General features: G+C 47.3%; 1 protein-coding gene across 5 annotated transcripts; it reads left to right on the top strand.

Annotated features, from left to right (window-relative positions):
* Positions 1-35,532: 35,532 nt before the first annotated feature.
* Positions 35,533-45,702, top strand: LOC123447959. Of its 5 annotated transcripts, none has more exons than XM_045124707.1 (8): positions 35,533-35,961; positions 37,139-37,177; positions 42,889-42,953; positions 43,032-43,155; positions 44,155-44,198; positions 44,532-44,623; positions 44,706-44,819; positions 45,098-45,702. In XM_045124707.1, the coding sequence occupies exons 3-8, from the start codon at positions 42,949-42,951 to the stop codon at positions 45,427-45,429; spliced, it is 711 nt and encodes a 236-aa protein (XP_044980642.1). In that variant the 5' UTR covers positions 35,533-35,961; positions 37,139-37,177; positions 42,889-42,948; the 3' UTR covers positions 45,430-45,702. The 5 variants fall into 5 exon arrangements, with proteins under 5 accessions (XP_044980642.1, XP_044980643.1, XP_044980639.1 ...); XM_045124704.1 differs by lacking the exon at positions 35,533-35,961 and adding an exon at positions 36,106-36,354; XM_045124705.1 differs by lacking the exon at positions 35,533-35,961 and adding an exon at positions 36,108-36,354 and having other exon boundaries at positions 44,709-44,819.
* The last annotated feature ends 26,387 nt before the right edge of the window (positions 45,703-72,089 follow it).

Genomic DNA, 72,089 nt, shown 5'->3' with positions numbered 1-72,089 from the left:
GATCTCGCATGGGAGGCCTAGACAAAGAGACCCACAACCGTCCATCGTAGCAGTCGCTCGTCTCCGAGATCACTTGTCGAGAAAGGAAGAGACGAGGGTGTGCCACCATTGTTGCTTGCCAGAGGAGCACCTAGTCCCTTGCCCTGCTATACAACCGCCACGCTTCGGCGGAGAGGACGGTTGTGCTTCGGAGGAGGAATAGAGGAGGTATCCGGTGTTGTAGATTGAAGGAAGACGACCAACAGCGCAGACCGGGGGATGATGGCCGGCGGCCAGCGTCGGGGATCCCTAAGGAGAGAGAGACGAGGGAGAGGAGTCATTCGGGAAGGAGAGGAGAAATACGGCATTCCGCATGATGCCTCGGATTTGGAGGTATTGCTCGGTTCCACATCTCGGACGAATATACCTTCGTGGGGAATGGGTGTGTTCCATTCCGTTCATATACCTAATGCTAGAATCACACCTCAGAACGGGTCCGACCCATGTCGTTCCACTTGATGACTGAAACCAAACACATCCTAAATACTTGCCCTCCGACCAAGGCTAACCATGGTTGCAAGCGATCATACGATCAAAATTCCCTAAGCATCAAGAGGCCCCACTTCCTACTTCGAGTCTTATTTTCTGGATAGTGAGACTAGCCACCCAAATACCAAAGCCAACCTCGCCCCTTAAGTTCTTCTTCAACCATGTCGCCGACGGGGTGAAGTGCACATTGGTTCTCTCGCATCAAGGCCATCCAGCCACTCAAACTCGACAGCCATGGTTGCGAACTCGGTAGGCCTTCCCTTCGCACCACACACACACACATAGACACATACACACACACACACTTCACACACACACACACACACGCATGCGCCTCCTCACGTACACACAAAACACACCTCACCCTAGACTCTTTTTGTGAGATCCCTGGCCGAAGGGGAGAGATGAGGCGCATAATCTTCGACGAGGATGCACTTCCGACGAGGGGCAAAAGTTAGCGGCATAGTGTGCGTGATGTAGGCTGCATCTTCCATGAGATAGACCTCGGTTGTGCGTCCGTCGTGACCGTAGAGAAGAGGATGCCATCGAGGATGGGGTGCAACCGATGACCCACAAGTGTAGGGGATCTATCGTAGTCCTTTCGATAAGTAAGAGTGTCAAAAACAACGTAGCCCAGAAGGAAATGACAAGTGGGTTTCAGTAAGGTATTCACTGCAAGCACTGAAATTGTTGGTAACAAATAGTTTTGTGATAGGGTAATTCGTAACGGGTAGCAACTAACAAATGTAACAAGGGTGCAACAAGGTGGCCCAATCCTTTTTGTAGCAAAGTACAAGCCTGGACAAACTCTTAGATAAATCAAAGCGCTCCCGAGGACACATGGGAATTTCTGCCAAGCTAGCTTTCATCATGCTCATATGATTCGCGTTCGTTACTTTGATAATTTGATATTTGGGTGGACCGGTGCTTGGGTGCTGCCCTTAATTGGACAAACCTTCCACTTATGGTTAACCTCTCCCGCAAGCATACGCAACTACGAAAGAAGAATTAAGACAAATCTAACCATACATGAAACATATGGATCCAAATCAGCCCCTTACGAAGCAACGCATAAACTAGGGTTTAAGCTTCTGTCACTCTAGCAACCCATCATATACTTATTACTTCCCAATGCCTTCTACTAGGTCCGAATAATGGTGAAGTGTCATGTAGTCGACGTTCACATGACACCACTAGAGGAGAGATAACATACATCTCATCAAAATATCGAACGAATACAAAATTCACACGATTACTTATAGCAAGACTTATCACATGTCCTTAGGAACAAACGTAATTACTCACAAAGCATATTCATGTTCATAATCAGAGGAGTATTAATAATCATTAAGGATCTGAACATATGATCTTCCACCAAGTAAACCAACTAGCATCAACTACAAGGAATAATCAACACTACTAGCAACCCCCAGGTACCAATCGGAGGTTTGAGTCAAAGATCGGATACAACAGATGAACTAGGGTTTGGAGAGGAGATGGTGCTGATGAAGATGTTGTTGGAAATATGCCCTAGAGGAAATAATAATTAGTTATTATTATATTTCTTTGTTCATGATAATTGTTTATTATCCATGCTATAATTGTAATTGATTGGAAACACAGTGCATGTGTGGATACATAGACAAAACACTGTCCCTAGTAAGCCTCTAGTTGACTAGCTCGTTGATCAAAGATGGTCAAGGTTTCTTGGCCATAGGCAAGTGTTGTTACTTGATAACGGGATCACATCATTGGGAGAATCATGTGATGGACTAGACCCAAACTAATAGACGTAGCATGTTGATCATGTCATTTTGTTGCTACTGTTTTCTGCGTGTAAAGTATTTGTTCCTATGACCATGAGATCATATAACTCACTGACACCGGAGGAATGCTTTGTGTGTATCAAACGTCGCAACGTAACTGGGTGAATATAAAGATGCTCTACAGGTATCTCCGAAGGTGTTCGTTGAGTTAGTATGGATCAAGACTGGGATTTGTCACTCCGTGTGACGGAGAGGTATCTCGGGGCCCACTCGGTAATACAACATCACACACAAGCCTTGCAAGCAATGTGACTTAGTGTAAGTTGCGGGATCTTGTATTACGGAATGAGTAAAGAGACTTGCCGGTAAACGAGATTGAAATAGGTATGCGGATACTGACGATCAAATCTCGGGCAAGTAACATACCGAAGGACAAAGGGAATGACATACGGGATTATATGAATCCTTGGCACTGAGGTTCAAACGATAAGATCTTCATAGAATATGTGGGATCCAATATGGGCATCCATGTCCCTCTATTGGATATTGACCGAGGAGTCACTCGGGTCATGTCTGCATAGTTCTCGAACCCGCACGGTCTGCACACTTAAGGTTCGACGTTGTTTTATACGTATTTGAGTTATATGGTTGGTTACCGAATGTTGTTCGGAGTCCCGGATGAGATCACGGACGTCACGAGGGTTTTCGGAATGGTCCGGAAACGAAGATTGATATATAGGATGACCTAATTTGATTGTCGGAAGGTTTTCGGAGTTACCGGGAATGTGTCGGGAATGACGAATGGGTTCCGGGTGTTCACCGGGGGGGCAACTCACCCCGGGGAAGCCCATAGGCCTTGGGGATGGTGCACCAGCCCTTGGTGGGCTGGTGGGACAGCCCAAGAAGGCCTTATGCGCCAAAGGATAAGAAATCAAAGAGAAAAAAAAGGGGAGGCGGGAAAGGAGAGAAGGACTCCACCTTCCAATCCAAGTTGGATTCGGTTTAGAAGGGGAGGACTTCCCCCTTGGCTCGGCCAACCCCCTTGGGGCTCCTTGAGCCTCAAGGCAAGGCCCCTCCCCTCCCACCTATATATACAGAGGTATTAGGGCTGATTTGAGACAACTTTTGCCACGGCAGCCCGACCACATACCTCCACGGTTTTACCTCTAGATCGCGTTTCTGCGGAGCTCGGGCGGAGCCCTGCTGAGATTAGATCACCACCAACCTCCGGAGCGCCGTCACGCTGCCGGAGAACTCATCTACCTCTCTGTCTCTATTGCTGGATCAAGAAGGCCGAGATCATCGTCGAGCTGTACGTGTGCTGAACGCAGAGGTGTCGTCCGTTCGGCACTAGATCGGAGCGGATCGTGGGACGGATCGCGGGACGGTTCGTGGGACGGTTCGCGGGGCGGATCGAGGGACGTGAGGACGTTCCACTACATCAACCGCGTTCACTAACGCTTCTGCTGTGCGATCTACAAGGATACGTAGATTGGAAATCCCCTCTCGTAGATGGACATCACCATGATAGGTCTTCGTGCGACTAGGAACATTTTTGTTTCCCATGCGACGTTCCCCAACAGTGACATCATGAGCTAGGTTCATGCGTAGATGTAATCTCGAGTAGAACACAAAAGTTTTTGTGGGCGGTGATGTGCGTTTTGCTGCCCTCCTTAGTCTTTTCTTGATTCCGCGGTATTGTTGGATTGAAGCGGCTTGGACCGACATTACTCGTACGCTTACGAGAGACTGGTTTCATCGCTACGAGTAACCCCGTTGCTCAAAGATGACTGGCAAGTGTCGGTTTCTCCAACTTTAGTTGAATCGGATTTGACCGAGGAGGTCCTTGTATAAGGTTAAATAGCAATTCATATATCTCCGTTGTGGTGTTTGCGTAAGTAAGATGCGATCCTACTAGATACCCATGGTCACCACGTAAAACATGCAACAACAAAATTAGAGGACGTCTAACTTGTTTTTGCAGGGTATTCTTGTGATGTGATATGGCCAACGATGTGATGTGATATATTGGATGTATGAGATGATCATGTTGTAATAGATAATATCAACTTGCACATCGATGGTACGGCAACCGGCAGGAGCCATAGGGTTGTCTTTAAACTAACGTTTGTGCTTGCAGATGCGTTTACTATTTTACTAGGATGTAGCTTTAGTAGTAATAGCATGAGTAGCACGACAACCCCGATGGCAACACGTTGATGGAGATCATGGTTTGGCGCCGGTGACAAGAAGATTGTGCCGGTGCTTTGGTGATGGAGATCAAGGAGCACGTGATGATGGCCATATCATGTCACTTATGAATTGCATGTGATGTTAATCCTTTTATGCACCTTATTTTGCTTAGAACGACGGTAGCATTATGAGGTGATCTCTCACTAAAATTTCAAGACAAAATTGTGTTCTCCCCGACTGTGCACCGTTGCTACAGTTCATCGTTTCGAGACACCACGTGATGATCGGGTGTGATAGACTAAACGTTCACATAGAACGGGTGCAAAACAGTTGCACACGCGGAACACTCGGGTTAAGCTTGACGAGCCTAGCATGTGCAGACATGGCCTCGGAACACATGAGACCGAAAGGTCGAGCATAAATCATATAGTTGATATGATTAGCATAGAGATGCTTACCACTGAAACTATTCTTGACTCACGTGATGATCGGACTTGAAATAGTGGATTTGGATCATGTACCACTCAAATGACTAGAGAGATGTACTTTTTGAGTGGGAGTTCTTAAGTAATATGATTAAATGAACTAATTGTCATGAACATAGTCTAATGGTCTTTGCGAATTACGATGTAGCTTGCGCTATAGCTCTACTGTTTTTTTTATGTTCCTAGAGAAAATTTAGTTGAAAGTTGATAGTAGCAAACTTTGCAGAGGATTGTCCTCGTTGCTGTGCAAAAGGCTAATGTTCTTAATGCACCACTCGGTGTGCTGCACCTCGAGCGTCGTGTGTGGATGCTATGAACATCCGACATACACGTTTCTGATGACTACACGATAGTTCAGTGCAAAATACTTAATGGCTTAGAAGCAAGGCACCGAAGACGTTTTGAAACGTCACGGAACATAAGTGATGTTCTAAAGAGATGAAATTGTGATTTCATGCTTGTGCCCTTGTTAAGAGGTACGAGACCTCCGACAAGATTCTTTGTCCACAAAGTAAAGGAGAAAAGCTCAATCGTTGAGCGTGTGCTCAGATTGTCTGAGTACGACAATCGCTTGAATCAAGTGGGAGTTAATCTTCCACATGAGATAGTGATGGTTCTCCAAAGTCACTGCCACCAAGCTGTGAGAGCTTCGTGATGAACTATAACATATAAAGGATAGATACAATGATCCTTGAGCGATTCGCGATGTTTGACACTGCGAAAGTAGAAATCAAGAAGGAGCATCAATAGTTGATGGTTTGTAAAACCACTAAGTTTCAAGAAAGGCAAGGGCTAGAAGGGATACTTCGTGAAACGGCAAAACAGTTGCTGCACTAATGAAGAGACCCAAGATTAAACCCAAACCTGAGACTAAGTGCTTCTGTAATGAGGGGAACAGTCACTGAGGCGGAGCAACTCTAGATACTTGGTAGATAAGAAGGCTGGCAAAAGTCGAAAGAAGTATATTTGATATACATGATGTGTACTTTACTAGTATTCCGAGTAGCATGAGGGTATTGAATACCGGTTCGGTTGCTAAGTGATTAGTAACACGAAATGATAGCTACGGCATAAATAGAGACTAGCTAAAGGCGAGGTGACGATACGTGTTGGAAGTGTTTCCAAGATTGATATGATCAAAACGTCGCACGCTCCCTCTACCATCGGGATTGGTGTTAAACCTAAATAATTGTTATTTGGTGCTTGCGTTAAGCATGAACATGATTGGATCGTGTTTATTGCAATACGATTATTCATTTAAAGAGAATAATGGTTACTCTATTTGCTTGAATAATCACCTTCAATGGTTTACTGAATCTCGATCGTAGTGTTACACATGTTCATGATATTGGTGCCAAAAGATACGAGGTAATGATGATAGTACCACTTACTTGTGGCACTGCCGCTTGAGTCATGTTGGTATAAATTGCATGAAGAGGCTCCATGCTAATGGATCTTTATACTCACTTGATTTTGAATCACTAGTGACATGCAAATCATACCACATGAGCAAGGCCTTGTTTTCATTGAGATGAAACAAGATAGTAACTTGTTGGAAGTGATACATTTTGATGTATGCAGTCCAATGGGTGCTGAGGCACGCAGTGGATATCATTATGTTCTTACTTCAATGACGATTTGAGCTGATACAAGAGTATTTACTTAATGAATCACAAGTCTGAAATATTGAAAAGTTCAATTCTGTTTCAAAGTGAAGTTCGTCGTAACAAGAGGATAAACTGTCTACGATATGATCATAGAAATGAATATCTGAGTTACGAGTTTTGGTACGCAGTTAAGACAATGTGGAAATTGTTTTGCAGTTCATTCCACCTGGAACATCATAGTGTGATGATCTGTCTGAACGTCATAGCCACGCACTATTTGGTATGGTGCATGCTATGATGTCTCTTATCGAATTACCACTATCGTTTATGGGTTATGCATTAGAGACAACCGCATTCACTTTAAATAGGGCACCACGTATTTCCATTGAGATGACACAGTATAGACTGAGGTTTAGAGAAATCTAAACTGTCGTTTCTTGAAAGTTTGGGGCTTCGACACTTATGTGAAAACGTTTCAGTCTGATAAGCTCGAACCCAAAGCGGATAAATGCATCTTCATAGGATATCCAAAACAGTTGGGTACATCTCCTGTCTCAGATCCGAAAACAAAGTATTTGTTTCTAGAAGCGGATCCTTTCTCGAGGAAAGGTTTCTCTCGAAAGAATTGAGTGGGAGGGTGGTAGAACTTGATGAGGTTATTGAACCATCACTTCAACCAGTGTGTAGCAGGGTGCAGGAAGTTGTTCCTGTGGCGCCTACACCAATTGAAGTGAAAGCTGATGATGGTGATCATCTAGCATCGAATCAAGTTACTACAAGCCTCGTAGGTTGACAAGGTCGCGTACTACTGCAGAGTGGTACGGTGACCCTGTCTTGGAGGTCATGTTGTTGAGCAACAATGAACCTACGAGTTATGGAGAAAGCAATGGTGGGCCCGATTCCGACAAATGGCTGGAAGCCATGAAATCCGAGAGAGGACCCATGTATGAAAACAAAGTGTAGACTTTGGAAGAACTACTTGATGGTCATAGGACTATTGAGTGAAGATGGATCTTTAAAAGGAAGACAGACGACGATGGTGATAAGTCACTATTAAGAAAAGCTTGACTTGTCGCAAAGATGTTTCCGACATGATCAAACAGTTGACTATGGTGAGACTTTCTCACTCGTAGCGATGTTAAAAGTCTGTTAGAATTATGTAAGTAGTTGTTGCATTATTTTTGAAATATTGCACATAGGATGTCAAAACATTGTTTCCTCGACGGTTTCCTTGAGCAAACATTGTATGTGATACAACCAGAAGGTTTTGTCGATCCTAAAGATATTAACAAGTATGCAAGCTCCAGCGATCCTTCAATGGACTGGTGCAAGCATCTCGGAGTTGGAATATACACTTTGATGAGATGATCAAAGATTTTGGGTTTGTACAAGGTTTATGAGAAACTTGTATTTCCAAAGAAGTGAGTGGGAGCACTATAGAATTTCTGATAAGTATATGTGGTTGACATATTGTTGATCAGAAGTAATGTAGAATTTCTGTGAAGCATAAAAGGTTGTTTGAAAGGAGTTTTTAAAAGGAATACCTCGATTGAGCTACTTGAACGTTGAGCATCAAGATCTATGTAGATAGATCAAAACGCTTAATAGACGTTTCAACAAGATGCATGCCTTGACAAGTTTTGAAGGAATTCGAAATAGATCAGCAAAGAAGGAGTTCTTGACTGTGTTGTAAGGTGTGAATTTGAGTAAGACTCAAAACCCGACCACGGCAGAATAAAGAGAATAGACGAAGGTCGTCTTCTATGCCTTAGCCGTAGACTCTAAAGTATGCCATGCTGAGTACCGCACCTGATGTGTGCCTTGCAGCAACTCTGTTAAGAGGTACACAGAGTGATCCAGGATTGAATCACTGATCAGCGGTCAAAGTTATCCTTAGTAACTAAATAGACTAAGGAATTTTTCTCGATTATGGAGGTGGTTAAAGAGTTCGTCGTAAAGGGTTACGTCGATGCAAGCTTTGACACTAATCCGAATAACTATGAGTAGTGAAACGGATTCGTATAGTAGAGTAGATATTTGGAGCATTTCCGAATAGCACGTAGTAGCAGCATCTATAAGATGACATAAAGATTTGTAAAGAACGCACGGATCTGAAAGTTTCAGAACCGTTGACTAAAACCTCTCTCACGAGCAAGACGTGATCAGACCCCAGAACTATATGGGTGTTGGATTCGTTGAAATCACATGGTGATGTGAACTAGATTATTGACTCTAGTGCAAGTGGGAGACAGTTGGAAATATACCCTAGACGCAATAATAATTAGTTATTATTATATTTATTTGTTCATGATAATCGTTTATTATCCATGCTATAATTGTAATTGATTGGAAACACAGTGCATGTGTGGATACATAGACAAAACATTGTCCCTAGTAAGCCTCTAGTTGACTAGCTCGTTGATAAAAGATGGTCAAGGTTTCCTGGCCATAGGCAGGTGTTGTTACTTGATAATGGGATCACATCATTGGGAGAATCATGTGATGGACTAGACCCAAACTAATAGACGTAGCATGTTGATCGTGTCATTTTGTTGCTACTGTTTTCTGCGTGTCAAGTATTTGTTCCTATGACCATGAGATCATATAACTCACTGACACCGGAGGAATGCTTTGTGTGTATCAAAGTCGCAACGTAACTGGGTGAATATAAAGATGATCTACAGGTACCTCCGAAGGTGTTCGTTGAGTCAGTATGGATCAAGACTGGGATTTGTCACTCCGTGTGACGGAGAGGTATCTCGGGGCCCACTCGGTAATACAACATCACACACAAGCCTTGCAAGCAATGTGACTTAGTGTAAGTTGCGGGATCTTGTATTACGGAACGAGTAAAGAGACTTGCCGGTAAACGAGATTGAAATAGGTATGCGGATACTAACGATCGAATCTCGGGCAAGTAACATACCGAAGGACAAAGGGAATGACATACGGGATTATATGAATTCTTGGCACTGAGGTTCAAACGATAAGATCTTCGTAGAATATGTGGGATCCAATATGGGCATCCAGGTCCCGCTATTGGATATTGACCGAGGAGTCACTCGGGTCATGTCTGCATAGTTCTCGAACCCGCAGGGTCTGCACACTTAAGGTTCGACGTTGTTTTATGCGTATTTGAATTATATGGTTGGTTACCGAATGTTGTTCGGAGTCCCGGATGAGATCACGGACGTCACGAGGATTTACGGAATGGTCCGGAAATGAAGATTGATATATAGGATGACCTCATTTGATTGCCGGAAGGTTTTCGGAGTTACCGGGAATGTGCCGGGAATGACGAATGGGTTCCGGGTGTTCACCGGGGGGCAACCCACCCCGGGGAAGCCCATAGGCCTTGGGGATGGCGCACCAGCCCTTGGTGGTCTAGTGGGACAGCCCAAGAAGGCCCTATGCACCAAAGGATAAGAAATCAAAGAGAGAAAAAGGGAGGTGGGAAAGGAGAGAAGGACTCCACCTTCCAATCCAAGTTGGATTCGGTTTGGAAGGGGAGGACTTCCCCCCTTGGCTCGGCCGACCCCCTTGGGGCTCCTTGAGCCTCAAGGCAAGGCCCCTCCCCTCCCACCTATATATACAGAGGTATTAGGGCTGATTTGAGACAACTTTTGCCACGGCAGCCAGACCACATACCTCCACGATTTTACCTCTAGATCGTGTTTCTGCGGAGCTCGGGCGGAGCCCTGCTGAGATTAGATCACCACCAACCTCCGGAGCGCCGTCACGCTGCCGGAGAACTCATCTACCTCCCCGTCTCTCTTGCTGGATCAAGAAGGCCGAGATCATCATCGAGTTGTACGTGTGCTGAACGCGGAGGTGTCGTCCGTTCGGCACTAGATCGGAGCGGATCGTGGGACGGATCGCGGGACGGTTCGTGGGACGGTTCGCGGGGCGGATCGAGGGACGTGAGGACGTTCCACTACATCAACCGCGTTCACTAACGCTTCTGCTGTGCGATCTACAAGGGTACGTAGATTGGAAATCCCCTCTCGTAGATGGACATCACCATGATAGGTCTTCGTGCGCGTAGGAAAATTTTTGTTTCCCATGCGACGTTCCCCAATAGATGTTGATGGAGATTGACCCCCTCTCGATGAGACAATCGTTGGTGGTGATGATGGCTTCGATTTCCCCCTCCGGAAGGGAAGTTTCCCTAGCGGAATAGCTCCACCGAAGCTCTAGATTGGTTCTGCCCAAGTTCCTCCTCGAGACGGCGACGCTTCATCCCGAAAGCTCTGATATGATTTTTTCCAGGTCAAAACCCTTAATATAGTAGAAGATGGGCACCGGAGGCCTGCCAGATGGCCCACAAGCCTGCACGGCATGGCCAGGGGGTAGGCCACGCCCCTGGCTTGTGGCTACCGGGTGGGTCCCCACAGGTATCTCTTTCACCCAATATTTTTTATATATTCCAAAATAATTCTCCGTAAGTTTCCAGGACTTTTGGAGTTGTGCATAATAGGTCTCTTAGATTTGCTCCTTTTTTGGTCCAGAATTCCAACAGCCGGCATTCTCCCTCTTCATGTAAACCTTGTAAAATAAGAGAGAAAAGGCATAAGTATTGTACCATAATGTGTAATAACAACACATAATTCAATAAATATCGATACAAAAGCATGATGCAAAATGGACGTATCAGCAGCGGATGTAGGGAAGGTGATAAGGCTGTCGACCACCACCATTTCCATCTAGGGAGAGAGGAGGTGTGACGCCCTCGATTTGATCGTACGCTAATCATACACGCAAATGCGTACGACCAATCTCAAGGACTCACGGGAAGATGTCACAAGACAACTCTAGACACAAATAAAACGTACAAACTTCATATTACAAGCCAGGGGCCTCAAGGGCTAGAATACATAAGCTCGATAAACACACGAGTGAGCGGAAGCAACAAATATCTGAGTACAGACATGAAACATGATAATGCCTTAGAGAAGGCTAGCACAAAAGATACATCGATCGAACGAGGCGAGGCCTCCTACCTGGGAACCTCCTAACTACTCCTGGTCGTGAGCGACCTCCACGTAGTAGTAGGCACCGTCGGGTAGGAGCCATCGTCGGCAAGATACGCCATCTCCTGGGCTCCATCATCTGGTCGCAGCAACGTATCAAGGGGAAAAGGGGGAGCAAAGCAACGGTGAGTACTAATCCAAAGTACTCGCAAGACTGACATCAGAACTATGCTAGGTTATGCATCGGTATCAAAGGAAGTGGTTTTATGTGGACTGACTGCAGCAAAGTGACAATAGAGAGAGAAGACTAGTCCTATCAAAGACTACCATCTTCAGGGGTCTTGCAGCAATAGACGAGTGTAGAGTAGGTAACACATTTAAATCGTCATATTGTTGCAGCAATATTAATTAAGGTCACACCCAGAGATTCTTCCCTGACTCCCTGCGAGGAAGCAATCCCGGAGCAAACATTCCAGTTAAGTAACAGTTGTGGTTGTATGAGGTCGGGGCACAACTCCAAATCGTCCTGTAACCGTGGACAAGGCTATCCGAATAGTTAATTTTCATCCCTATAGGGGTGCACCAAGTTTCCCGTCAAACTCGATAAACTGTGGCCGGACACACTTTCCTGGGTCATGCCCGACCTCGAAACATCAACACGTCGAGCCCCACCTAGGCTCAACAGAGAGGCCAGCCCGCCGGTCTAAATCCTAAGCACGCAGGGGCCATGCGACCATTACCCTTTGCGCTCATGCATGATGCAAGGGTGGCCGATGTCAGTCCTAGCACCTCTTATACAAGAACGATGCTTATCCGGGCCACTCGGGTGCGCGCCGCTCCATTGTTGATGTCTGAAGAGCTTCGGCTGATACTACGTCATCGAGAACCCATAACTCCTCCGACGTATACGGTTAGTGTGAAAAGGTCTCCAACCAACCCAGATCAAATACCCAAATCCTTAGCATTTTAAATGACTCCTCGACACATCCACGCGAGAATCCACCCGCAACACACCTTTCATGATCCCAGTAGAACGGTCAAGAAACTGTGTGGTTGTAACACCAGAGGGATCCGAGATATCACCCTCGATGGATTTCGAATGATGTAATCGTCAAGGTGGCCAAGGAGGAATCACCCTCGATGAACCATGCTTGATGGGTTGTACGACATGGTCGTTATCGGAGGTGGCGGAGGAGGAATCACCCTCCGAGAACCACCGCCGGTCAACTACACTACAAAGCTAACATCAGGAGTATGTATCAAGGTGTCACCCTCGGTACTCGATAGTAGCCCTGCAGTGTCGTACAACTTAGGGAGGTGTGAGTGAAGTGCCGGGCTAGCTCATCGATTAGATGATTGAGACTTGACGATAAAGCGGGGGCAAACTGGACTAAGGGGGCAAAGGGGATGACTGCTCCATCTTGGGTAACATAGTAATAATAATAATAAATCCTACGTGTCACCAAGATCAATCTACGAGATGCTAGAAACGAGAGAGAGGGAGTGCACCTTCATACCCTTGAAGATCTCTAAGCGGAAGCATTGCAAAGAACACGTTTGATGGATTCGTACCCGCGGCGATTCAAATCGTGCAAGATCCGATCAAGCACGGAACGAACATTGCCTCCGCGTTCAACACACATATAACCTGAGGACGTCTCCTCCTTATTGATCCAGCAAGGGGGGAGGAGAAGTTGAGGGAGAGCTCCGGAAGCACGACGGCGTGGTGGCGGTCGAGCTCGTGGTTCTCCGGCAGAGCTTCCCTAAGCACTACGGAGGAGAAGGAGGTGTATGAGGGGGGAAGGGTTGCGTCAAGGGCAAGGGTTTCACGGGTGTGGCAGTCCTCCCAGCCCCCTCTATTTATTGGTGGAGGGGAGAGGTGTTCGGCCCCCTTAGATCCCTCTAGAAGGGGGGCAAGGGGGAGGCTTGCCCTCCAAGTTGGGGGGAGGCGCCCCACACCCTAGGGTTTCCAACCTAGCCGACTTGGGCCCTAGGGCGCGCACCAACCCACTAAGGAGGCTAGTTCCCACCCTTATTCAGCCCACGTGGTCCTTCGGGGCAGGTGGCCCCTCCCGACGGACCCCTAGAACACTTTCGGTGGTCCCGGTACAATACTAATAAACCCTGAAACCTTTCCGGTGAATGAAACTGGACTTCCCATATATAAGTCTTCACCTCCACACTATTCTGGAACTCCTCGTGACATCTGGGATCTCATCCGGGAATCCGAACAAATTTCGATAACGACATACAATTCCAATTACAACTCTAGCGTCACTGAACCTTAAGTGTGTAAACCCTACTGGTTCAGGAACCATGCAGTCATGATCGAGGCACCTCTCTGGCCAATAACCAATAGCAAGATCTAGATACCCATATTGTCTCCCACATGTTCCACGATGATCTCATTGGATGAACCACGATGCCGGGGATTCAATTAATCCCGTATACAATTCCCTTTGTCCATCGGTATGTTACTTGCCCGAGATTTGATCGTCGGTATCCCTATACGTTGTTCAATCTTGTTACCGGCAAGTCTCTTTACTCGTTCCGTAGCACATGATCCCGTGACTAACTCCTTAGTCACATTGAGCTCATTATGATGATGTATTACCGAGTGGGCCCAGAGATACCTCTCCGTCACACGGAGTGTAAAATCCCAATCTCGATTCGTACCAACCCAATAGACACTTTCAGATATACCTGTAGTGCACCTTTATAGTCACCCAGTTACGTTGTGACTTTTGATACACCCAAAGCATTCCTACGGTATCCGGGAGTTGCACAATCTCCTGGTCTAAGGAAAAGATACTTGACATTAGAAAATCTCTAGCAAACGAACTACACGATCTTGTGCTATGATTAGGATTGGGTATTGTCCATCACATCATTTTCCTAATGACGTGATCCTGTTATAAATGATATCCAATGTCCATGGTCAGTAAACCATGACCATCTATTGATCAACGAGCTAGTCAACTAGAGGCTCACTAGGGACATGGTGTTGTCTATGTATTCACACATGTATTACGGTTTCCGGTTAATACAATTATATCATGAACAATAGAAAATTATCATGAACAAGGAAATATAATAATAACTATTTTATTATTGCCTCTAGGGCATATTTCCAACAGTCTCCCAGTTGCACTAGAGTCAATAATCTAGTTACATTGTGATGAATCGAACACCCTTAGAGTTGTGGTGCTCATCATGTTTCGCTCGTGGAAGAGGTTTAGCCAACGGATGTGCGACATTCATATCTGTATGTACTTTACAAATATCTATATCTCCTGCCTGAATGTAATCACGAATGGAGTTGAAGCGACGCTTGATGTGCTTGGTCTTCCTGTGAAACCTGGGCTCCTTGGCAATGGCAATAGCTCTAGTGTTGTCAGAGAAGAGAGTCATCGGCCCCGACGCATTGGGAATCACTCCTAGGTCGGTGATGAACTCCTTCATCCAGATCCCTTCCCGTGCTGCTTCCGAAGCAGCTATGTACTCCCCTTGACATATAGATGCTGCCACGACGCTTTGCTTGCAACTGCACCAGCCGAGTGCTCCGCCATTCAAGATATACAAGTATCCGGTTTGTGACTTTTACGACGAGCTCTTCGGCACCTCCATAAACGAGAAACATATCTTTAGTCCTTTTCAGGTACTTAAGGATATTCTTGACCGCCTTCCAGTGTTCCATTCCGGTATCACTTTGGTACCACCCTACCAAACTTATGGCAAGGTTCACATCAGGTCTGGTATACAGCATGGCATACATAATAGAGCCTATGGCTGAGGCATAGAGGAAGACACTCATATTTTCTCTATCTTCCGCCGAGGTCGAGCATTGAGCTCTGCTCAATCTCACGCCTTGCAATACAGGCAAGAACCCCTTCTTGGACTGATCCATATTGAACTTCTTCAATATCTTGTCATGGTATGTGCTTTGCGAAAGACCAATGAGGCATATCGATCTATATCTATAGATCTTGATGCCTAATATGTAAGCAGCTTCTCCAAGGTCCTTCATTGAAAAACACTTATTCAAGTAGGCCTTTATGCTTTCCAAAAATTCTATATCATTTCCCAACAACAATATGTGGTCCACATATAAAATGAGAAATGCTAGAGAGCTCCCACTCACTTTCTTGTAAATACAGGCTTCTCCATAAGTCTGTATAAACCCAAACGCTTTGATCACCTCATTAAAGCGAATGTTGCAACTCCGAGATACTTGGACCAGCCCATAGATGGAGTGTTGGAGTTTGCATACCTTGTCAGCATTCTTAGGATCGACAAAACCTTCTGGCTACGTCATATACAACTCTTCCTTAAGGAAACCGTTAAGGAATGCCGTTTTGACGTCCATTGGCCACATCTCATAATCATAAAATGTGGCAATTGATAACATGATTCTGACGGACTTCAACATCGCTACAGGTGAGAAAGTCTCATCGTAGTCAACTCCTTGAACTTGTCGATAACCCTTAGCGACAAGCCGATCCTTATAGACAGTCACATTACCATCCGCGTCAGTCTTCTTCTTAAAGATCCATTTATTTTCTACGGCTTGTTAATCATCGGGCAAGTCCACCAAAGTCCATACTTTGTTCTCATACATGGATCCTATCTCGGATTTCATGGCTTCAAGCCATTTGTTGGAATCCGAGCCCGTCATGGTTTCTTCATAGTTCGAAGGTTCACCGTTGTCTAACAACATGATTTCCAGGACAGGGTTGCCGTACCACTCTAGTACAGAACATGTCCTCGTGGACCTATGAAGTTCAATAGTAACTTGATCTGAAGTTTCATGATCATCATCATTAACTTCCTCTCTAGTCGGTGCGGGCTCCACATAAACATTTTCCTGCGCTGCGCTACTCTCCGATTCGAGCGGGGGTACAATTACCTCATCAAGTTATACTTTCCTCCCACTTACCTCTTTCGAGAGAAACTCTTTCTCTATAAAGGATCCATTCTTGGCAACAAAGATCTTGCCTTCGGATCTAAGATAGAAGGTATACCCAATAGTTTCCTTAGGGTATCATATGAAAACACACTTTTCCAATTTGGGTTCGAGATTTTCATGTTGAAGTTTCTTGACATAAGCATTGCATCCCCAAACTTTCAGAAACGACAGCTTAGGTTTCTTCCCAAACCATAATTCATACAGTGTCATCTCAACGGATTTAGACGGTGCCCTATTTAAAGCGAATGTGGCAGTCTCTAATGCATATCTCCAAAATGATAACGGTAAATCAGTAAGAGACATCATAGATCGTACCATATCCAATAGAGTGCAATTACGATGTTCGGACACACCATTACGCTCAGGTGTGCTAGGCATCCTGAGTTGTGAAACAATTCCACATTTCCTTAAGTGTCTGCCAAACTCGTGACTCAAATATTCTCCTCCACGATTAGATCATAAGAACTTTATTTTCTTGTCACGTTGATTCTCTACCTCACTCTGTAATTCCTTGAACTTTTCAAAGGTCTTATACTTATGTTTCATTAAGTATACATACTGATATCTGCATAAGTCTTGAGTGAGGGTGAGAACATAACGATAGCCACCACAAGCCTCAACGCTTATTGGACCGCATACATTGATATGTATATTTCCAACAAGTTGGTTGCTCGCTCCATTGTTCCAGAGAACGGAGTCTTAGTCATCTTGCCCACGAGGCATGGTTCGCACGTGTCAAATGATTCATAATCAAGAGACTCCAAAAGTCCATCAGCATGGAGCTTCTTCATGCGGTTCACACCAATATGACCAAGGCGGCAATGCCACAAGTATGCAATATGACCAAGGCGGTAGTGCCACAAGTATGTGGGACTATCATTATCAACCTTACATCTTTTGGTATTCACACTATGAATATGTGTAACATCACATTCGAGATTCAATAAAAATAAACCATTGACCAGCGGGGCATGACCATAAAACATATCTCTCATATAAATAGAACAACCATTATTCTCGGATTTAAATGAGTAGCCATCTCGCATCAAACGAAATCCAGATACAATGTTCATGCTTAAAGCTGGTACTAAATAACAATTATTGAGGTTTAAAACTAATCCCGAAGGTAGATGTAGAGGTAGCGTGCCGACGACGATCACATCGACCTTGGAACCATTCCCGACGCGCGTCGCCACCTCATCATTCGCCAGTCTCCACTTATTCCGCAGTTCCTGTTTTGAGTTGAAAATGTGAGCACCGCACCAGTATCAAATACCCAGGAGCTACTACGAGTGATGGTAAGGTACACATCAATAACATGTATATCATATATACCTTTTACGTTGCCGGCCTTCTTTCCGCTAAGTACTTGGGACAGTTCTGCTTCTAGTGACCGGTTCCCTTGCAATAATAGCACTCAGGCTCAGGCTTGGGTCCATTCCTTGGCTTCTTCCCGGCAAGTGACTAACCAGGCACGGCAACTGCTTTGGCTTCTCTCTTGAAGTTCTTCTTACCCTTGCCTTTCTTGAGACTCTTGGTCTTATTCACCATCAAGACTTGATGTTCCTTTTTGATCTCCACCTCCGCTGATTTTAGCATCGAATATAACTCAGGAATGGACTTCTCCATTCCTCGCATGTTGTGGTTCATCACAAAGCTCTTGTAGGTAGGTGCGAGCGACTTGAGAATCCTGTCAATAACCGAGTCATCCGGAAGATTAACTCCCAGCTCAGACAAGCGGTTGTGCAACCCAGACATTTTGAGTATGTGCTCGTTGACAGAACTATTCTCCTCCATCTTACAACTAAAGAGCTTGTCGGAGACTTCATATCTATCAAGCCGGACATGAGCTTGGAAAACCATTCTCAACTCTTGGAACATCTCATATGCTCTGTGTTGCTCACAACGCTTTTGGAGCCCCAGTTCTAAGTTGTAAAGTATGTCGCACTGAACCACGGAGTAATCATCACTACGCGACTGTCAGGCGTTCATAACGTCTTGAGTTGTTGGCAAAACGGGTGCGTCACCTAGCGGTGCATCAAGGACATATGTTTTCTTGGAAGAAATGAAGATGAGCCTCAAGTTACGGACTCAGTCTGTATAGTTGCTTCCATCGTCTTTCAGCTTGGTTTTCTCTAGGAACGCGTTGAAGTTGAGGGCAACATCAGCGTGGGCATTGGATATACAAGATAGATTGTGAAGATATCCTTTAAACTAAGTTCATGATAATTAAGTTCATCTAATCAAAATATTTAATGAACTCCCACTCAGATAGACATCCCTCTAGTCATCTAAGTGATTCATGATCCACATTGAGTAGGTCATGTCCGATCATCACGTGAGACAGACTAGTCATCAATGGTGAACATCTCCATGTTGATCGCATCTGCTATATGACTCATGTTCGACCTTTCGGTCTCTTGTGTTCTCAGGCCATGTCTATACATGTTAGGCTCGTCAAGTCAATCTAAGTGTTTCGCGTGTGTAAATTTGGCTTACACCCATTGTATGCGAACGTTAGAATCTACCACACCCGATCATCACGTGGTGCTTTGAAACAACGATCCTTCGCAACGATGCACACTTAGGGGGAACACATTTCTTGAAATTTTAGTGAGGGATCATCTTATTTATGCTACCGTCATTCTAAGAAAATAAGATGTAGAAACATGATAAACATCACATGCAAATCATAAAGTGACATGATATGGCCAATATCATTTTGCGCTTGAGATCTCCATCTTCAGGGTGCGGCATGATCACCATCGTCACCGGCACAACACCATGATCTCCATCATCATGATCTCCATCATCGTGTCTCCATGAAGTTGTCTCGCCAACTATTACTTCTACTACTATGGCTAATGGTTAGTAATAAAGTAAGGTAATTACATGTCGTTTTTGATTGACACGCAGGTCACATAATAAATTAAGACAACTCCTATGGCTCCTGTCGGTTGTCATACTCATCGACATGCAAGTCATGATTCCTATTACAAGAACATGATCAATCTCATACATCACATATATTTCATCACATCATTTTGGCCATATCACATCACATAGCATACCCTGCAAAAACAAGTTAGACGTCCTCTACTTGTTGTTGCAAGTTTTACGTGGTTGCTATGGGTTTATAACAAGAATGTTTCTTACGTACGCAACAGCCACAACGGTGATATGCAAATTGCTATTTACCCTTCATAAGGACCATATTCATCGAATCATATCCGAATAAAGTGGGAGAGACAGACACCCACTAACCACCTTATGCAACAAGTGCATGTAAAGCGGTGGAACCAGTCTCACGTAAGCGTACGTGTAAAGTTGGTCCGGGCCGCTTCATCCTACAATGCCGCCGAATCAAGATAGGACTAGTAACGACAAGCTAATTGACCAAATCATCACTCACAACTATTTGTGTTCTACTCGTGCATAGAATCTACCGCATAGACCTGGCTCGGATACCACTGTTGGGGAACGTAGTAATAATTCAAAAATTTCCCTACGTGTCACCAAGATAAATGTAGGAGATGCTAGCAATGAGAGAGGGGGAGTGCATCTTCATACTGTTGGGGAACGTCGCATGGGAAACAAAAATTTTCCTACGCGCACGAAGACCTATCATGGTGATGTCCATCTACGAGAGGGGATGAGTGATCTATGTACCCTTGTAGATCGTACAGCAGAAGCGTTAGTGAACGCGGTTGATGTAGTGGAACGTCCTCACGTCCCTCGATCCGCCCCGCGAACAATCCCGCGATCAGTCCCACGATCTAGTACCGAACGGACGGCACCTCCGCGTTCAGCACACGTACAGCTCGACGATGATCTCGGCCTTCTTGATCCAGCAAGAGAGACGGAGAGGTATAAGAGTTCTCCGGCAGCGTGACGGCGCTCCGGAGGTTGGTGATGACCTTGTCTCAGCAGGGCTCCGCCCGAGCTCCGCAGAAACGCGATCTAGAGGAAAAACCGTGGAGGTATGTGGTCGGGCTGCCGTGGAAAAGTCGTTTCAAATCAGCCCTAAAACCTCCGTATATATAGGTGGGAGGGAGGGGAGGAGGAAGCCTCAAAACCTAAAGGTTTGGCCGAAATTGGAGGTGGAGGAGTCCTACTCCAATCCTACTTGGAGTAGGATTCCACCTTCCCACTTGGAAACTCTTTCCACCTTGTGTTTTTTCCTTCTCAAACCTTATGGGCCTTAGTGGGAACTTATTCCAGCCCACTAGGGGCTGGTTTATCTCTTCCCATAGCCCATGAGACCCCTTGGGGCGTGACACCCCTCCCGATGGTCCCCGGCACCCCTCCCGGCACTCCCGGTACACTACCGATGAGCCCGAAACTTTTTCGGTAATGCACGAAAACCTTCCGGTAACCAAATGAGGTCATCCTATATATCAATCTTCGTTTCCGGACCATTCCGGAAACCCCCGTGACGTCCGTGATCTCATCCGGGACTCCGAACAACATTCGGTAACCAACCATATAACTCAAATACGCATAAAACAACGTCGAACCTTAAGTGTGCAGACCCTGCGGGTTCGAGAACTATGTAGACATGACCCGAGAGACTCCTCGGTCAATATCCAATAGCGGGACCTGGATGCCCATATTGGATCCTACATATTCTACGAAGATCTTATCGTTTGAACCTCAGTGCCAAGGATTCATATAATCCCGTATGTCATTCCCTTTGTCCTTCGGTATGTTACTTGCCCGAGATTCGATTGTTAGTATCCGCATACCTATTTCAATCTCGTTTACCGGCAAGTCTCTTTACTCGTTCCGTAATACAAGATCCCGCAACTTACATTAAGTTACATTGCTTGCAAGGCTTGTGTGTGATGTTGTATTACCGAGTGGGCCCCGAGATACCTCTCCGTCACACGGAGTGACAAATCCCAGTCTCGATCTATACTAACTCAACGAACACCTTCGGAGATACCTGTAGAGCATCTTTATAGTCACCCAGTTACGTTGCGACGTTTGATACACACAAAGCATTCCTCCGGTGTCCGTGAGTTATATGATCTCATGGTCATAGGAACAAATACTTGACACGCAGAAAACAGTAGCAACAAAATGACACGATCAACATGCTACGTCTATTAGTTTGGGTCTAGTCCATCACATGATTCTCCTAATGATGTGATCCCGTCATCAAGTGACAACACTTGCCTATGGCCAGTAAACCTTGACCATCTTTGATCAACGAGCTAGTCAACTAGAGGCTTACTAGGGACAGTGTTTTGTCTATGTATCCACACAAGTATTGTGTTTCCAATCAATACAATTATAGCATGGATAATAAACGATTATCATGAACTAAGAAATATAATAATAACTAATTTATTATTGCCTCTAGGGCATATTTCCAACACATACCCTTGAAGATCGCTAATCGGAAGTGTTGCAAAGAACGCGGTTGATGGATTCGTACTCGCGGCGATTCAAATCGCGGAAGATCCGATCAAGCACCGAACGAACAACGCCTCCGCGTTCAACACACGTACAACCCGGGGACGTCTCCTCCTTCTTGATCCAGCAAGGGGGAGGAGAAGTTGAGAGAGAGCTCCGGTAGCACGACGACATGGTGGCGGTGGAGCTCGTGGTTCTCGGGCAGAGCTTCACTAAGCACTACAGAGGAGGAGGAGGTGTAGGAGGGGGGAAGGGTTGCGCCAGGGGCAAGGGTTTCAGGGGTGCGACAATCCTCCCAGCCCTCCTCCATTTATAGGTTGAAGGTAGAGGTGGCCGCCCCCTTAGATCCCTCTAGAAGGGGGGTGGCCAAGGGGGAGGCTTGCCCTCCAAGTTGGGGGGGAGGCGCCCCCACCCCCTACGGTTTCCAACCCTAGCTGACTTGGGCCCTAGGGGGGCACACCAGCCCACTAAGGAGGCTGGTTTGTTGGAAATATGCCCTAGAGGCAATAATAAAATGGTTATTATCATATTTCCTTGTTCATGATAATCGTCTATTGTTCATGCTATAATTGTATTAACAGGAAACAGTAATACATGTGTGAATAAATAGATCACAATGTGTCCCTAGCAAGCCTCTAGTTGGCTAGCTCGTTGATCAATAGATGATCATGGTTTCCTGATCATGGGCATTAGATGTCATTGATAACAGGATCACATCATTGGGAGAATGATGTGATGGACAAGACCCAATCCTAAGCATAGCACTAGATCGTATTGTTCGTATGCTAAAGCTATTCTAATGTCAAGTGTCTTTTCCTTCGACCGTGAGGTTGTGCAACTCCCGGATACCGTAGGAGTGCTTTGGGTGTATCAAACGTCACAACGTAACTGGGTGACTATAAAGGTGCACTACGGGTACCTCTGAAAGTGTCTGTTGGGTTGGTACGAATCGAGATCGGGATTTGTCACTCCGCGTGACGGAGAGGTATCTCTAGGCCCACTTGGTAGAACATCATCATGAGCTCAATGTGACTAAGGAGTTAGTCACACGATGACGTGTTACGGAATGAGTAAAGAGACTTACCGGTAACGAGATTGAACAAGGTATAGGTATACCGACGATCGAATCTCGGGCAAGTTCTATACCGACAGACAAAGGGGATTGTATACGGGATTGATTGAATCCTTGACATCGTGGTTCAACCGATGAGATCATCGTGGAGCAAGTGGGAGCCACCATGGGTATCCAGACCCCGCTGATGGTTATTGGTCGGAGAGGTGTCTCGGTCATGTGTGCGTGTCTCCCGAACCCGTAGGGTCTACACACTTAAGGTTCGATGAAGCTAGGGTTATAGGGAATTGTTATACAAGGTTACCGAAAGTTGTTCGGAGTCCCGGATGAGACCCTGGACGTCACGAGGAGCTCCCGAATGGTCCAGAGGTAAAGATTGATATATAGGATGGATGGTTTTGGACACCGAAAATGTTTCGGGCGTCACGGGTAATGTACCGGGACCACCAGAAATGGTCCCGGGGGTCCACCAGCCCCAAGAGGTAGCATGGTCCAAAAGAGGGAGGGTAACCAGCCCAAAGTGGGCTGGTGCGCCTCCCACAAGGAGTCCCAAGGCGCAGGAGGTGGAGAGGGGAAACCCTAGGCGCTGGTGGGCCTAAGGCCCACTTAGGGGTGCGCCACCCCCTCCCCCTGCCCTGGCCGCCGCACCTCCCATCTGGGGGGCTGCCGCACCACCTAGGGTGGGAACCCTAGGGGTGGCACCCCCTCCCCTCCTCCTATATATAGTGGGGGTTTTGGGGCTGTTTTGCACACGGTTTTCCATCTCCCTCGGTGCAGCCCTGCCCCCCTTCTTCCTCCTCTCCCACGGTGCTTGGCGAAGCCCTACCGGGAGACCTCGTCTCTCCATCGACACCACGCCATCGTGCTGCCGGAGATCTTCCCCAACCTCTCCCTCCTCCTTGCTGGATCAAGGTGCGGGAGACGTCACCGGCTGCACGTGTGTTGAGCGCGGAGGTGCCGTGGTTCGACACTAGATCGGAATCACACCGCGATCTGAATCGCCGCGAGTACGACTCCATCAATCGCGTTCTAGCAACGCTTCTAAATAGCGATCTTCAAAGGTATGAAGATGCACTCACCCCTCTCTCGTTGCTGGTCTCTCCATAGGAAGATCTGAATATGCGTAGGATTTTTTTTTGAATTTATGCTACGTTGCCCAACAGTGGTATCAAAGCCAGGTTTTCTATGCGTAGATTCTATGCACGAGTAGAACACAAAAGGTTGTGGACGATGATTTGTCAATTGCTTGCTGCTACTAGTCTTATTCTTTTCCGGCGGTATTGTAGGATGAAGCGGCCCGGACCGACATTACACGTACGCTTACGTGAGACTGGTTCCACCGACAGACATGCACACCGTGCATAAAGGTGGCTAGCGGGTGTCTGGCTCTCCTACTCTAGTCGGATTGGATTTGATGAAAAGGGTCCTTATGAAGGGTAAATAGCTTTGGCATATCATCGTTGTGGCTGTCACGTAGGTAAGAAAGCATTCTTGCTAGAAACCCAAATCAGCCACGTAAAACTTGCAATAACAATTAGAGGACGTCTAACTTGTTTTTGCAGGGTTTGACATGTGATGTGATATGGCCAAAGTTGTGATGTTGCATGTATGATGTATGAGATGATCATGTTATTGTAATAGGTTTCACGACTTGCATGTCGATGAGTATGACAACCGGCAGGAGCCATAGGAGTTGTCTTAATTTATTGTATGAGATGCAACGCCATGTGCTTACTACTTTTACTTCATTGCTAACGGTTAGCTATAGTAGTAGTGATAGTAGTAGTTGGCGTGACGACTTCACGGAGACACGATGATGGAGATCATGATGATGGAGATCATGGTGTCACGCTGGTGACGATGATGATCATGCGATGCCTGAAGATGGAGATCGAAAGAGCAAAGATGATAATGGCCATATCATGTCACTATATGATTGCATTGTGATGTTTATCATGTTTTTCATCTTATTGCTTAGAACGACGGTAGCATAATAAGATGATCCCTCTTAAAATTTCGAGAATGTATTCCCCTAAGTGTGCACCGTTGCGAAGGATCGTTGTCTCGAAGCACCACGTGATGATCGGGTGTGATAGATTCTAACGTTCGCATACAACGGGTGTAAGCCAGATTTACACACGCGAAACACCTAGATTGACTCGACGAGCTTAGCATGTACATACATGACCTCGGATACAAGAGACCGAAAGGTCGAACATGAGTCGTATGGTTGAATACGATCAGCATGAAGTTGCTCACCATGATGACTAGTTCGTCTCACGTGATGATCGGACACGGGTTAGTCAACATGGATCATGTATCACTTAGATGACTGGAGGGATGTCGATTTAAGTGGGAGTTCATACTTAATTTGATTAAATCAACTTAATTGTCATGAACTTAGTCTAAAAGTTGTCTTTATAAATATTGTAGATGGCCAACGTCAACCTCAATTTCAACGCATTCCTAGAGAAAAACAAGCTGAAAGATGATGGTAGCAACTATGCGGACTGGGTTCGCAACTTGAAGCTCATCCTTGAAGCAGCTAAAAAGGCTTATGTCCTTGATGCGCCGCTAGGTGACCCTCCCGCTCCCGTAGCAGCCTAGGACATTCTGAACGTCTGGCAAACGTGGAGTGATGACTACTCTCTAGTTAGGTGTGGCATGTTATACAGTTTAGAAACGGGGCTCCAAAGGTGTTTTGAGCAGCACGGTGCATATGAGATGTTCCAAGAGCTGATACTAGTTTCTCAAGCTCATGCTCGTGTTGAGATATGAAGTCTCCAACAAGTTCTTTAGCTGTAAGATGGAGGAGAACAGTTCTGTCACTGAGCACATACTCAAAATGTCTGGGTTACATGGTCGTCTGACTTCACTTGGAGTCGAACTTCCGGATGATGCTATAATTGACAGAATCCTCCAGTCTCTCCCACCAAGCTACAAAGGTTTTGTGCTGAACTACAACATGCAAGGGATGGAGAAGACCATTCCCGAGTTGTACTCGATGCTCAAGTCTGCAGAAGTAGAAATCAAGAAAGATCATCAAGTGTTGATGGTCAACAAGACCACTAGTTTCAAGAAGGGCAAGGGTAAGAAGAACTTCAAGAAAGACGGCAAAGCCGTTGTCGCACCCGGTAAGCCACATGCTGGGAAGAAGAAAAAGAATGGACCCAAGCCCGAGACTGAGTGCTTCTATTGCAAGGGAAAAGGTCACTAGAAGCGGAACTGCCCCAAATACTTAGTGGACAAGAAGGTCGACAACGTTAAAGGTATATGTGATATACATGTTATTGATGTATACCTTACCAGCGCTCGTAGTAGCTCCTGGGTATTTGATACTGGTGTTGTTGCTCACATTTGCAACTCAAAGCAAGAACTGTGGAATAAGCGGAGACTGGCCAAGGACGAGGTGACAATGCGCGTCGAGAATGGCTCCAAGGTCGATGTGATCACCGTCGGCACGCTACCTCTACATCTACCGTCGGGATTAGTTTTAAACCTTAATAATTGTTATTTAGTACCAGCTTTGAGCATGAATATTGTATCAGGGTCTTGCTTAATGCGAGACGGCTACTCATTTAAGTCAGAGAATAATGGTTGTTCTATTTATATGAGTGACATGTTTTATGGTGATGCTCCGCTGGTGAATGGTTTATTCTTGATGAATCTCGATCGTGATGTTACACATATTCATAGTGTGAGTACCAAAATATGTAAAGTTGATAACGATAGTCCCACATACTTGTGACACTGCCGCCTTGATCATATCGTTGTTAAGCGCATGAAGAAGCTCCATACTGATGGACTATTAGAGTCTCTTGACTTTGAATCATTTGACACATGCGAACCGTGCCTCATGGGCAAGATGACTAAGACTCCATTCTCAGGAATAATGGAGAGAGCAACCGACTTATTGGAAATAATACATACTGATGTGTGTGGTCCAATGAACGTTGAAGCTCGCGGTGGCTATCGTTATGTTCTCACTCTCACCGATGATTTGAGTAGGTATGGGTATATCTACTTGATGAAGCACAAATCTGAGACGTTTGAAAAGTTCAAGGAATTTTAGAGTGAGGTCGAGAATCAACATGACAGAAAAATTAAGTGTCTACGATCTGATCGTGGAGGAGAATATTTGAGTCACGAGTTTGGCACACACCTAAGGAAGTGTGGAATCGTTTCACAACTGACGCCGCCTGGCACACCACAACGCAGCGGAGTGTCTGAACGTCGTAATCACACTTTATTAGATATGGTACGATCTATGATGTCTCTTACCGACTTACCGCTATCATTTCGGGGATATGCATTAGAAACTGTAGCATTCACTTTAAATAGGGCACCGTCTAAATCCGTTGAGACGACACCGTATGAACTATGGTTTGGCAAGAAACCTAAGTTGTCGTTTCTTAAAGTTTGGGGTTGCGATGCTTATGTGAAGAAACTTCAACCAGAAAAGCTCGAACCCAAAGCGGAGAAATGCGTATTCATAGGATACCCTAAGGAAACTATTGGGTATACCTTCTATCTTAGATCCGAAGGTAAAACCTTTGTTACCAAGAGCGGATCCTTTCTAGAGAAAGAGTTTCTCTCGAAAGAAGTAAGTGGGAGGAAGGTAGAACTTGATGAGGTAATTACACCCCCTCTCGAACAGGAAAGTAGCGCAGCGCAGGAAATTGTTCTTGTGGCGCCTGCACCAACTGAAGAGGAAGTTAATGATAATGATCATGAAGCTTCGGATCAGGTTACTACCGAACCGCGAAGGTCCACAAGGGCACGCTCCGCACCAGAGTGGTACGGCAACCCTATGATGGAAATCATGTTGTTAGACAACGGTGAACCTTCGAACTATGAAGAAGCGATGGCGGGCCCGGATTCCAACAAATGGCTTGAAGATATGAAATCCGAGATAGGATCCATGTATGAAAACAAAGTATGGACTCTGGTGGACTTGCCCGGTGACCGGCGATCCATAGAAAATAAATGGATCTTCAAGAAGAAGACTGATGCAAACGGTAATGTGACCGTTTATAAAGCTCGACTTGTCGCAAAGGGTTTTCAACAAATTCAAGGAATTGACTACGAAAATACTTTCTCTCCCGTAGCGAAGCTGAAATCAGTCTGAATCATGTTAGCAATTGCCGCCTTTTATGATTATGAAATTTGGCAAATGGACGTCAAAACAGCATTCCTTAACGGGAACCTTAAGGAAGAGTTGTATATGATGCAACCAGAAGGTTTTGTCGACCCTAAGGGTTTCTAACAAAGTGTGCAAGCTCCAGCGCTCCATCTATGGGCTCGTGCAAGCATCTTGGAGTTGGAACATTCGCTTTAATGAGGTGATTAAAGCGTTTGGGTTCATACAGGTTTATGGAGAAGCCTGTCTGTACAAGAAAGTGAGTGGGAGCTCTGTAGCTTTCCTCATACTGTATGTGGATGACATATTATTGATGGGGAATAATATAGAGATGTTGGAGAGTATAAAGGCCTATTTGAACAAGAGTTTTTCAATGAAGGACCTTGGAGAAGTTGCATACATATTAGGCATCAAGATCTATAGAGATAGATCGAGACGCCTCATAGGTCTTTCGCAAAGTACATACCTTGACAAGATATTGAAGAAGTTCAATATGGAAAACTCAAAGAAAGGGTTCTTGCCAGTTTTGCATGGTATGAGATTGAGTAAGACTCAGTCACCGACCATGACAGCAGATAGAGAGAAGATGAGTACTGTCCCCTACGCTTCAGCCGTAGGCTCTCTAATGTATGCCATGTTGTGTACCAGACCTGATATAAACCTTGCCATAAGTTTGGTAGGGAGGTACCAAAGTGATCCCGGTATGGAACACTGGACAGCGGTCAAGAATATCCTTAAGTACCTGAAGAGGACTAAGGAGATGTTTCTAGTTTATGGAGGTGACGAAGAGCTCGTCGTAAAGGGTTACGTCGACGCTAGCTTTGACACAGATCTGGATGACTCTAAGTCACAGACCGGATACGTATATGTTTTGAATGGTGGGGCAGTGAGCTGGTGCAGCAACAAGCAAGAAGTCGTGGCAGTATCTACATGTGAAGTGGAGTACATAGCTGCTTCAGAAGTGGCTCATGAAGGAATTTGGATGAAGGAGCTCATCACCGACCTTAGAGTGGTTCCAAGCGCGTCGGGTCCGATGACACTCTTATGTGATAACACTGGGGCCATTGCCATTGCCAAGGAGCCCAGGTTTCACCCGAAGACCAAGCACATCAAACGCCGCTACAACTCCATCCAGGACCATGTCCAGAGTGGAGTAATAGAGATTTGTAAAGTACACATGGATCTGAATGTTGCAGACCCGTTGACTAAACCTCTTCCACAAGCAAAACATGATCAACACCAGAATGCTATGGGTGTTCGATACATCACAATGTAACTAGATTATTGACTCTAGTGCAAGTGGGAGACTGTTGGAAATATGCCCTAGAGGCAATAATAAATTGGTTATTATCATATTTCCTTGTTCATGATAATCGTCTATTGTTCATGCTATAATTGTGTTAACAGGAAACAGTAATACATGTGTGAATAAATAGATCACAATGTGTCCCTAGCAAGCCTCTAGTTGGCTAGCTCGTTGATCAATAGATGATCATGGTTTCCTGATCATGGGCATTAGATGTCATTGATAACGGGATCACATCATTGGGAGAATGATGGGATGGACAAGATCCAATCCTAAGCATAGCACTAGATCATATTGTTCGTATGCTAAAGCTTTTCTAATGTCAAGTGTCTTTTCCTTCGACCGTGAGATTGTGCAACTCCCGGATACCGTAGGAGTGCTTTGGGTGTATCAAACGTCACAACGTAACTCGGTGACTATAAAGGTGCACTACGGGTACCTCTGAAAGTGCCTGTTGGGTTCGTACGAATCGAGATCGGGATTTGTCACTCCGCGTGACGGAGAGGTATCTCTGGGCCCACTCGGTAGAACATCATCATGAGCTCAATGTGACTAAGGAGTTAGTCACACGATGACGTGCTACGGAACGAGTAAAGAGACTTACCGGTAACGAGATTGAACAAGGTATAGGTATACCGACGATCGAATCTCGGGCAAGTTCTATACCGACAGACAAAGGGAATTGTATATGGGATTGATTGAATCCTTGACATCGTGGTTCATTCGATGAGATCATCGTGGAGCAAGTGGGAGCCACCATGGATATCCAGACCCCGCTGATGGTTATTGGCCGGAGAGGTGTCTCGGTCATGTGTGCGTGTCTCCCGAACCCGTAGGGTCTACACACTTAAGGTTCGATGACGCTAGGGTTATAGGGAATTGTTATACGAGGTTACCGAAAGTTATTCGGAGTCCCAGATGAGATCCTGGACGTCACGAGGAGCTCCGGAATGGTCCGGAGGTAAAGATTGATATATAGGATGGATGGTTTTGGACACCGGAAATGTTTCGGGCGTCACCGGTAATGTACCGGGACCACCGGGACCACCGGAAATGGTCCCGGGGGTCCACCGGGAGGGGCCACCAGCACCAAGAGGTAGCATGGACCAAAAGAGGGAGGGCAACCAGCCCAAAGTGGGCTGGTGTGCCTCCCACAAGGAGGCCCAAGGCGCAGGAGATGGAGAGGGGAAACCCTAGGCGTTGGTGGGCCTAAGGCCCACCTAGGGGTGCGCCACCCCCTCCCCCTACCCTGGCCGCCACACCTCCCATCTGGGGGGCTGCCGCACCACCTAGGGTGGGAACCCTAGGGGTGGCACCCCCTCCCCTCCTCCTATATATAGTGGGGGTTTTGGGGCTGTTTTGCACACGGTTTTCCATCTCCCTCGGTGCAGCCCTGCCCCCCTTCTTCCTCCTCTCCCACGGTGCTTGGTGAAGCCCTGACGGGAGACCTCGTCTCTCCATCGACACCACGCCGTCGTGCTGCCGGAGATCTTCCCCGACCTCTCCCTCCTCTTTGCTGGATCATGGTGCGGGAGACGTCACCGGGCTGCGCGTGTGTTGAACGCGGAGGTGTCGTGGTTCGGCACTAGATCGGAATCACACCGCGATCTGAATCGTCGCGAGTACGACTCCATCAACCGCGTTCTAGCAACGCTTCCGCGTAGCGATCTTCAAAGGTATGAAGATGCACTCACCCCTCTCTCGTTGCTGGTCTCTCCATAGGAAGATCTGAATATGCATAGGATTATTTTTTTAATTTATGCTACGTTGCCCAACATGGTTCCCACCCATATTCAGCACATGTGGTCCTCCGAGGGCAGGTGGCCCCTCCTGGGGACCCCCGGAACCCTTTCCATGGTCTCGGTACAATACCGATAAACCCTGAAACCTTTCCGATGACTAAAACTGGACTTCCCATATATAAATCTTCACCTCTGGACTATTCCGAAACTCCTCGTGACGTCTGGGATCTCATCCGGGACTCCAAACAACTTTCGGTAATGACATACAATTCCCATTACAACTCTAGCGTCACCGAACCTTAAGTGTGTAGACCCTACGGGTTCGGGAACCATGCAGTCATGACCGAGACACGTCTCCCGTCAATAACCAATAGTGGGATCTGGATACCCATATTGGCTCCCACATGTTCCACGATGATCTCATCAGATGAACCATGATGTCGGGGATTCAATTAATCCCGTATACAATTCCCTTTATCCATCGGTATGTTACTTGCCCGAGATTCGATCGTTGGTATTCCTATACCTTGTTCAATCTCGTTACTGACAAGTCTCTTTACTTGTTCCGTAACATATGATCCCGTGACTAACTCCTCAGTCACATTGAGCTCATTATGATGATGTATTACCGAGTGGGCCCAGAGATACCTCTCCGTCACACGGAGTGACAAATTCCAGTCTCGATTCGTACCAACCCAATAGACATTTTCGGATATACCTGTAGTGGACCTTTATAGTCACCCAGTTACGTTGTGACGTTTGATACACTCAAAGCATTCCCACGGTATCCGAGAGTTGCACAATCTCATGGTCTAAGGAAAAGATACTTGACATTAGAAAAGCTCTAGCAGACGAACTGCACGATCTTGTGCTATGCTTAGGATTGTGTCTTGTCCATCACATCATTCTCCTAATGATGTGATCCTGTTATCAACGACATCCAATGTCCATGGTCAGGAAACCATGATCGTATATTGATCAACGAGCTAGTCAACTAGAAGCTCACTAGGGACATGGTGTGGTCTATGTATTCACACATGTATTACGGTTTCCGGTTAATACAATTACAACGTGAACAATAGACAATTATCACGAACAAGGAAGTATAATAATATCTATTTTATTATTGCCTTTAGGGCATATTTCCAACACTCCACCTATACTAAACAGTTTAAAGTGCGGTACAGGAAACTAGGAGTTCATCAAAATCAGGTTATGCAACGGATATATGAGCTAAATACAACAGTAGCAAATTTATAATGCAAGCATGAGGGAGAAATAAATAGGCGATATAGGAATGATCAAGGGGGTTTGCTTGCCTTGTTGCTCTGCGGCAAAGGGTTGGTTGTCATGACGGTAGTCATACCCAGTAGCAACGTTAGTCTCGGGGTCTACCTGTAAGAAGAGGGGGGAAGAAACAATAAATATAAACACAAATGCAACATTATGCATGACCTGGCAATATGCAGGGCTAGGCAAGCACTAACGCAACATTAAACGTTATAGATGGATCGAGAAAATATCTGATGATATTTCTCGGGTCTCTCGCTACTACCGGACACGCGAAACAGATGAAAAAGTTTCATGTTCGCTATGCTAGGAACGCGTGACAGACGAATGGATAGCGTATTCGGGTTTGTCTTGTTTTTTTATCAACTTTCATGTACAAAGTATTTTCATCTAACTTACGAATTATTTTACATTAATTTTTTAAAGTTTATTAATGTCCAAAAATTTAAAAAGATTATTTTAATTCAATAACCATAATTATGACATCAACATGATGCCATGCTGACATCATCAGTCAACAATCCCGTTGACTGGTTAAAGTGGCCAATGGGCCCCACATGTCATTGACACAAGATTAATTAGGTTTAAAATTAATTAGAACAAATTAATTATGGGTGTGGGACCCACCTGCCATACTCTATTTAATTAATTAATCAACAGAGTAATTAACTAATCTAATCAATCCTTAATTATATATTTAATTAATTTACTAATTTATTAATTAATTATTTCAATTATTTTATTATCGTTTTTATATTCGTTTTTAACAATGTTACTTAGCAAGGGTGGGCTCCTGCTGTCATCCACACACGGGGGGTTAGTGGGGTGGTTAGCTCCCCACTAACCAGATCGAGCCGACCGTGGCAATGGTCAAGAGCGGCGGCAGCAGGCGAGGGGGAGGCCGGAGAGACGCGCTGGGGGGGGACGCGTGGCGGGGTCAGGGCGCACGACGAGCAGGGATGCGGCGGCCGGAGCCGCGGTGGGGCGCGGCCGTGGCCACGGGGACTGGCCAGACGACCAGAGCGGTGGCCGGGCGAGGCCATAGCGTGGCGAGAGGGGTTGGGGCTGGGCGAGCCAGGGCGCGGCGCGGCGGGGGCGAGGCGAGCTGCACAGGGGGGAACGGGGTGGCATGATGGAGTTGGGGGTGGTGGGGAGGCCGAAGACGTGGCGCGACCAGGGGCGAGGGGAGACCGGAGTGGGCGTGGGTGGTGGTCGAAGCTATGGGAGGCGCGCCGGGACATGGGAGAGGAAGAGAGAAGGGGAGGGCCCTCGGGTGGTGCTCACCACCGATGCATGGGTGGCAGAGTCCTGGGTGGTCCGACGGGGTAGGGAAGGAGGCGGCCGGCGGGGATGAAGGGGAGGAGGACCGACGGGGTAGGGGCGACAACATTAGGGTGAGCGCGGGAGGCCCCGATCCGATCTGGATCGAGAGCGGGGAAGGGGGTGAACGAGGCGAGGCGAGTGGGGGGTTGGTGGCTATAAGTGCGGGGGTGGGGGGAGGTGTAGGCGGTTGACATGGGCCGGCGGGGGGGGGGGGGGAGGGGGGTTGGGCCAGCTAGGTCAGGGCGAGTTGAGTCGGGGGGTGCTTTTTTTTAAATTTTATTTTTCTTTTTTTAAAAGTTCATGTTTTAGTTTTATTTTAATTTAGCGAATTTTAATACTTCCAAAAATGTTGATTCCCACAACACAATTACTTATGCATTATTTATCGCATCCCGTACATTTTAGTTTGTATGTTTGGAAACTTTCACCGTTTGACTTGGTTTTGAATTTCGAATTCGCACGAGATTGAATTATGCGAGATTAACAACAGTAACCGTGGTGACGTGACATCATTAGCATGTAATTATCGTGGTTTAATTATAGAGATTAGTGTAGCATAAATACAGGGGGCACAGGAGGGTAGAGGTCATGGGTGGCTGGGGTGCGGGCCACGGGGTGGGTGAGTCGGGGAGAAGAGACGCGAGTGAGGCTTTCCGCATGGTCCGACCTATTTGAAGGAACGTTGAGGTTCAAGGTAAACAGGGAATACGCCATTCCGTGAAATTGGTTGGTTCCGATTCCTTGGGCAGTCTAAACACACGAACTGGTCGGGAGAATGGAACCGATCCGCGTTGTTCCGCTTCGTGACTAAAACCAAACACATCCCCTAATAACGGGTAATGCACATAGAAAAGTTGGATGGAACCGGTAGGGATGACAATGGGTACCCATTATCCACGTACCCTGTGGGTAAAAACCCAATTAGGGTAAGGATATGGGACAAAAAGTCACCCATGGGTATATAAATAGGAAAACCTAAAACCCATCTGGTAGAGCGGGTATGGGTATGGGATCTTATAACCCATACCCATATACCTGTGTACCCATATAAAATCTATGTAAACTTAAAATTATCTCTACAATCTACACGATGTCAACAATTTATGAATTGAAAGTGTATGCCTATGTGTTGTTGTTTATGACTATATGATGTTGTTTTATAAGTATGCGTTGTAGTTATAATCTATCTTTGTAAACTATATGATATAATGCAGTTTATAACAATAAGTTTTTTAAATTGATGTTTTGAAAATATGGGTAATTTTACCCGTAGGTACCCGTCTACCTTGTCGGGTAATGGGTATGGAAAAAATTATATCCATTAACGGATATGGATAAGGGTGATGGATAATATCAGATGAGGCGGGTAACGGTATGAAAAGGCTCCACCCGTACCCATACCCTGCGGGTGCCATCCCTAGAAACCGGACCTTGATGAAACCTATGGAGTAGCAGCAGTACTAGAACATCATGCAAAATCAAATTTCCACTTGTTTTATCTTTTCCTTGACAGCCGTGCATCATCCAACACCTCTCGCGGAAATTTACAGCTATAGCCTCAGAATTAATAAAATCAACCTGCACTTCAAAGTCATCAAACGTAGGTCGGGAATGCAATTTTCTCAGCATATTTGGATGCGTATGCGATGTCCCCTCCCCTACTACAAAACCCAACCCACCCTCCGACGTGGTTGCCCTCCCCCCCCTCCCCGCCGCCGCCGCGGTAGCCGTCCTCACCCCTAAATAAAAATCCCACCTTTAGCAGCGCCGCCGCCTGACAAGATGGCTGCGTCTCCCGCTCGTTGGCCATGCTTGTGTCCAGGCGGGGTACGGTACCTCCCTACGAGGTGCGTGGATCCAGCGCCAAGTTGCCTGATCCAGGCCTGGGCGCGCCCCGTCGTCGGCCATGCCTGCGAGGTCTCCCGGCGAGGCGCCTGCTTCCAGGCCGGGCCCAGGCAGCGAGGTGCCTCCTGGCGGGGTGCCTGATCCAGGCCTGGCGCGGCCAGCGAGGTCTCCCAGCTAAGTGCCGCCGTTGAGATGGCGGCAGCACTAGCTGATCCAACGATCCCTAGCGCCTCCCGCAGCTCTGGAACCGCTGGCCCGGAGAAGGGCGGCGGCTGCCAGAATTGCTGATCCGGCCAGGGCGGCGCTTCAGGTTAGTTCCCAGCCCAATTTCTCGGTTCTTCACCCCCCCCGGGATTTCTCGATTCTTTCTGCCAATTTTTTTTATTTTTAAAAAAGGCCCAAACCGCTCTCTTCTTTCTTCGTCTTTCCCTGTCCAATCTTGGCCCATTCCCTCCATATCAAAGTCCAAAAGCCCAGTTCATCAATTTCGAAACGTGAAACAGCTACCCGGCAGATTTCGAACGAACCTCCCTTCTCTTCGCCTAGCTGTACCTCGCAAGGAACTTTCTCACCGCCCACTATATAAGAGAAGTACCCTGCTCATTTGTTTCATATAAGCATTTCCGTCCGTCCTCGTCCCCCAAACCCTAACCCTATTCGACACGCTTCCTCCCCATCAGATCGGTGAACGGCAACAATGTCGGTACGAGTTTTTCCGTCTCGTTTCTTCTAGTTCCTGAGGGCAGCTTGATGGGGATCGGAGGTGCTCGCCCGGACAAAACCCTGGGTGCCGTCGGGGATTTTCGAGATTCCTGAGCCCCTTGCGTTTTTCTGTGTTAAATCGCTGACCTCCATGCAAAGTTGGATCCCTCTTATTTTGGGGTTTAAACGCTGAACATTCTGCTAGATCGTCGGGGACGTAGCATTTTGTTCGGATTCTGCATCGGGTTCCTGAGCCCGGACAAAACCCTCGGTGCTGTCGGGGTTTTTCGAGATTCCTGAGCCCCTTGCGTTTTTCTGTGTTTAATTGCTGACCTCCAGGCAAAGTTGGATCCCTCTTATTTTGGGGTTTAAACGCTGAACATTCTGCTAGATCGTCGGGATGTAGCATTTTGTTCGGATTCTGCACCGATTATAACATGCATATCCCAAATATTCCGAGTATTTTAATCAAATGTTGCCATTAAGGCAAGGAATTTAGCCACTGTAGTTGTTTAAATTCTCTGAAGCTAGGTCGATCATGTTATCTGTGGAACTTCCGGCAACAGCTGGGTCGATTTTTGTTTGTTAACTTTGGTCTGTGCACACAAACCTAGATGTACTGCAGGATTTGTTAGGTATTATTAAATGATGCAAGTTATGCACTGCTCTGTTGAGTTGAGTTTTGCTGCAATAATGTCAAATCTTCCTGCTCCTTGTTTGCTGAGTTCATATTCCAGCAAAAATAGATAGTTACTAACTTCTATTCTGAATTTCTCGTTACACAGGAAAACACCCCATCCCCTGCCGCAGTTATTAACCCTGAGGTGAGGGTTATACTTTTGCCTGGTGGTGATTATTCACTTGATTTTATCTTAGTTGTTGTTAATAAAGTTGGAGAGTGAATTGCTTGTATATTCCACACTCATACAATTACAGCTGATGTACATATATAGGGCGAACCCCCTGAGGGTTAGGCACGCAGGCCAGGTTCGGTTAGAGATCCATAAATCTAGCAGTCAAGGGTAGACTAAGTATTACATGACTAACACCCCCCCTCAGCTGGAACGCCGTTTGGCAGGACGTTCAAGCTGGATCGGAAATCACGAAAAACCGATGATGGAAGACCCTTGGTGAACACATCTGCAAACTGAGAGCTGGATGGGACCTGAAGAACGCGTGCCTCACCGAGAGCAACCCGGTCGCGGACGAAGTGCAGGTCAATTTCGATATGCTTGGTGCGTTGATGCTGCACCGGATTGCAGGACATGTACGAGGCGCTGATGTTGTCGCAATAGATGACGGTGGCGCGTCGAGGAGGATGACGAAGTTCATGGAGGAGTTGTCGTAGCCAGCATGATTCGGCGACGCAATTAGCAAGGCCGCGGTATTCTGCCTTTGCGCTGGAGCGAGACACGGTGGGTTGGCGTTTGGAGGACCAGGAGATCAGGCTGTCGCCAAGGAAGACGCAGAAACCGGAGGTTGATTTCCGTGTGTCTGGGCACCCAGCCCACTCTGCGTCAGTATACGCAAGGAGATCGAGCGATGAGGACTTGAAGAGCTGGAGGCCGTAGTGAGAGGTGCCACGCAAGTAACGCAGGACCCGATTCACCAGCTGCATATGGAAGTCTCGTGGCTGATGCATGAACATGCAGATTTGTTGGACGGCGTAGGAGATGTCGGGTCGAGTGAGGGTTAGGTATTGGAGGGCGCCGGCGATGCTGCGGTATGTGGTGGGGTTTGGAAGTAGATGGCCGGCGTCGGCGGACAGTTTTGCAGTGCTGTCTATTGGTGTGGGCACAATGTTGCAATTTAGCATGTCAGCGCGATCCAGAATTTCAAGTGTGTATTGTTGTTGGCTCAAGAACAGGCCGGAGGCATTTGGTGTAACATTGATCCCGAGAAAGTGGTGTAATTCGCCCATGTCGGTCATGGCGAATTCGGCTTTGAGAGAGTTGATTATGTGAGCTAGGGTGGAGGTGGTGCTTGCGGTGAGTATGATGTCGTCCACATATATGAGAGGGTATGCGATGGAGGAGCCAGTGGATAGTATAAATAGGGAGGAATCGCTCTTGGAAGCATGAAAGCCAAGCGAGAGGAGGAAGGAGGTGAACCGCAAGAACCAAGTTTGAGGTGCCTGTTTGAGACCGTAGAGAGACTTACGGAGGAGAAGCGCTGATGAAGACCGATGGTTGAGAGCAGTACACTGTCTCCTTGAGATCGCCGTGGAGGAAGGTGTTCTTTACATCGAGCTGGTGAATTGGCCATGAGCAGGATGTTGCGATGCTCAAAACAACGCGAATGGTAGCCGGTTTCACCACTTGACTGAATGTCTCGTCGTAGTCGATGCCCTCCTTCTGAGTGAACCCGTGAACAACCAACGGGCCTTGTAGCGAGTGAATGAGCCGTTGGAGTTGAACTTATGGCGAAAAATCCATTTGCCTGTGACCACGTTGACACCTGCAGGTTTAGGAACCAAAGACCACGTCGAATTCTGAATTAAAGCAGTAAATTCATCACGCATCGCTTGGAGCCAGTTCGGGTCTTTGAGAGCAGAGCGGTAGGAAGGTGGGATGGGGGAAGGATGCGCCGGGTGTTTAGCGGTGAGGAAGAGTCGCTTGGGTTGGCAAAACCCGGATTTGGCGTGGGTACGCATCGTATGAGAATTAAGTGGAGGGGCTGTTGGTATCGCATGTGGCGGTAGATGCGGATGTGTGGTAGTGGCGTCGGAGCTTGTGGAGGATGACGTGCGATCCAAGGAGGAGGCGCTAGTGGAGCCGGCAGAGGCAGGTGTAGGTGAGCCAGGAGAGGCGGGTGCGGAAATCGGTGGCGAGTGGGCCGGAGAGATGGGCGGGAAAGGCTCGGTCGACGAGGTGGATCCTGCCGCAGCGGACGGGTTGGTGGGAGAACGACGCGGGGTAGTGGGTCCCGGGCTGTCGGCGGAGTGCGCGGTGGGGATTGGCGCAGGGCTGCATGGCGCGGGATCCGGGGAGATTCGATGGGGCCGGCAATGACTAGCTACGAGGTAGGTAGGATTTGGCGAGGATTTTCTGTGGCTATGAGGGGAGCCGGGGCTGATGGTGTGGCTGGCACATAGGGAAATATTTGCTCGTCGAAAATAACGTGCCGCGAGACAATGACCCGTCTGGTGGAGAGGTCATAGCACCGGTATCCCTTGTGCTCTAGTGGGTACCCAAGGAAGACGCAACGGGAGGAGCGAGGAGCCAATTTATGGGCGGTCGTGACGTATAAGTTGGGGAAGCACAGACAACCAAACACGCGTAGATGGTCATATGTGGGGTGTAAACCATGGAGAAGGAAGTATGGTGTGAGATCCTGAATGACGCTGGAGGGGCGTCTGTTGAGAAGGTAGGTGGCGGTGTGTAGCGCTTCTACCCAAAAGGGAGGGGTGAGGTTTGCTTGAAAGATGAGTGTCCGAACGACGTCGTTGGTAGTGCGAATGAGTCTCTCGGCTTTGCCATTTTGCGGTGATGTGTGAGGACAGGAGAAGCGGTAGTAGATGCTGTTGGTGGGGAAGAAGGAGCGTAGGGCATTGTTGACAAACTTGCCGCCATTGTCACATTGAAGGGTTTTGATGATGACATTGTATTGTGTTTTTACATGGGTGAAGAAGCGGAGGAGAGTGGAAGAGGTGTCGGATTTCTTACGTAGTGGAAAAGACCAGGAGAAGTGGGAGAAATCGTTGAGGACGACCAGGTAATATTCATAGCCCAAGAAGCTGGCAACAGGGGAGGTCCACAGATCACTTTGAATCAAATCAAAGGGCGCATAAGAACGAGTAGTAGAAGTATTAAACGGCAAACGTTGCTGGTACCCTAATTGACAGGCAGTACATGGGCCAGTGTATGGCTTATTACAGGGAATATGAAAATCTTGGGAAATTGATGCGAGGGAACGAGCGCCGGGGTGGCCGAGGCGACGATGCCAGACGTCACCGTTGGTCACGGTGGTGGAGAGGGCGGTGCTCCGTCGCGTGCTCTTGCCAAAGAAGGGGTAGAGGTCGCCGGAGCTAGCGGAGATAAGGATTACTTTCCGTGTGCGAAGATCCTTCAAAACAAAACCAAATGGGTAAAACTCGATGGAACAAGAGTTATCTTTGGTGAATTGACGCACGAAAATAACGCTAGTGGTGATGTGGGGGGAGAAGAGTATGTTGTGTAGTTGAAAATTGTGGGGATGCAGAGTGGAGGAGCCGGTTGCATGGATGGGGAGATGCTGACCATTACCGACGACGATGCTAGATGAACTGTGCTTTAATGGAGAAGACGAGTAGTCGAGGTTACCAGGGTTGCCGGTGACGTGGTTGGAGGCGCCGCTGTCCAGGTACCAGTCCGAGGTGTTGCCGTTGTTGGGAGGGACTTGGTTGCTGTACGCGGCATGGAGCATCGTGAGGTGATCGCACGAGGGCTGCGGGTAGGACGGCGTGGTGGGGTAGGGCGCAGCCTGCATGGGGTAGGCCTGGGCATGGGATCCCGGGCGAGGGCCGAGAAAGCCGGCGGCGTTGGGTGGGATCCAGCCGGGGCGTGGCGGAGGAAGGGCCATGCCGTAGGGAGCGAAGAATCCCATGAACGGGTTGTACGCCTGGGTGTTGGAGGAGTTGTGGCGGCCGCCCGAGTCGCCGCGTCCACGGCCATGGCCACGACCGCGTCCACGGCCGCGATCGCCGGTGTCACCAGAGCGGGAGTTGAAGCCGCGGCCAGCGGGTAGGCCGTTGGGGCGGTCTTGGGGGTGATCCACCCGATCACCCGAGCGAGGGGTGCCGGAGGGCGGGCCGCCGCTGTGGACGGCGAGAATGGTGGCACTGGCCTCCGATGTGCGCTGGGCGAGGTTTTCCTCGGCGAGTTTGAGGCGGGAGAAGACGGCCTCAAACGGTGGCAGAGGGACCGTGTCGCCCAGAACGACGCGGATGGTGTCGAGGCGTGGATCGATGCCGTGAAGAAACTGGGTGGTGAGGTCCAGAAGACGGCCTCAAACGGTGGCAGAGGGACCGTGTCGCCCAGAACGACGCGGATGGTGTCGAGGCGTGGATCGATGTCGTGAAGAAACTGGGTGGTGAGGTCCACCTCGGAGACGGCGTGGTCGATGTCGGCAAGATCGGCGGTGAGCAGCTTCATGCGGCGGGCGTACTCGTCGACGGAGAGGTCGCCTTGCTTGAGGTTCCGATACTGACGATTCAGCATCATGTAACGAGCCGCGCGATTAGCGAGAAAGTAGTCGCGGATGCGGATCCAGAGATCATAGGTGGTGGTGGTGCCAATCACGTGATCGACGATCTGATCGGCGAGGGTGGCGTACATGGCAAGAGCGACATGGGCGTCGAGTTCAAGGTATTGAGGATCGGCGTTGGGTGGTGGTGGATGATTGATGAGATAGGAGACGCCGTAGCGGACCAGGATCATGAGGAAGAAGGACTTCCATTTGTGGTAGTTGTGTTCAGCAGGGTTGAGAAGGAATTTGATGTGGCCCGTGAGGTTGTCGTTGAAGATGGGGTGCCGGGCGGCGGGAGCCGACGGTGGTGGCGGGGGTGGAGCGGAAGAGAAGACGGGGGCAAACTGGGTTGTGGGCGCGGAGCTGCTGAAGACGAGAGGCGGGGTTGCGGCCGCGCTGGAGGTGGCCGAGGCAGTGTCCGGGGAGAGCAGGGAGGCCGACGGAGAGGAGGAGTGCGCCGCGCTAGAGGTGGCGGAGGATGTGTCGTCGACCATGGTGAGAACCAGGACGTCTGATACCAAGTTGGAGAGTGAATTGCTTGTATATTCCACACTCATACAATTACAGCTGATGTACATATATAGGGCAAACCCCCTGAGGGTTAGGCACGCAGGCCAGGTTCGGTTAGAGATCCATAAATCTAGCAGTCAAGGGTAGACTAAGTATTACATGACTAACAAATAAAGTGCTGATGCTAATTAATGTTATGATGTTTATTATGTTGTCATTGTGTTTTCACTCCTTAACTGGCAAATCCATTGCAGATAAGATCTCATCTGTTCATGTTGCTTCTAGGTTTTTTATTGTTTCATCTTTGTTGATGCTTGATGGTCTCATATTGAAAATATTCCTGGCCACCATGTTTATATATTGCATCACAGTGCTTGCCTTTGTGGTTTTGCATCTGAGAGAAAACTTTAGGTTTCAGATCTCATACTTTCTGCTATTTGTTCTTTTCATGTTTGCACCTATCTCATATTCTTTGGACTGTAGAATCAGCGGTTAGGTTAGTAGTACAAGTATAACATTCTGAATATACCCTATGTATAGGGTGCATGAATATACCGTGTAAACAAATCACACCCCCATTTCAACTTTGATTCCACCCAGCCGGCACCATTAATAGATTGCATTACCAGTATGTATAGGGTAGCTGGTCTTTTTATACTTGTAAATTGTAATAAAGTCCTTACTTTCTCATTTCCGACCTAATATGTCCAGATTTCTTTAGGTTACAATTCTTATCATACATGTTTTGTTAGCTGCTCCTTTTGGAGAGATCATACTTTGATTTGCATTTATTCTGCAGGTACCCTGTGATAACACGGTTGTTCTCGTAGCTGCTGTTGGGGAATCTTCTACTTCTGATATGACGTGGGTTTACTCATCTTAGATATACCATCTCTTTATTTTCAAGACGTTAATGTTACTTCCTGCCTTCTATTGGTACAGTTCTGTGCAAAACATTGAAACGCTGTTCCAAGTCGGGGATGGTCGCTGGACCAAAGATAAAGTGGCCCAGGCACTAGGGGCTGCCAATAATAGCCCGAACAGAGCAGCTACATTGTTATCCTCTGTAAGTTGTTAATTTACTTCAATTATTGCTAGATAATAAACTAATTTGATAGTTTACTTATACAAGTCAGCGGTGTTTAGTTTTAAAGTTAAATTTGTTGATTTATTGATTTGATTTCATGTTGATAGTATAGTGAGAATGACTCCTGAGTAATATTAATTTTGACTGATTTTTGTCAAATTTGCCATGGAAACCTCTATTCTTTCATGTATTTCAAACACACTTCAAACTTCAAAGGGCAAAGTTTCTGTAAGTTTTGATGCTAGAGAAACTCACAGCGTCATCTGCATGGTGAGCTACATTCTTTCATCTTGATATGAAAGAACTTGTGGTATGCGTTAGATATTTGTAACTTTATAAGTAAGACCCCATGTTTTGTTTAATATCTAGTGCCGGAACACAAGTTATAAAATTCAGAAGAATCAAATTTTAATTCAAAACAATAATTAGTTACATGGTTATACATTGTTTAATATGCAAGAACACAAACTATAACTCTTCGTTTTGCATATTTTTCTTGTGAGATCTATGTTTTACATATTCTCCAATAAAATTCTGATATATTGTATGCTTCATCAGTTCAGTACTGTTGGTCATTTAGGTATATACCCTGCTAGAAATGTATAACGTTTTAGAATGTCTAGTAGTTTTCTGCCCATTCCTCTATTATATCACAAAGGCATAACTAGGCAAGGCGTTGGGAGGCCGCCTCACTGCCTAAGTGATGTTGCATAAGGCAACGTGGACGCACCTTAGAGAGTTCTAAGTAGCAAATAGAGTATAATTTGGTTGGTAGGCAGAACGTGTTATATTTATGAACAGATTATCTGTTGAGTTATCGTGTAGACGTCTTGATATCTGCTCCCTTTTTTTGTCATAAAGTTGTTATTTTCTATTTTCCCATGTCAAATGTATGCTCAAGTTTTAATTAAGGTTACAATGCTTCTGTATTATATTTTGGTGAGATCATACTTGACTTGACTTGAATTTATTCTGCAGGCTCCTGGTCAGGCGAATGTTCCAAAGATAGCTTCTTTAATCATGTGAGTTTACTCATCTTGGGAAATTAATCAACCTAAGATGCATTCAGTTGTATTTGCTATTTTCTTATATATAAGATGCATTCTGCTGCTTTGCCATGGTGATTGGCATGGTAGTTCTCATATTTTTCAACAGCTATTGTAGCATTACTTTTATAATATTTTTTATTGTATAATGTTTATGTTGCTAGTGTTTGTTACCAGCTAAATAATCTTATCTCTGAATTTTCTAAATTAGTGATATGTCACTGCCTTCTATACTGCCCTCTCTTGATTTACTTCTTCAAGACGTTAATATTACCTCCAGAACACCTTTGACACCTTCTATTTTTACAGATCTGAATCAAAAGTGCCAGAGGCTCCAGACTTTCCGGGCCCAAGCAGTCTTTCAAGTCCAGAACAACCCATTCTAAAGAAACAGAAGAAAGGTACATATTGAACAACACTGAAGCCAATAATAAGAACTAGACTTAATCAATTTTTACAACAATGAACCACCTAATCTTTCAGTAGCTAAATCAACAGGTGTGCAAATCCCGTCAACTGCCCTACTAGCCTCATCAGACGTGAGTGATTCAAGCAGCCCAAGTTCAAAGCAGGTTGATGGAAAGAAACCTAAAAAAGGTACACACTGAACCCAATTATAAGAACTAGATTTCTAAGCAATTTTTACAACAGTCAAACACCTAGTCTTGCAGTAGCTAAATCAGCAGGCATGCAAATCCCCTCAACTGCGTTAATAGCAATAGACAGCTAGAATACATTTGTCCCACCTGCAATTTACTTCAAAACTGAATCTATGGATCTTCATTTTAGTACGTTTATATTGCTCTGGCTTGCTGCTTATCTTCAATTTTATGAATCTGTTTCAATAGCTTGATCCTCTTGAAATATCATCGCAGTTAACACATGTGCAAGGTGTAGAAGACAGAAGCAAGGTTGCAAGGACTGTGTCTTTGCTGATGTCTTCACGACAGAGACGCAATCAGATTATGACAAGGCATCTGAACTATTTGGAATCAAAAGCATGCAAAATCGCCTGTCCCTCGTCCAACCCCAGGATAGGCTACAGGTTCGTGAGGCCATCATGTGGAGAGTGGCAGCTTGGGCTAATGACCCCCTCCATGGCCCCTTGGGTCGCTTCAGGAACTTGGAGAGGGAGGCTGCAGCAGCTGCAGCATCAGCAGCAGCAGCAAGATTAGCTGCTCGTTCCTTGTTAACAAGTTCATACTAAATCTCAAGAGGGAGGCTGCAGACTTGAGGCAACTGCTGCAGCAGCTGCAGCATCAGCAGCAGCAGCAAGATTAGCTGCTTGTTCCTTTTTAACAACTAAGAAGCACTCGACTATAGTACTTTGCCATTTGCTACTTGTTCATATTAAATCTCAATTAGCAAAAAAGTGATAATTTCAAATATTCGGTTATAGATGACCCTTGTTAATGTTGCCTTGTTACAGTTTCTGGGAGTGCTGATGCTCAAGGGAGCAAAGTCTCAGCCTTTTGTGCCATATCTTGTCGATTTGTGGCTTTCAGTAGTAGCCGGAGCCTTTAGTTTTTTTTTTTTTTTGAAACGGAGGCATATACGCCTCATCAATTAAATAAGGGGGATAGAGTTTAGTGTTTTACAACACATGCACACATTCGTCCTGACAATTACTCCCTCCGTTCCTAAATATAGGTCTTTTTAGAGATTATACTAATGGACTACATAAGAAGCAAAATGAATGAATCTACGTTCTAAAATATGTCTATGTACATCCGTATGTAGTCTTCTAGTAAAATCTCTAAAACTACTTATATTTAGGAACGGAGGGAATACTCGTTTGAGAAAAATTTCTCTAGAAATTTTTCCTAATTTTTTTGCATCCGCGGATATCCACAACTTGGCCTTTTCAATAACTAAGGAAAGCAGGGTGGTCGGTGGCAAGCTCTTGTGGTGGAACATCCTTGTATTCCTTTCGTTTCAAATGGTCCACGAAACAAGCATGGTGAAGAAGGCCATCGCTTGCCGGTTGGGGTTGCGATTGTCGGTTCTTCTATCCCACCACTCATAGATTGTCTCGTCCAAGAGCCTCCCATCACTCATAGTCCAAGAGCCATACGGAGGCTTTTCAATGATAAACTTCCAAAGTTTGATCTTAAAGAATAGGTGGGTGCCTGTCCCTTGCTCCCTATTGCAAAACTTTTAGATTTAGTTTTGATGAAACTTCCAAAGTTTGATCTTAAAGAATAGGTGGGTGCCTGTCCCTTGCTCCCTATTGCAAAACTTTTAGATTTAGTTTTGGTCGCACCCAGTCGTAAGAGTTGTGGCATTCAATCCCGAGAACTGTTTTCTCTTTTTTTTTCCTAGTCAAGCACTGTGTTCTTTCCTTTGCAGTAAGCCTGTGTGCCTTTTGCCACTGAGCATAGGTTGTGGCGGTGAGGTTTGATAACATAATTTAATTCTCCAGCTATCTTCGATATGGTGATAGAGCTGTGTTGGAAAGGTTGAATTTCAGCAATTATTAAATTTCTTAAGCAGGTTGCATGGGATCAACTAGGAGTTGTAATGTCCCTAATGCTCACCAGCAGGTTCTGAGACGCAATACAGGGTATACTGCTCTCCCTCAGGACAAGGATCAAGACTTCATGTCTAGAGATAATTCATCCCTGGTGATGAAGAACAGCGACACATCTGCTTTTGTTTTTTGAGGGAACCTTGACTTTATTCATCAATTGAAATGGATACAGTTTATTGTCTGGGGATTCTGTCAGCCAAGTTTGACGACCACAGTTTATAGTTAAAAGCTCTGAGCCAACACATCAGCATGGTTTTTTGATCTCTCGAATAATACTCCGTAGCTCGCCGAGGTTCCAAAGTTTAGAGCTTTGACAGCTTATAGACAATCTGAGGCCACCACTATATTCTGGATGTCTAGATCAGCAGCAAGTGCTGGTGCCTCCCTGCAAGCAATAGCTATCCCGGGTGCAGCAAGGGCAGACGCGCCAACATATAAACAATATTCAGCCCTACAAATGGTTACAGCTGTTCCTCCCCGTTCAACGTTTGCAACAGCGGCATATACATTCACTTTCATGTGTCCAGTAGGTGATGTAATCCAACTGGGAGCAGGTACCGTAGCGTTCCTAGCCTGATGATATTGTAGGCGACTTTGTGCGATGGCTGCTACTTATCCAGGGAAAACCCTATTCGCCGCATCTTGCGGGGAATATACGAGGCACCACACACCCTCACGAGAAGACTTAGGCTGGCCCAGTTTCGGTTATCATCGGTTTCGGAAACCAGGTCCCTGAACCGGTTTCTTGGTTTTTTGCTTTTTTTTCGTTGTTCTGTTTCTGTTTTTTTTTTCATTTCTTCTTTTCTTTTTCTTTTTAAGCGTAAGGCGGATCAATTTGATTCGTGCTTCACAAGCAAGCAGATGGCTAGCGTGGAGGAAGACGTGCCGGCTACTCAAGCTGGCTCTCAGCCGCAACGAACCGACAAAAACAACTCGCAGCCCAAGCTCACCTTTGAGCAAATGCTCGACGTGCCATGCAAGATGCATACTCGAGCAAAGCCAGCCACTCATGCCCTCCGACAATGTAACTTTGCAAAGCGACTGTCGCGAGGAGATGGCCTGCCGGCTCCCCCAGGTGCAGCTGCTGTGCCTCGTGCTCCGGCTCCTGGGCCGGCTCCGGCTCCACCACCGCCGTCTCACAACGACGACCGTCTCCACGACGATTACGCTCGTCAAGACGGAGCTTACGTCGTCTTCACCAGCGAGGGTGATGACAAGCACAACCAGCGACAACGTCGGCGTGAGGTGAACGCCACGGCCCCCCCGGTTCCCCAATTCATGCATTGGTATGAAAATCCAATTACGTGGAGCCGGGCTGACCATCCTGCGGTGAGGCCAAATCCTGGCTCATACGCGCTCGTCCTCGACCCCACTTTCGCCTCCAAGAGGCTCACCTGCCGGTTCTCCCAGGTGTTGGTCGACGGCGGCAGCAGCATAAACATCCTCTACCGCGACACCTTACTCAAGCTTGGGCTAAAGGAGAAGGACCTCCGGCCGACCAACACTGTCTTCCACGGCATTGTGCCGGGACAGTCCTGCTCGTCGATCGGCAAAATCCAGCTGGACGTCCTTTTCAGTGACAAGGCGCACTTCCGCCAAGAGTCAATATGGTTCAAGGTGGTGGATCTCAACAGCCCGTATCATACGCTGTTGGGCAGGCCGTCTCTGGCTAAATTCATGGCCATCCCCCACTACGCCTACCTCAAGATGAAGATGCCGGGTCTAAAGGGCATCATCACCATCGCTGGCGACTACAAGAAGTCGCTTGAGTGCGCACAAGACAGCAGCCGTCTGGCCGACGCCTTGGTGATTGCTGAGGAGAAAAGGCAGATCGACCGGCTCGTGGCTCAGGCTACCGAGCAGCCGGCGATCCCTACTCCACCATCCCAATCGACCGGCGAGGGCTCATTCAAGTCGATCAAAGAAACCAAGCAAGTGCCACTCGACCCTGCGAACCCCAAGCAGTGCGTCACCATCGGTGCTAATCTCAGCACCAAATAGGAAGGCGAGCTCGTCGACTTCCTCCGTGAGAATCGGGACATCTTTGCATGGTCTCCAAAAGACACGCCAGGGGTTCCGAGGAAGTACGCCGAGCACAAGCTTCATGTGCGGCCGGATGCCAAGCCGGTGAAACAACCCTTGCGCCGCTTCGCCGAGGGGAAGCGACGCACAATTGGAGAAGAGATTGCCCGGCTGCTTGCAGCCGGCTTCATAATGGAGGTTTTCCACCCGGACTGGTTGGCCAATCCAGTCCTGGTGCTGAAGAAGAACAACACGTGGCGAATGTGTATCGACTACACGAGCCTGAGTAAGGTGTGCCCGAAAGACCCTTTCGCCTTGCCCAGGATAGATCAAGTGATCGACTCCACAGCCGGCTGCGAACTGCTGTCCTTTCTGGACGCTTATTCAGGCTACCATCAAATCAAACTGGATCCAGCTGATCGCCTGAAGACTTCCTTCATCACGCCCTTCGGGGCCTACTGCTACACCACCATGACGTTCAGTCTGAAGAACACCGATGCCACGTTTCAGCGCTGCATGCATCAATGCCTCCTGTCGAAGATCAGCAGGAACATCCATGTCTATGTGGATGATATCGTCGTCAAGACCAAGCAGCACTTCAGTCTCCTTGAAGACTTGCGGACATTCGCCAATCTGCGCGAGTACAAGATCCGGCTCAACCCGGAGAAATGCGTCTTCGGGGTTCCAGGCGGCAAACTCTTGGGGTTCTTTGTGTCCGCTCGTGGCATCAAAGTGAACCCTGAGAAGATCATAACCATCGAGCGGATGGTGAAGCCGGCTCGAATCCTTGACGTCCAGAAGTTTGCCGACTGCCTCACGTCCCTTAGCCGGTTCGTCAGCCGGCTGGGCGAGAAGGCGCTTCCACTCTATCAGCTAATGAAGAAAACAACCAAGTTTGTCGGCTCGAAGATGCGAATTTGGTCTGGGAGCCGGCATCGTCTTGACGTCTCCGAAAGGAGACCAACTCAAGTATGCTCTCCAGATACACTTCGCCGCCTCCAACAACGTCGCCGAGTACGAAGCACTCGCTCATGGCCTCCGGCTTGCTAGAGAGATTGGCATCTGGCGGATCCTTTGCTTTGGCGACTCGGATCTCGTGGTGCAGCAAGTTTCTGGCGAATGGGACGCCAGGGACGCCAACATGGCGAGTGCTACAACGACAGAAATCTTCTGTCGTCTCTTGAGCTTGCGTTGGTTTTTCCCTTGAAGAGGAAAGGGCGATGCAGCACAGGTGCAGTAAGTATTTCCCTCAGTTTGAGAACCAAGGTATCAATCCAGTAGGAGAATCTCGTCAAGTCGAGAGTACCTGCACAAACACAAAAGAGCTTGCACCCAACACTATAAAGGGGTTGTCAATCCCTTCAAGATTGATTGCCAAGTGAGATCTGAAGGCGGAAAGTGCAAAGCAGAAAAAGAGTAAGGCTGAAAATATGGTGTGGAGTAGACCCGGGGGCCATAGTGTTCAATAGAGGCTTCTCTCAAAATAGCAAATATTACGGTGGGTGAACAAATTACTGTCGAGCAATTGATAGAACCACGCAAAGTCATGACGATATCTAAGGCAATGATCATACATATATGCATCACGTCCGAGACAAGTAGACCGATACTTTCTGCATCTACTACTATTACTCCACACATCGACCGCTATCCAGCATGCATCTAGTGTATTGAGTTCATGACGAACAGAGTAACGCTTTAAGCAAGATGACATGATGTAGATGGATAAACTCAAACCAATGGTGAAACCCCCATCTTTTTATCCTTGATGGCAACAACACGATGCGTGCCTCGCTACCCCTTCTGTCACTGGGTGAGGTCACCGCACGGTATGAACCCAAAACCAATCACTTCTCCCATTGCAAGAATCATAGATCTAGTTGGACAAACAAAACCCACAACTCGAAGAGAATTACAAGGATATGAAGTCATGCATAAGAGAGATCAGAAGAAACTCAAATAAGATTCATAGATAATCTGATCATAAATCCACAATTCATCGGATCTCGACAAACAAACCGCAAAAGAAGATTACATCGGATAGATCTCCATGAAGATCATGGAGAACTTTGTATTGAAGATCCAAGAGAGAGAAGAAGCCATCTAGCTACTTGCTATGGACCCGTAGGTCTATGGTGAACTACTCACGCATCATTGGAGAGGTCATGGTGTTGATGAAGAAGCCCTTCGTATCCGAATCCCCCCTCCGGCAGGGCACCAGAACGTGCCCCAGATGGGATCTTGCGGAGATAGAAGCTTGCGGCGGCGGAAAAGTACTTTCGATGATCTCTTGATTTTTTCTCGGATTTTAGGGAATTTATAGGCAAAAGACCTAGGGAGAGGTGGCCCAGGGAGCCCACAAGCCTGGGAGGCGCGGGCCCCCCGGCCGAGCTAGGGGGCTTGTGGGGTCCCTGCTGGCCCCCTGCCATGATTCTCAAGCTTCCCGATCTTCTTCTGTTTCGAAAAAAATCTTTTTGGCAGTTTCGTTCCATTTGGACTCTGTTTAAAATCCTTCCGTGAAAGGGGTAAAAAACATGGAAAAAACAAGAACTGGCACTTGGCACTGAGTTAATAAGTTAGTCTAAAAAAAGATATAAAAGGCATACAAAGCATCCAAAGTTTGACAAGATAATAGCATGAAACCATAAAAAATTATAGATACGTTGGAGACGTATCAAGCATCCCCAAACTTAACTCCTGCTCATCCTCGAGTAGGGAAGTGATAAAGACTGAATTTTTGATGTGGAATGATACCTAGCATAGTTGTCCTTTGCAAGTTTTTTCATGTGACATGAATGTTCATATCCGTAAGATTCAAAACGATAGTTTGCTATTGACATGAAAACAATAATACTTCAAGCAAACTAGCAAGGTAATCATGAACTTTCAAAATAACAAGGCCAAGGAAAGTTATCCCTACAAAATCATATAGTCTGGTTATGCTCCATCATCCTCACACAACTAATGTAAATCATGCACAACCCGGGTATTGGCCAAGTAATTGTTTTCGCACTCTTACTTTCTCAAACTTTTTATAACTATCATGCAATACATGAGCGTGAGCCATGGATATAGCACTATAGGTGGAATAGAGTGTGGTGGTGGTTGTGAGACAAAAAAGGAGGAGATGGTCACATTGACTCGGCGTATCAAAGGGCTATGGAGATGCCCATTAATAGATATCAATGTGAATGAGTAGGGATTGCCATACAAAGGATGCACTAGAGCTATAAGTATGTGAAAGCTCAAAAGGAGAACTAGTGGGTGTGCATCCAACTTGCTTGCTCACGAAGACCTAGGGCAATTTGAGGAAGCCCATCATTGGAATATACAAGCCAAGTTATATAATGAAGATTCCCACTAGCATATGGTGGTGACAAAACGAGAGGCTCTCAAATATGAAGAACATGGTGCTATTACGAAGCACAAGTGTGAAAAGGGATAGTAGCATTGTCCCTTCTTTATTTTTCTCTCTCTTTTTTTATATGGGCTCTTGGGCCTCTCTCTTTTTTTATCTTTTTTTATTTGGGATCTTTGGCCTCTTTTTTTATTTACTCACATGGGACAATGCTATAATAATGATGATCATCACACTTTCATTTACTAACAGCTCAAAGCTTAGAAATGACTCTATAGGAAATGCCTCCGACAGTGTACCGGGATGTGCAACGATCTAGCTTGGTGTATGACATTGAAACATCTCGCTAGCTATCTTACAATCATGCAATGGCAATATGAGAGTGACGGCACAAGTCATGAGACGGAACGGTGGGAGTTGCATGGCAATATATCTTGGAATGGCTATGAAAATGCCATAGTAGGTAGGTATGGTGGCTGTTTTGAGGAAGGCATATGGTGGGTTTGTGTACCGGCGAGAATTGCGCGGCACTAGAGAGGCTAGCAACGGTGGAAGGTGAAAGTGCATCTATACCATGGACTCACATTAGTCATGAAGAACTCACATACTTGTTGCGAAAGTTTCTATTAGTAATCGAAACAAAGTGCTAAACGCATACTCCTAGGGGAAGGGTTGGTAGGTGTTAACCATCGCGGGATCCTGACCTCAACACAAAGGATGACAATCAATAGATCAATTATGATACGACTTCCTAACATAGCGGTTCACCATACGTGCATGCTACGGGAATCACTAACTTCAACACAAGTATTTCTACATTCACAACACCCTACTAACATAACTCTTAGTATTATCAAATCCACGTCTCAAAACTAATTGAGAGGAATCAAAACTTCTCTTTCTACTCAATGCACATGAAGATGGAAGTTTTTGTATCCTCTTTGGGTATCTCTCACCTTTGGGACTACTTTCATAGCATAAGCCAACTACCAAGTCACGCACCGCCGTGCTCTAAAAGATCTAAGTGAAGCACATATAGCAAAATTATCTAGCTCAAAAGATATAAGTGAAGCACTATGAGCATTCTAGCAAAATCATGATGAGTGCATGTATCTCTCTAAAGGTGTGCAGCAAGGATGATTGTTACACAACGAAAATAAAATACTCCTACGATACAAGACGCTCCAAGCAAAACACATATCATGTGGTGAATAAAAATATAGCTCCAAGTAATGTTACCGATGGATTGAAGACGAAAGAGGGGATGCCTTCCCGGGGCATCCCAAGCTTAGGCTTTTTGGTGTCCTTGAATTTATCTTGGGATGCCTTGGGAATTCCCAAGCTTGAGCTCTTTCCACTCCTTATCTCTTTGTACATGAGAACATCACCCACAACTTGAAAACTTCACAACACAAAACTTAAATAGAAACTCGTGATAACATTAGCACAAGAAAACAAACTACCACCTCTCTAGGTACTGTAGAAATCTTTATTTATATTTATATTGGTGTTGGGCTATTGTATTCTCACTTTTCCATGGCTAGTACCCCCCGATACTATCCATAGTTTCATCAAAACAAGCAACCAACTCAACAAAAACAGAATTTGTCAAAAACAGACCAGTCTGTAGCAATCTCTATACTTCGTATACTTCTGGTACCTCAAAAATTCTGAACAATTACGCATGCCTGGGAAAAAGGCATATAAACCAGCAGCAAAAAGAATCAACTCAAAATCTCTTTCTTAATAAAAATGAAAAATCATCTCGTGAGCGAAAATTTTCTGTCTTTTTCTAGCGGGATCAAACAACCATCACCAAGACTAGTCATAATGGTTTTGCTTGGCTCAAACACAAAAAGAAACACAAAAACACAATCATAACAGAATTATGATTGTGTGGACGCAACAAAACAGAAAGAAAAAGAAATAAATTCATTGGGTTGCCTCCCAACAAGCGCTACTGTTTAACGCCCTTAGCTAGGCATTGATAGTTCAATGATGCTCACACAAAAGACAAGAATTGAAGCACAAGGAGAGCATCATAAAGCATGTGAAAATCACATCTAAGTCTAACATAGTTCCTATGCATAGGCATTTTATAGGAAAACAAATTATCAAGACAAGCAATAACTGCCATATGCAAGGAAGAAGAAAGAGACAAGAGCAATCTCAACATAACGAGAGGTGATTTAGTGGTATGAAAGTTTCTACCACCATATTTTCCTCTCTCATAATAATTACATGTGGGATCATATTCGAATTCAACAATGTAACTATCACAAAGGATAGTATTTTCATGATCCACATGCATGCAGAGCTGACGCTCTTCAAAAGTAGTGGGATTATCATCAACTAAAGTCATGACTTCTCCAATCCCACTTTCAATATTATTGCAAATATAATTGCAAAAAGTAGTGGACATAGCAAAACTAGCATCCCCAAGCTTAGGGTTTTGCATATTTTTAGCATGATTGTCATTAATAGAATTTATAATGAAATCATTGCAATCAAGCTTTTCATTCAAGGAGCCCTCGTGAATCACTTCACAAATTTCTTCACCACAATTTTCAGATTCACGCATCTCATGCATAACTCCATAGAGAAAGTCAAGTGCACTCAACTCACTAGCAAATGGATCAACATAATTGGATTTCTTAAAGAGATTAGCAAGTGGATGAGGATCCATATCAATAGATTTTCACCAAGCGAAGATGCAAGCATATTGAAGGCACATAGCACACAAGAAAACAGAAAGCAAGCGAGAGAAAAGGGCAAACGAAAAAGGCAAATGAAAAAGGCAATTTTTTTTGTAAATTTTTGTTTTTCACAAGTGGGGGAGAGGAAAACGAGAGGCAAAAAAGTAAATGCAAGAGATGAGTTTGCGACACTTACTTGGATGAGTTCTTGACTTGATCCTCCCCGGCAACGGCGCGAGAAATTGGCACGTTGATGGGAGGCTATTCTTGACTTGATTCTCCCCGGCAACGGCGCCAGAAATTCTTCTGCTAAGGCGACAGAAATCTTCTGTCGTCTCTTGAGCTTGCGTTGGTTTTTCCCTTGAAGAGGAAAGGGCGATGCAGCACAGGAGAAGTAAGTATTTCCCTCAGTTTGAGAACCAAGGTATCAATCCAGTTGGAGAATCTCGTCAAGTCCAGAGTACCTTCACAAACAGAAAAGAACTTGCACTCGACGCTATAAAGGGGTTGTCAATCCCTTCAAGATAGATTGCAAAGTGAGATCTGAAGGCGGAAAGTGCAACGCAGAAAAAGAGTAAGGCTAAAAATATGGTGTGGAGTAGACCCGGGGGCCATAGTGTTCACTAGAGGCTTCTCTCAAAATAGCAAATATTATGGTGGGTGAACAAATTACTGTCAAGCAATTGATAGAACCGCGCAAAGTCATGACGATATCTAAGGCAATGATCATACATATAGGCATCACGTCCGAGACAAGTAGACCGATACTTTCTGCATCTACTACTATTACTCCACACATCGACCGCTATCCAGCATGCATCTAGTGTATTGAGTTCATGACGAACAGAGTAACGCCTTAAGCACGATGACATGATGTAGAGGGATAAACTCAAACCAATGATGAAAACCCCATCTTTTTACCCTTGATGGCAACAACACGATGCGTGCCTCGCTACCCCTTCTGTCACTGGGTGAGGTCACCACACGGTATGAACCCAAAACCAAGCACTTCTCCCATTGCAAGAATCATAGATCTAGTTGGCCAAACAAAACCCACAACTCGAAGATAATTACAAGGATATGAAATCATGCATAAGAGAGATCAGAAGAAACTCAAATAAGATTCATAGATAATCTGATCATAAATCCACAATTCATAGGATCTCGACAAACAAACCGCAAAAGAAGATTACATCGGATAGATCTCCATGAAGATCATGGAGAACTTTGTATTGAAGATCCAAGAGAGAGAAGAAGCCATCTAGCTACTTGCTATGGACCCGTAGGTCTATGGTGAACTACTCACGCATCATCGGAGAGGTCATGGTGTTGATGAAGAAGCCCTCCGTATCCGAATCCCCCCTTCGGCAGGGCACCAGAACGTGCCGCAGATGGGATCTTGCGGAGACAGAAGCTTGCGGTGACGGAAAAGTACTTTCGATGATCTCTTGATTTTTTCTGGGATTTTAGGGAATTTATAGATGAAATACATAGGGCAGAGGTGGCCTAGGGAGCCCACGAGCCTGGGAGGCGCGAGCCCCCTGACCGCGGCTAGGGGGCTTGTGGGGTCCCTCCTGGCCCCCTGCCCTAATTCTCAGGTTTCCCGATCTTCTTCTGTTTCGGAAAAAATCTTTTTGGCAGTTTCGTTCCGTTTGGACTCCGTTTAAAATCCTCCTCTGAAAGGGGTTAAAAACATGGAAAAAACAGGAACTGGAACTTGGCAGTGAGTTAATAAGTTAGTCTCAAAAAAGATATAAAAGGCATACAAATCATCCAAAGTTTGACAAGATAATAGCATGAAACCACCAAAAATTATAGATACGTTGGAGACATATCAGCGAGCTACCGCTTCCTCATCCAGCAGCTCAGCGGCCCTTTAGAGGGTTGTGAGTTTCATCATGTCCCCAGGGCAGACAATGAGGCGGCGGATACCTTAGCCAAAATCGGCTCTACAAGGCAGGCAATTCCAGTCGGCATCTCCCTCGAGCAATTGCACAAGCCCTCCATCAAGCCGTCTCTGGAGTCGGTGTCGATTTTTGTGCCGTCAGATCCTTCAGTACCAACAATGTCGGCTACGTCAGCTTCACCGGCTACAACTATTGTGCCGGCTACACTGGCTTTGCCGACTCCAACTGTTGTGCCGGCTATAACCACTTCGCCGGCTACGACTGCTTCGCCGACTACAACAAAAAATTCGGCTACGCCAAGCCTCGAATCCTGTCGGCTCGACACCCAGTGGGTGACCGTCATGGAGGTAGACAGCGTGTCGGCTGACACAACGGCATCAGAGACAGAAAGTCTCGAGCCTGCGACTGCTTCATCAAGCGCCGAGCTGCAGAAGCCCCTGATACTCAAGTCGAGACAAAACCAGCCCTTGTGTCGGCTTCGTCATGGGTTCAACCCATCTTGGCCTTCCTTCTTCGTGACAAACTTCTTCAAGATGAAGCAGAGGCAAGGCAGATTCAGCGTCGATCAGCAGCCTACGCCATCATCAATCATGAGCTGGTTCGGCATAGCGTGACTGGCGTGTTCCAGCGTTGCGTCGAGTCAGAAAAGGGGCAGGAGATCCTCAGAGACATACATCAGGGTGAGTGTGGGCATCATGCCTCCTCTAGAACCCTGGTGGCCAAGGCATTCCGCCATGGATTCTACTGGCACACGGCCCTCGAGGAGGTTGTGGACATGGTCAACAAGTGTGAAGGCTGCCAACGCTTTGGCGCGCAGAGCCACATGCCGGCTTCAGCCCTCAAAACCAACCCCTGTCATGGCCGTTTGCCGTCTGGGGGTTGGATATGGTGGGGCCATTCAAGACCGCTCGAGGCGGCATGACACACCTCTTGGTGGCTATCAAAAAATTTACCAAATGGATTGAGGCTAGGCCCATAAAGAAGCTTGACAGCCCCAGAGCCGTTAGGTTTATCAAGGACATTGTTGTCCGCTACGACGTCCCCCACAACATCATCACCGACAACGACACCAACTTCGCCAAGGATGCTTTGGCACTCTACTGCTCCAAGGAAGGCATCCAGCTCGACTTGGCTTCGGTGGCGCACCCGCAATCCAATGGCCAGATGGAGAGGGCGAACAACCTGATCCTGGCCGGCATCAAGCCAAGGCTGGTGGCGCCACTTGTCAGGTCAGCCGGCTACTAGATTGAAGAGTTGCCGGCTGTGTTGTGGAGCCTCCGCACCATGCCGAACCGGTCAACCGGCTTCACACCATTCTTTCTGGTATACGGGTCCGAGGCAATCATCCCCACGGATGTCGAGTTCGACTCGCCTCGGGTCACCTTATATAAAGAAACAGAAGCGAAGGAGGCAAGAGAAGACGGCGTCGGTCTGCTCAAGGAGGCACGGGATCTAGCCTTGAGCCGGACGGCCATATACCAACATAAGCTGAGGTACTACCACAGCAAGAAGATCAACCTCTCTCCTTCAGAGAGGGGGACTTGGTGCTCAGAGGAATCCAACGAACAGCCGGCCAGCACAAGCTCTCTTCCCCATGGGAGGGACCTTTCATCACCAGCCGAATGTTGCATAACAATGCATACTATCTGATCGACGCTGAGAAGCCAAGGAAGCGCAAGAGAGACAACTCCGGCCAGGAAACGGAGCGTCCATGGAACGCGGCATTGCTTCGCCCGTTCTATTGCTAGAATGCAAGAGAGAAAAAGAAAAGAGCATGTACGTATGTATCTTCCTCCCTTTTCAGGATTTTCAATGAATGCAATGGGTGTTTCAAGCCGATGCTTGGGACACACCTCCTTCAGATTCATGGCAAGAGTTTTTCACTCATTTGTGAGTCCCCTGGTCCGGCTCCACGGGCTCGGGGGCTCGCTAGCTGGCCCGAACGTTTTCCTTAGTTGTAGATAAGCGTATAGTGTACGCCGGGTCGAACCTTTGCCGTCTCGCACAAGCTATAGACCGGCTCCCGGCTGTCCGGCTAACGAGGCGGTGGCAGGGAAGGCTGGTTGCATGAAAAGCTCAACTACAAAAATGGTTGCTGGCTCGGGTCGGTTTGATCATTTTCGATCTTATTTTCTAGCCGGTCTTTGCTGGCTCGTTTTTGAATCTTAAAGTCTTGATGGCTTCGAAAAATCTAAGGCCAATATTCTCAAAGGCAGAAGCCTCGTCCCAGTCACAGACCGGCTCCCGGCTGTCGGGCTGGCGAGGCGGATGTTAGAGAGAATAAAGGAGTTGGAGAAAAAGGAGTCAAACAGGAAACCAAATATGAAAATACGAGTCACCAAGCATGGTGTTTACAAATTCAATGCAGAATGGCATAACATATGTTACATTCAAAAGCATTTAAAGGCCCACGATCGAAGTTCATTACAATAAAACACCCCCAGCGGGTGGAACTGTTGGACTGATGATAAAATGCAGACAACAAAAAACAAAAAGGACAAGCTAAGGGGCAGCGGCTCCGTCTGTGGCCCCGGCTGCAGCTCCTGAAGTGGTGGCTTCACCATCACCGACTACGCCTGTGGCGGATGCGCCATCTCCACCACGAGAGCCTCCGGCTTCGTCCTTCGCGGCCGAGTCTGCATAAGCCTCTCTGCTGGAGTCAGCAGCTTCCTCCTCAAGGGCTGCCTCAGCAGAGCTGCCATCGGCATCATAAGGCTGAAGATGGATCAAGTCCTCAAGGACCATGTTGCCATCTTCATCGCGCTCCAAGTTGAGCTCGTCCCAGGCGGCGAAAGAAGCAATGCCGCTGGCCCTCATCTGCAGCTGATCCTCCATGGCCTGCAGCTCCCCCTCCGAGCCGTCGCGCTGTGCTGCGAGCTTTTCCAAGTCCAGGTTCCGATACCAGGACTTGGCCAAGCGAAGCGCCTGGTATGCACTAGCGTGCGCGGCTGAGGCGCACCAGGCGTCGAGGCGGGCGCTGCCAGCTTCAAGCGAGCGGGATATCCGACCCATTGACGCCGGCTTCACGGCGTCGGGCCACAGCGCCGTTATCATCGGCAAGTAAGAGCAGGCGGGCCCTGATGCCAACAATAATCTCCTGCATAGACCAGCCAGTGTCGGCATCCACCTCCTCACCAGCAACGCGATGCTCCTCGCGGCTGGTTTCCACAGCCGTTTCAGCCGCTTCCCGCGTCCGAGGAAAGATTCCTGGGGTATGGGAAGTGGTGCGAAGAGGAATAAGAGGGGAGACCAACAAAAAAGAAAGATTAAGACAAGATAAAGAAAAGCTTACGGTTGAAATGGATGTCGGTCTCGTGAGCCTCCTCGAGGGCCTCGCGCTCCCGCGCCGTTCTCTATTGAGTCACGCGGGAGAGCTCATCTCGGAGGGCCTCGGCCGCCTCCATCGCCTTAGCCAGCTGCGCCTGCCTTTGTGTCAGGGGACCCTCATTCTCCTTCAGGGCAGCGTCCTTGAGCTTCATCTCCTCGAGATGAGCCGTCTTAAGGCGCTCTGTGTCGGCAGTGTGGGAGGTGTCCTTCTCCTGAAGGGTGGATCACAACTGCTCCAGTTCGGCCTGAAGGGCCGCCTCGCAATCCTTCTTCTCCGTCTGGAAAAGACCCACCTGCTGCTGGAGCTACCTGTCCGCCTCGCGCAAGGCGTCTCGCTCCGAGACAGCAGCGTCCAGCCGGCCCTGAAGATCGCCGACTTGGCCATCAGCCGCTTGGATTTGGGCCCGCAGCACGTTATACGCGTGCACTTGGGCGTCATGAAGCTCCTATGAACAAGACAAATAAGGCAAGAAGTAAGATTCGGCCCGCTAACTCTTAGCCGGCCCAATTCTCGGGGGCTACACCAAGTGGGTGCGCTAGCGCGCCCCCACTAAAAAAGCAAACATGAGCATAGCACAATGAGATTTGGCCAGGCCAATGCTTGGCTGGCCTGATTCTCGGGGGCTACACCCAGTGGGTGCGCTGGCGCGTCCCCACTGATTCAAGAGCAAAAAAGAAAAAGCCAAACCAAGGCAGAGAAGGTGCAAAAGATAGAAGACTCACCCTGGTTCGTTCTTCAAGACGTTCCAGGTCACACTGGGTCACCAGGGCCGCGTGCTTCACCTTGTCGTGGCTGCTGGAGAACAGTGGCACCAACTCTGGGATGCCGCTGAGCTCGTTGCGTGGGGCAATGCTGCACGCTCAACATTGGCCACACGCTAGGTCCTCATGGGCCGGCTCCCGACGATGGGGCCGGCTCCTGGGGCGGCCGGGCCGCGGTTGGACACGACGATGGTTCCGTCTCCAGATGGTGGGTTGGTGGCCGACTTCCTTGACGTCCCGGCCGGCGCCGTCTCCACAGCTGGGGGTGGATCAGCCGTCTCCGGTGCATCCATGGTCACCTCCGGCACCTCCATGGTGATCTCCGACGCGTCGCCTACATCAGCTTCAGGCGTGTCGAGGATCACCTCGAGGTCCACTAGCATGGAGGCGGCTGGCTCGGCCCCCTAGGCGCGCTTCGGAGCCGCATCTCTAGTTGGATCCTCCACGCGTGCTCGCTTGGCGGGGTCGTGCTTGGTAACAAAGGAGTCTTACCCCGCCACGACGGGCACCTGCTTCCTGCCGGCGCCGGCGCGATGCTTCTGGGCGCCGCCTCCTCGTCCTCCGGCTGGAGGTCCCGTTGCGGCATGCTTGGGGGCCGGCTTGGATGTGGCTGCCCCCTTGCCCTTGTTCCTGGCCGTCTCGCCAGGCACTACCGTCTCACCAGCCTTGCGGCGGCCCTGCGTCAGGGGAGGGCTGGTGACTTCCTCCAGATCCTCTATATCCTCCCTGAAAGCTGCATCAGGCGGAGTAGGCGGCGTCTCATCATCATCCGTCCAATCAAGAAGGGAGGGCTTTAGGTGCTCACTAGGCGGCTCGGAGCCCTCCGACTCTAGCGCTTCCTTCGGACCTTCGGAGACGGTGGCTCGCGGCTCTATCACCCCCTCATCCTCAATCTCCGAGGGGTCCGACGTCTCCACATCGGCGGCTGGCGGGTCGAGAAATTGCAGGATCTCGAATAGCTAAGCAATGGAGTCGGCACCGGCTCAAAAGAGAGAACAACAAGTTCAAAAGATAAGCAAAACAAGATTCAGGAAGGTACTTACCACTGGGCCCGGATGCGCTCGGTCAAAAGGGGCCATCCCCATTCCCAACCTCCACCTTCGTCCATGTTGGCCGAGGAGATCAGGTTCACATTCTGAGCCACCGCGTCGGCTCAGAAGTTTTTGGTGGAGAGCCGGTAGGGGTCACGCTGGCCGTCCATCTGACACATCAGATGCGGCCGCCTGTGCAGAGGCAGGATCCGACGGGTCATCATGGTGGTGAGCAGGTCGCGGCCCAGGAGGCCGCGAGTCTTCATGGTCTCGAGGTATGCGCATATCTGCGCCACCTCAGCAATCGGCTTCGGATACGAAGCCTTCCAGTTCCTCTTCGCCGCCGGAGGAGCGATGACGAAGGGGCAGGTTGAGGCCGTCGTGGGAGGGGTCGACGTTCTTCACATAGAAGAATCCCCTCTCCCACAATTTGATGGAGTCCTGGAGCGGCATCTGGGGGAAGCCGCATGTCATCGATGATGCACCAGTGCCGCGCCGGAGGGTGTCATCGGGTGGGGGCCCTTGTGCTTCTCCGCCTCGGCTTTGTCCATTTTTATGGAGTGCTGCTTGAAGAAAAACAACTTTTGCCAGAGGCCGAGGCGAGGCTCAATACCCAGGAAGCCTTCGCACAGGACGACGTAGGAAGCAAGTTGAAGAATGGCATTGGGCGCCAGATGGTGCGGCTGCAAGCCGAAGAAGATGAGGAAGTTGATGAAGAAGTTGCTTGTCGGGAGCCCAAAGCCACGATAGAAGTGTTCTTCGAACACGACTACCTCTCTCTCCCTCGGCGTCGGGGCGTTTTCGGCTCCGGGCACCCGCGCTGCCACAAGAGATGCATGAGGCAGCAGGCGGCGATGGCGGAGCGCCTCAATGTGGCCGTCGCAGATGTCGCTGCCGAGCTAGGCACCATTGTGCTGACCCTTCTTAGAGGCGCTGCTCGACATGACGGTGGACGAAGAAAGCTTGAGGTGGTTGGCGGCGATGGTCTGCGCGACAACGAAGACGAAGCAATGCTCTTTCTTTCTCTGGGCTCAGGGAAGGAAGGGGCGTGGGTGCGGGGCGAGAATGGGGCGAATAGCCTCCTTGGTGCTCCCACACCCCATTTAAACCCCCACGATGGATCATGGGGAGGGGATCCGGTGCGTGCAATGCCCACCTCCCCCGATTATTACGGGCACATTAACGCCTCCTGAAACCCAACCGTTGCGGAGTAAATCCGCAAAGGATCTATCGTGCGGGGGCCGAGGGGCATCGTGGCGGGACCCAGGGCTCAGGTCCAGTCCCATCATCTATGCAAATCATCATCACGCCAGGCCAGGGCCTGGCACGTGGCGCAACCCGCGCAACTTACGACAAAGCCGAGGCGTCCCTTGGAAGCGAGCTGGCTTCCGAGTCAGTGTCTCCTGCCGCAGACGGCGGAAGGAGTTCAACAACAGATAACCCAAGTCGGCGAGGCCTCCCGCTCCGAGGTGGTGGGCCTCCCCTGCTTCGGGGACTACTAACGGGGGGATAACCCCGGGGTAGGCTCATCGAGCCTACTCCTTTGCCTTCTACCTTGAAGGAACAGTACGACTCATTCTATGAGGCCCAAGTCCTCTTGGCCGGCTAGGAAGCTCCTGCCGGCTGGGGGCGAGATGGCCGAAACTCTGTGGCCGGCAAGGAAGCTCCTGCCAGCTAGGGGCGAGACAACTACCTCCCTCTGGCTGTCTAAGCCACGCCGGCCGTCTAGAGGCGAGACGACCGTTCCCAGGCCGGCTGGTAAAGCAACTAGCCGGCTAGGGAGCTCAAGTCACATCAAACCATAAGTCATGACGATACCCTACGGTTAAAGGCGAATATGCGTCAACCAAGGTACAAGATTGGAGCGCACGGTAGGTATAGTGTCAGCGGCCATGCCACTGACCTACTCCGGCTCCAATCCATCATCCTACACAGTGTCGGCCCCTCAAACTCCCACTCCATTATCACACTCGGCGTGGGAACAATGGGGACGGCCGTACTGGCAACCCATGACGAATCTCGCAAGACGACGCCGGACGTACTACACGTGTCCTGCGTCGGCCTTACGCGAGAGCCTCACTGGCTAGCCGGCGGGTCCCACAGCCAGATGGGACCTCGCAGTCGGTGGGCCCCTCCATCGACAAGACAAGACCTTCGTGGCCCCCCTGACCAGCCGGCGAGGCTGCCAGCCGGGCCCCACTCATGTACTTTTATCCTTATTGTAGGTCGGCGGGTTCGTCTATAAAACGCCCCGACCCCCTCCATGCAGAGGGTCGGTCAATCCTTCATACACACACTCATACAGGAGAGGTAGACGCGAGCCGGCTACTCCTTCTTCCTCCTCCGCAGAACAGCTCCAGGAGCATATTGTAGCTTCATTGGTACACTATACACTCCAGCAGGATTAGGGGTGTTATCTCTACGGAGAGCCCTAAACCTGGGCACATCGTGCGTTCCATGCTTGTACCAACCTCGTCCCCAGCGCACACCGGTGTCACTTCGGTACCCACCATCTGTAGCCTACCCATGGCATATGTTGTGAGTAAACACCGACAACCCTCGATAAGAAGCAAAAGGAGTACGTCAATCTTGCTCGTGTAGAAGGCTGTGACGCCCTCGATTTGATCGTACCCTAAACATACACGCAAATGCGTACGACCAAGCTCAAGGACTCGCGGGAAGATATCACAACACAACACTAGACACAAATAAAATAAACAAGCTTCATATTACAAGCCAGGGGCCTCGAGGGCTAGAATACAGATGCTCGAAAAACACACAAGTCAGCGGAAGCAACAAATATCTGAGTACAAACATTAAACATGGGGTGCCTTAGAGAAGGCTAGCACAAAGATACAACGATCGAACGAGGCGAGGCCTCCTGCAAGGGAACCTCCTAACTACTCCTGATCTTCAAGGACCTCCACGTAGTAGTAGGCACCATCGGGGTAGCAGTCGTCGGCGGCGAGATACTCCATCTCGTGGGCTTCATCATCTGGTCGCATCAATGGATCAAGGGGAAAAGGGGGAGCAAAGAAACAGCGAGTACTCATCCAAAGTACTCACAAGACTTACATCAGAACTATGCTAAGTATGCATCAGTATCAAAGGAAGGGGTTTATGTGGACTGACTGCACCAATGCGAGAATAGAGGGAGAAGTCTAGTCCTATCGAAGACTAGCATGTTCATGAGTCTTGTAGCAACAGACAAGATTAGAACAGGTGTAACACAAATAATAGTCATATTTTGCAGCAATTAATATGAGGTCACGCCCGAAGATCCTTCCTCGACTCCCTGCGAGGAAGCAATTTCGGAGCAAAAAATTCTAGTTAAGTAACCATTGTAGTTGTATAAAATCGGGGCACAACTCCAAATTGTCCTGTAACCGTGGACACGGCTATCCGAATAGTTTATTTCTTCCCTGCTGGGGTGCACCATAGTTCCCAACACGCTTGATAAACTCCGCCCGAACATATTTTCCTGGGTCATGCCCGACCTCGGAACATCACACGTCGCAGCCCCACCTAAGCTCAATAGAGAGGCCAGCCCGCCGGTCTAAATCCTAAGCACAAAGGGTTCATGCCCACTTGCCCTCTGCGCTTCTGCACGATGCATGGGCGGACGAGGTCAGTCCTAGCACCCCTTATAACAAGCACCATGCATATCTAGACCACTCGGGCGTGCGCCGCTCCATTGCTGGCGTGTGAAGAGATTCGGCTGATACCACGACATCGAGAACCCATAACTCCTCTCACGTAGAAGGTTAGTGCGAATAGGTCTCCCGACCAACTCAGATCAAATACACAAATCCATTAGAATTTTAATTAAACTCGAGGATGTGTGGCAAGGACCAGAATGCCCAGCCATGCCTCGTCACATTCACGCGGGAATCCACCCGCCAAACATTGTTCATCATTGTTCCAAGTAGCACGGTCTAGTACCGGTGTGGTCGAAACATCAGAGGGATCCGATGTATCACCCTTGATGGATGCCGTACAATGTAACCGTCAAGGTGGCCACGGAGGAATCACCCTCACTGGACCAGCTTGAAGGGTTGTACGACAGAGTCGTTGTCGGAGGTGGGGTACGAGGAATCACCCTCCGAGAATCACTACCGATCAACATCACTACAATGCTAACATCGGGGTATGTAACGAGGTGTCACCCTTGGTACCCGATAGTAGCCTTGCAGCATCATACAACTAAGGGGGGTGTAAGTGCGGTGTCGGGTTTTGGCTCATCGATCAGAAGATCGAGACTTGACGGTAAAGCGGGGGCAACTGGTCTAAGGGGTCGGAGGGGAGCCACCTATACTAAGCAGTTTAAAGTGGTACTGAAAGGAGCCGTTCAACAAAATCAGGCTATGCATCAGATATAGGAACTCGCTACAACAGTAGCAAAATTCTAATGCAAGCAGGAAGAAGAAAGAAATGGGCGATATAGCGATGATCAAGGGGTGTTTGCTTGCCTTGCTGCTCTGCGACAAAGGGCTGGTCGTCACGAGGGCAGATATGTACCCGACAACACCTCAGTCTCGGGGTCTACGGGTAAGAAGAGGGGGAAGAAGCAATAAATATAAACACAGATGCAAACACTAAGCATGACATGTCAAAGCAGGGTTAGGCATGAGGTAACGCAGTGCTATCCGTCATAGACGGGTTGGAAAAATATCTGACGATATTTTCCGGGTCTCTCGCTACTATCGGGCACACGAAAACGGTGGAAAAGTTCCACATTTGCTATGCTAGGGACGCGTGACACACGAATGGACCGCTTATCCGTGTTCGTCTCGTTTTGCAGATGAACTTTCATGTTCAAAATATGTTTATGTGAGCTACGAATTATTTTATATTAATTTTTAAATTTTTATAATTTATTAGGAATTAAACATATTTAACTAATTCAGCTAATTAAATAAGACAACAATGGTGATGTCAACATGACATCAGCAGTCAACAAGGGTTGACTAGTCAAATATGACGAGTGGGTCGCATGTGTCATAAGCACAATTATTATTAGGGTTAAATAATTATTTAATCAAGTTAATTAGTGGGGTGGGACCCAAGTGTCACACACTACCTACGATGTTTTATTTCTCTTAGCAATAGATTTAGCTAACAGTTTTAATTAATTAATTTACCTAATCTTACACATTTAGAATTAGCTAAATACTTATTTATCTATTATTATTATTATTATTATTATTATTATTAGTAAATCATAGTTATTTCAAAACAGTAATTCCTGATTAACTAAACAATTGACCTAATAAATAAATAAATTAATTAATTAATAGTAAATATTTATAAAACTATTTTACTTTTTATTTTTGCATGTTTTTATGAGGGGCCCCATGTGTCATTTGGTGGGAGTTGTGGGGGCCCAATTGTCATTGAGACAACGAGCCCAAACCTACATTACGCTACACGCACACACATGTGTACACACACAGTTTTATTCACACACACATATATGCATTGCATACATATATTCATATACACATTCATACATACATATCTGCATATACACAATCATACATGCATATATACATCCATATACCTACACACATGTATAAATCTGAATACACATGCATACATATATCCCTCTTTACACACATCTACACCTGCATACCTATATACATATATATACCCATACATGCATTCATCCGTTCTTGAACCTGCGTGTTCATTTTGCGAAGAACATGGGTATTCATCCTGCATACACGGGCATACAACACGTCGTCGACGAGTGAGTTTGCGTGAGGGGGCGGCCGATGTTGGAATTATGCCCTACAGGCAATAATAAATATAGTTATTATCATAATTCCTGTATCAAGATAATCGTTTATTATCCATGCTATAATTGTATTGAATGAAGACTTATATACATGTGTGGATACATAGACAAAACACTGTCCCTAGCAAGCCTCTAGTTGGCTAGCCAGTTGATCAAAGATAGTCAGGGTCTTCTGATTATGAACAAGGTGTTGTTGCTTGATAACTGGATCACGTCATTAGGAGAATCACGTGATGGACTAGACCCAAACTAATAGACGTAGCATATTGATCGTGTCATTTTGTTGCTACTGTTTTCTGCGTGTCAAGTATTTGTTCCTATGACCATGAGATCATATAACTCACTGACACCGGAGGAATGCTTTGTGTGTATCAAACCTCGCGACGTAACTGGGTGACTATAAAGATGCTCTACAGGTATCTCCGAAGGTGTTCGTTGAGTTAGTATGGATCGAGACTGGGATTTGTCACTCCGTGTGACGGAGAGGTATCTCGGGGCCCACTCGGTAATACAACATCACACACAAGCCTTGCAAGCAATGTGACTTAGTGTAAGTTGCGGGATCTTGTATTACGGAATGAGTAAAGAGACTTGCCGGTAAACGAGATTGAAATAGGTATGCGGATACTGACAATCGAATCTCGGGCAAGTAACATACGAAGGACAAAGGGAATGACATACGGGATTATATGAATCCTTGGCACTGAGGTTCAAACGATAAGATCTTCGTAGAATATGTAGGATCCAATATGGGCATCCAGCTCCCGCTATTGGATATTGACCAAGGAGTCACTTGGGTCATGTCTACATAGTTCTCGAACCCGCAGGGTCTGCACACTTAAGGTTCGACGTTGTTTTATGCGTATTTGAGTTATATGGTTTGTTACCGAATGTTGTTCGGAGTCCCGGATGAGATCACGGACGTCACGAGGGTTTCCGGAATGGTCCGGAAACGAATATTGATATATAGGATGACCTCATTTGATTACCGGAAGGTTTTCGGAGTTACCGGGAATGACGAATGGGTTCCGGGTGTTCACCGGGGGGGGGGGGGCAACCCACCCCTGGGAAGCCCATAGGCCTTGGGGGTGGCGCACCAGCCCTTAGTGGGCTGGTGGGACAGCCCAAGAAGGCCCTATGCGCCATAGGAAGAAAATCAAAGAGAAAAGAAAAAAAAGGGGAGGTGGGAAAAAGGGGAAGGACTCCTCCTTCCAAACCTAGTTGGATTCGGTTTGGAAGGGGAGGACTTCCCCCTTGGCTCGGCCGAACCCCTTGGGGGTCCTTGGACCCCAAGGCAAGGCTCCCCCTCTTCCACCTATATATACAGAGGTTTTATTGGTGATTTGAGACAACTTTGCCACGGCAGCCCGACCACATATCTCCACGGTTTTACCTCTAGATCGCGTTTCTGCGGAGCTAGGGTGGAGCCCTGCCGAGATAAGATCATCACCAACCTCCGGAGCGCCGTCACGCTGCCGGAGAACTCATCTACCTCTCCGTCTCTCTTGCTGGATCAAGAAGGCCGAGATCATCATCGAGCTGTACGTGTGCTGAACGCGGAGGTGCCGTCCGTTCGGCACTAGATCGTGGGACTGATCGCGGGACGGTTCGCGGGGCGGATCGAGGGACGTGAGGACGTTCCACTACATCAACCGCGTTCACTAACGCTTCTGCTGTGTGATCTACAAGGGTACGTAGATCGAATATCCCCTCTCTCGTAGATGGACATCACCATGATAGGTCTTCGTGCGTGTAGGAAATTTTTTGTTTCCCATGCGACGTTCCCCAACTGTGGTATCAGAGCTAGATTCATGCGTAGATGTCTTCTCGAGTAGAACACAAAAGTTTTTGTGGGCGGTGATGTGAGTTTTGCTACCCTCCTTAGTCTTTTCTTGATTCCGTGGTATTGTTGGATTGAAGCGGCTTGGACCGACATTACTCGTACGCTTACGAGAGACTGGTTTCATCGCTACGAGTAACCCCGTTGCTCAAAGATGACTGGCAAGTGTCAGTTTGTCCAATTTAGTTGAATCGGATTTGACCAAGGAGGTCCTTGTATAAGGTTAAATAGAAATTCATATATCTCCGTTGTGGTGTTTGCGTAAGTAAGATGCGATCCTACTAGATACCCATGGTCACCACGTAAAACATGCAACAACAAAATTAGAGGACGTCTAACTTGTTTTTGCACGGTATGCTTGTGATGTGATATGGCCAACGATGTGATGTGATATATTGGATGTATGAGATGATCATGTTGTAATAGATAATATCGACTTGCACGTCGATGGTACGGCAACCGGCAGGATCCATAGGGTTGTCTTTAAACTAACGTTTGTGCTTGCAGATGCGTTTACTATTTTGCTAGGATGTAGCTTTAGTAGTAATAGCATGAGTAGAACGACGACCCCGACGCCGACACGTTGATGGAGATCATGGTGTGGCGCCGGTGACAAGAAGATCGTGCCGGTGCTTTGGTGATGGAGATCAAGGAGCACGTGATGATGGCCATATCATGTCACTTATGAATTGCATGTGATGTTAGTCCTTTTATGCACCTTATTTTGCTTAGAACGATGGTAGCATTATGAGGTGATCTCTCACTAAAATTTCAAGACGAAATTGCATTCTCCCCGACTGTGCACCGTTGCTACAGTTCGTCGTTTCGAGACACCACGTGATGATCGGGTGTGATAGACTCAACGTTCACATACAACGGGTGCAAAACAGTTGCACACGCGGAACACTCGGGTTAAGCTTGACGAGCCTAGCATATGCAGACATGGCCTCGGAACACATGAGACCGAAAGGTCGATCATGAATCATATAGATGATATGATTAGCATAGGGATGCTTACCACTGAAACTATACTCAACTCACGTGATGATCGGACTTGAGCTAGTGTAAATGGATCATGAACCACTCAAGTGACTAGAGAGATGTAGTTTTTGAGTGGGAGTTTAGCAAGTAATTTTATTAAGTTAAACTCTAATTATCTTGAAGATAGCCTAAGTCCACTTTGAATATATTTGTGCTGTAGATCATGGCTCACGCGACAGTCACCCTGAATTTTAATACGTTCCTAGAGAAAGCTAAGTTGAAAGATGATGGAAGCAACTTTGTAGATTGGGCTCATAATCTTAAGCTAATCTTACAAGCTGGGAAGAAGGACTATGTCCTTAATGCTGCGCTAGGAGATGAACCACCCGCTACGGCTGACCAGGATGTTAAGAACGCTTGGTTGACACGTAAGGTGGACTACTCAGTAGTTCAATGTGCAGTCTTGTATGGCTTAGAACCGGGACTTCAACGTCGCTTTGAGCGTCATGGAGCATATGAGATGTTCTAGGAGTTGAAGTTTATCTTTCAGAAGAACGCCCGGATTGAGAGGTATGAGACCTCCGATAAATTCTATGCTTGCAAGATGGAGGAGAATTCGTCTGTCAGTGAACATGTGCTCAAAATGTCTGGGTACTCAAACCGTCTAGCTGAGCTGGGGATTGAACTCCCGCAAGAGGCTATCACTGACAGAATCCTTCAATCACTGCCGCCAAGCTATAAGGGCTTTGTGTTGAACTACAACATGCAAGGGATGAACAAGTCACCCGACGAGTTGTTTGCGATGCTGAAAGTCGCAGAGTTTGAACTCTGTAAAGAGCATCAAGTGTTGATGGTGAATAAGACCACTAGTTTCAAGAGAAATGGCAAAGGCAAGAAGGGTAATTCAAGGAAGAGCGGCAAGCCTGTTGCCAATCCGACGAAGAAACCCAAAGCTGGACCTAAGCCTGAAACTGAGTGTTACTATTGCAAGGGTATGGGTCACTGGAAGCGCAACTGCCCCAAGTATCTGGCTGATAAGAAGGCGGTCAAAGAAAAATCAGGTATATTTGATATACATGTTATTGATGTGTACTTAACCGGCTCTTGTAGTAGTGCCTGGGTATTCGATACCGGTTCTGTTGCTCATATTTGCAACTCGAAACAGGAATTGCGGAATAGACGAAGGCTGGCGAAAGTTGAAGTGACGATGCGCGTAGGAAATGGTTCCAAGGTTGATGCAATCGCCATCGGCACAGTTTCACTTCAGTTACCATTAGGATTAGTTATGAACTTGAATCATTGTTATTTAGTGCCTGCGTTGAGCATGAACATTATATCTGGATCTTGTTTATTGCGAGACGGTTACTCTTTTAAGTCAGAGAATAATGGTTGTTCTATTTCTATGAGTAACATCTTTTGTGGTCATGCACCCAATGTGAGAGGATTGTTCATATTGAATCTTGATAGTGATACACACATACATAACATTGAGACCAAAAGAGTTAGAGTTAACAATGATAGCGCCATATTTTTGTGGCACTACCGCTTAGGTCATATTGATGTAAAGCGCATGAAGAAACTCCATGCCGATGGACTTTTGGAGTCACTTGACTTTG

The sequence above is a fragment of the Hordeum vulgare genome, chromosome 4H, assembly GCF_904849725.1.
Source record: "Hordeum vulgare subsp. vulgare chromosome 4H, MorexV3_pseudomolecules_assembly, whole genome shotgun sequence".
NCBI classification, from domain to species: Eukaryota; Viridiplantae; Streptophyta; class Magnoliopsida; order Poales; family Poaceae; genus Hordeum; species Hordeum vulgare.
The sequence above is the reverse complement of the archived record's forward strand: the minus strand, read 5'-3'. Positions and strand labels throughout refer to the sequence as shown.

Bases quoted from the DNA above. Each gene is read 5' to 3' on its own strand.
- LOC123447959 (XM_045124704.1), top strand. The intron at 42,954-43,031 runs GTGGGTTTACTC...CTATTGGTACAG, and splicing joins TCTTCTACTTCTGATATGAC to TTCTGTGCAAAACATTGAAA. The intron at 44,820-45,097 runs GTACACACTGAA...ATATCATCGCAG, and splicing joins TGGAAAGAAACCTAAAAAAG to TTAACACATGTGCAAGGTGT.